Source organism: Clinocottus analis, unplaced genomic scaffold, assembly GCF_023055335.1.
Source record: "Clinocottus analis isolate CAN_PGR_092001 unplaced genomic scaffold, fCliAna1.0.p SCAF_20, whole genome shotgun sequence".
In the NCBI taxonomy this organism is placed as follows: domain Eukaryota; kingdom Metazoa; phylum Chordata; class Actinopteri; order Perciformes; family Cottidae; genus Clinocottus; species Clinocottus analis.
Window position 1 is genome coordinate 10033555 of NW_027175932.1, and position 70240 is coordinate 10103794.

The 70240-nt window shown below is 46.3% G+C and overlaps 4 protein-coding genes and 1 non-coding gene across 7 annotated transcripts; 3 read left to right on the top strand and 2 right to left on the bottom strand.

Annotated features, from left to right (window-relative positions):
• Positions 1-23336: 23336 nt before the first annotated feature.
• Positions 23337-27002, bottom strand: creld2 (cysteine-rich with EGF-like domains 2). Its single transcript, XM_068586726.1, has 10 exons — positions 26583-27002; positions 26319-26401; positions 25901-26011; positions 25692-25783; positions 25388-25564; positions 25176-25274; positions 24977-25060; positions 24762-24857; positions 23982-24122; positions 23337-23667 (listed from the first exon to the last, which is right to left on the bottom strand). The coding sequence occupies exons 1-10, from the start codon at positions 26733-26735 to the stop codon at positions 23606-23608; spliced, it is 1098 nt and encodes a 365-aa protein (XP_068442827.1). The 5' UTR covers positions 26736-27002; the 3' UTR covers positions 23337-23605.
• Positions 27003-27283: 281 nt separating this feature from the next.
• Positions 27284-30868, top strand: alg12 (ALG12 alpha-1,6-mannosyltransferase). The gene is made up of 9 exons (XM_068586004.1): positions 27284-27442; positions 27827-27959; positions 28039-28212; positions 28306-28500; positions 28599-28704; positions 28825-29046; positions 29290-29459; positions 29799-29874; positions 29959-30868. The coding sequence occupies exons 1-9, from the start codon at positions 27284-27286 to the stop codon at positions 30200-30202; spliced, it is 1479 nt and encodes a 492-aa protein (XP_068442105.1). The 3' UTR covers positions 30203-30868.
• Positions 30642-37933, bottom strand: zbed4 (zinc finger, BED-type containing 4). 2 transcript variants are annotated; one of them, XM_068586002.1, is made up of 2 exons: positions 37804-37933; positions 30642-35474 (listed from the first exon to the last, which is right to left on the bottom strand). In XM_068586002.1, exon 2 carries the CDS (start codon positions 35268-35270, stop codon positions 31470-31472), a length of 3801 nt encoding a protein of 1266 aa, XP_068442103.1. In that variant the 5' UTR covers positions 35271-35474; positions 37804-37933; the 3' UTR covers positions 30642-31469. The 2 variants fall into 2 exon arrangements, with proteins under 2 accessions (XP_068442103.1, XP_068442104.1); XM_068586003.1 differs by lacking the exon at positions 37804-37933 and adding an exon at positions 36709-36835.
• Positions 37934-38850: 917 nt separating this feature from the next.
• Positions 38851-51238, top strand: brd1a (bromodomain containing 1a). 2 transcript variants are annotated; one of them, XM_068586000.1, is made up of 13 exons: positions 38851-39182; positions 39998-41411; positions 41862-42030; positions 42337-42468; positions 42560-42688; positions 43793-44105; positions 44188-44535; positions 45796-46410; positions 46772-46910; positions 47434-47567; positions 48125-48234; positions 48694-48848; positions 49494-51238. In XM_068586000.1, the coding sequence occupies exons 2-13, from the start codon at positions 40015-40017 to the stop codon at positions 49675-49677; spliced, it is 3825 nt and encodes a 1274-aa protein (XP_068442101.1). In that variant the 5' UTR covers positions 38851-39182; positions 39998-40014; the 3' UTR covers positions 49678-51238. The 2 variants fall into 2 exon arrangements, with proteins under 2 accessions (XP_068442101.1, XP_068442102.1); XM_068586001.1 differs by having other exon boundaries at positions 41862-42018.
• On the top strand, positions 43493-43565 carry trnak-cuu (transfer RNA lysine (anticodon CUU)). Its single transcript has one exon. It is a non-coding gene; the product is annotated as a tRNA-Lys (tRNA).
• Positions 51239-70240: the final 19002 nt, after the last annotated feature.

Here is a 70240-nt window from a genome sequence, read left to right on the forward strand (position 1 = left end):
CATACAGCTCAAATGTGCCCGATATCTATGTGTACCCAGTGCTGTAGATAGTGTTCTTCAGCCAAGAACAGCACATTCATTCGATCAGCGGTGGGGTCGAGAACCCAGAACAACGAGCCAAAAGGCGATAAAATGTAGAGTTGGGCTCTACGTCTGTGGGGTGGAACCTTTCAGTGATGGCTTCCACATGACTTATAATTGTCTTATCAATTGTTCATGACAAAAATATTGATATGAAAGTGCAGTTTTGATAGAAGTAAATCAAACACTCTTGACAGGAGGAGATGGAATGAGACTTCCAGGTATCCCTCCCTCCCTCGGGGTTACAGAAAGAGAAGCCCGGTGTGTTGAGGCCGACATCGCAGGAAGTATGTTTGTTATGACTCATCCCTCTTGTATACTACAATCAAGCTAAATTTATCACTTACCCTCAAGCTGATGTTGTTAAGAGCTTTGACGAGGCAAGGCCGTCATTTTACATGTCAAATCCTTTCAAAATAAGACTAACCCTTCCGTGACCCACTGCTGGGCCCAGACAGTCTGCGTGAAGGCAAACAATCAGAAGAGCAGCGCGCACGAAGAGGGTTACGTCAGAGCAATATAAACAAATCCACTTCCCTTTTATTCCCACTGTGTAAATATCACTACATGCTAGACAGACACAGTTTATATAAGCGGGGCTTTCGATTACAAGCTGTGAGAATGGCAGGGCACTCAGCCTCCCGTTCAGGACTGTCAGGAAAGCTGGAGCGTCTCCTCCAGGACGATGATTAAAGGGCGCACGGCTGCCGCAGGTATGTAACAACCACTTGGGGCTGAGCGTCGCTCCCCTCATGCTACCAGGAATGTATGGGAGCTTGTGTGGGGAAAACACGCCCCCTCCCACCCTCACGCCGTCACCCCCGATCCTCCTCCTCCTCCTCCGGGCTTTCACGCTCAGCCACATTCAGTAGGTGCACCATCGGGGCGGCACTTTCGCCTCCATGTATGGCTTGGGAGGATCCTGGGAATAAGTGGGAGCTGGGAGGAGAGAATGATGGGCGTTGTTTCCCTTTCCGAAGAAGTGAACTTGCTGGGAAATGAAACGGAGAGCCTGTAATAACCAAGTGCAGATTGTCTTGATGACTGAAGAAACATTCTCCATTTAAAAAAGACAATCTGTCACTATGACTGATAGCACACGCTGGCAACACACTCCACTGTGCAGTTCACATCTTCGCGTAGATCCTGGTTGGAGCGTCACGTTAACAACACAGACTGCCAGTAGGAAGTGGATTTAGTCACCTTGATGCCACCCATTGGTTTGAGAGTTTTGATGCCTTGTTTAATTAAGGCCATCTACCTCGGATCCCTCAAGCGTTCAGCTTCGCGTTAAAAAAAACATCTGACGGTAAAAGTCAGCTTGTCCAAATTCCAACATCCGAAAGGTGTGAACAGAGCCGGTTTCAGAAGGTTAACCATCAATTTGTTGGAAGTGCAGACACTATCTGATCAAAGAGTATCAAAATACCACAATACATGGTGGGAAATCATGCAAACATATACAATTGGCCCCTGTTGCGGTTCAAACCCACGACCTTCTTGGTGCTGCAAAAAGTGTCATTGTGACATTCAAACCCAATCCAACTTGATCTGGCATATAGATATGATGCATCACATTATACGATAATGCCAGTGTGTTGACCGGCTTTGGAGACTGAAGTTATCGTCGTCTTCGTGATGCAATCAATGACATTTTGTTTCGGCGAGCGTGCAAACAGGACAAGAGCGTTGACGCATGCAGCTTTCAAGCGTCTTCAGATGTAACATTTTAGAGGGAAAGATCTGAAAAGATGAGACAAGAAAGCCGGGAAAGAAATCTGGAAACGAGTATCACTTCTTCTGTGGGGTTATGAGAGGAGAAGACTCATAACAGCAGTGTGTGTGTGTGTGTGTGTGTGTGTGTGTGTGTGTGTGTGTGTGTGTGTGTGTGTGTGTGTGTGTGTGTGTGTGTGTGTGTGTGTGGTTATGACCCAGTTAGCTGAGGCCTATGTTTCCAGATGGTTGTGTCACCGCTCCACTACTGGTCTCTGCTTCCGGGAGCTCTCTCTCTCTCTCTCTCTCTCTCTCTCTCTCTCTCTCTCTCTCTCTCTCTCTCTCTCTCTCTCTCTCTCTCCTAATAAATATAAAATCAATGTTAAATCAACGTCAACCTATCTCGAACCTATATCTTGTTTTTTTTACTCGTTTATCTTTGGGAACGAACATTTTTGCTTCAAAATCCATGCATGCCTCGTCCACTTTAAATCTCAAATAAACGAAACTTATTAGATAGTATTATTGTTTTAATCAGCATAATAAAATAGATGCTTGTAGGATCTCTCTGAGAAGAAAGATTACTTGAGAGTCAATATCTCTGGAAAAGAAAAACATTAACTATCTCAATTTTAAAATACATTTTGATATTGAGTAAAAAATATATAAAGCAAGTTTCCTCCGAGCATTTGGAATGAAAACTTTTTATTTTTCTCTTTACTGTCAGAACTGCACTGATCTCCGTTGCCATAAACACATTGCTGCAACCGTTTGTCCGTCCCGCTTTTGTTCAAGGTGGCTGTGTTCACTCGAGGTGTGACTCAGCGTTTTTGCATGTCAACATCAGACTCGCTTCCTCCTAGTAAATAAAGCAGTTCCTCATGGAGCAGCTCTGGAACAGTGTGACCCCAATGCAGTGCCAGCTTCTTTCCTGTTTATCTGAATCTACTCCTCTCTGGTTTTGGGTCATCTCACCTTTCTTTCCCACTCTGTCCTCCTTTTTCCCTTCTTCTTTTTCACACATTGCCCTCCATCCTTTCCTCCCTTTCTCCTCTCCTTTCCTTTCTCCTTCTTCTGCACACAGTTTTTTTCCCCTGCTCGAGTTTCTTCTCGTCTCTCGTGTTTACTCGCAGCTCAAGTGTTCTATTCCTCCTTGTCATCCTCTTCCTCATCCACCTGCTTTTCCTCCTCCTCCTCGTCCTCCCCCTTGTTTACCTGTTGCGCCGTAACCACGGCGATGGCCACGGTTGTCACAGTGATCGCGTTACAACTAGGACAGCCAGTTCTGAGAGCGGGGAAACAAGGGATTCCCAATAATAAGCCGCTATTGTTCCCAGAAGGCTCTCTCCCTCGATGCTACTCCCCTCCTGTAACAGGACACCAGATACAAACTTGAACATGAAGGCACAAATATGTACACACACACACACACACACACACACACACACACACACACACACTCAGTCACAAGCAGCTACACAAACAGGTACATTATAGTGTGTGCACTCACACAGTTTCACAGTACCAAGGAGGCTACAGGTAAATGTGATTTAGTATTTACCTGTAAAATCACAATACAATTGACTCAGCTAATTAAAAAGGAACTTTCATTCGTTAAACTCATATGTAATAAAAAAAAACAAACAAAGATTTTAATGGAGGTTATGATATCTTAGCTTTTAGTTGTGGCGTTGAAAGGGCTGGATCCTGCAATACCCAAAATGCAACTCCTTCTCCCTGCCTATTAAATGTAGTCTAAACATTTGAGTGAGTTTCATGAACGGGGCACAGAATCTCGTCGCAGTGGGTGCTGGAAGCAGTTATGCAACATTAACGTGTTCAAGAGAAGTTATAACTCAAAGTCTGACTCACCAGACTGACAAACTTCAAACAATCACCATGCGATGAAGAACACGTCAACTTCCGCAGCAAAGACAAATGTTTGACTTAGTTGTGACAAGAGAACGTGCTGCTGAACGCCCTGTCATCACAAACGTGTGTGAAGGAGCGAAGGTAGAAGTTGTCTTATAAAACAAAATGGCAGCCGAGCATGAATTCCCACCGGCTCTCTTCCCACAATCCGAGGTACCGCTGGAAGCCGAGCCGGGTCACAAACGCTTTAGTTTTACAGGGATCGAGTGAGTGCAATGCAGTATAACCTGCAGCGGGGAACTCAGATGCTGAGCGAGCAGAACTAGGTCACATCCAGAATCATAACACACAACAGCAAAGTGGAGCTCCGTGTGAGCAGCGAGGCCGCTGATTACGGCCTACTTTCCTCCTCTTTCTGCAAACCCTGCTGTTTTTTTTTTCAAAAGTTACATGGCACACAAAAGAGGTTTGACACAGAAAGTATTGTCCAACTATACATTAAAATATGAAGCACAAACAGTGTGTTTAGCTAATCATGTTTGATCAAATTTGCATTTCTTTCATAAGATGGCTATTCAGAGAGGAATCTCGTCTTGAATCCGGAAGATGTTCAGCACGCGGTGAAGTGGAAGTGGATCGATACGGCCCTGGATGTGATCCATGCATTCCACTTGGAGGTCGAGTGGGAGCCCATAAACTCAAAATAACTTTCTACAAACCACCTTGCTCTTCTCTGCCAAAAAAAAAGGGCAGAAACACAAGAAAACCGGAAGCCAACCGGAGAGAGAGATACTGACGTGGGCGTTCAGGTGGATGGCAAAGGTCCCAGAACACTTTGTCCCAAGGACACCTTTATTTTGTGTATATATATTTTTTTGAAGTAGACGAGGAAGCAAACCGTCCATTAGCTTAGCGGCTAAGAGAGTGCTTTAGGGAGCGGTGTGGCGCTCACAGCGGAGGATTGTTTTCGCTCCACTGGCTCTCATGCTAGATTTCCGACTTAAGAGTCCAGCATCACGACAGCATCACTTCACTGAATTCAGTGTGAGCAACAAAAAAAACCAGCTAATGCAAGTGTGGTGGATATGAAAGCCACTTTTCCCTTCAGCCGTGCCGTGTGTTTGGTCGTTCTCATGCCGGCTCATTCATGCACATTTGCCTTCTCTATATTTGCTCCTGATTATTGCCGAGGACACTTTATGATGTCACCAGTGCACCCAGTCTGTCAATGTGAAAGGTGACGCATGTCAACGATGACGTCTTTTTTTGTGTTTGATTTATTTTTGGAGCCTGTTACGTCACGACCACACACGAAACCAGTACCATTTGGAATGCATGTGCTCATTAATATCTATATGCAGGAAAAGATTACAAATTGTGGTCATGTTTACATACCGTAAAAGTCGTGTTACAAGCCGCTCTTACCTTCAGTGGGTGTCCCTGCTGTAGCAAACTAGCGCTGCTTGCTCCTCACTGCTGCCGCCATTGCTGCTTTCGCTACTGCCCGCGTCCCCGCTGCCCGATTCGGGCGTTGAGCCGGGCTGGTCCTGCTACCTTCGGTGGTTGTCGGAGAGCTAGCGGAAAGCTAGCGGCAGCGTTAGCGGGGAACGTGCGGCAGCGTTAGCGGAGAACTTGCGGCAGCGTTAGCGGAGAACTTGCGGCAGCGTTAGCGGAGAACTTGCAGCAACGTTAACGGAGAGCTAGCAGCAACGTTAACGGAGAGCTAGCAGCAGCGCTAACTGGCTTCAACAGGAAGCTACTGGGGACACATAACGAAGGTAGTAGCGGCTTGTAACCCGACTTTTACGATACATATAAACATTACCCGACGAGAGGTCATAAATGAATGTAATGAATATGTCATGAATGTAAATATGACATATTTTGTAGAAAAGAAGACTGCAGTGGATTCAAGGAAACAACTGTTTAAGACTTGTGCGATCAACTGACAAAAAAATGTCAGCGACAACTCAACAACATGTAAGAATCTGAGTGACAGGTGACAGAAATACCTCACCATGTCTGTGAAAGTTGGAACATGTCGGCATATCAAAAATGTTCCTTGCCAGTTCACACCACCACAACGTGTGACCAGCATTTTAAATATGTCGTATGCTGAATATGTAAATATCTTCCAAAAGTGCCACGCTTTTTGGATGGAAAATTACGTGTGAATGTAAGACGGAGAAAAATATGAACTTTCAAAGGTACTTTTTTTTTGGTAGTTTTGGAAATTATTCAAATTTTTGCAGCTTGAGGTTCTGGCTCTGTTCTCACAGTGAAGCAAAGACATACGAGTGCTATTGACCTTGACATCTAACTAAACAAGAAAGTAAATAAGCTTATTTCCCACATCGTCATTAGGCCAAGCAATCATAACTTGTTGTGATGGAGGTGCATGGTGATGATAATGTTGCACCTGTGGAACTTGATGTCACCTTTCTCCTGTCACAATATGGGATTTTATTCCAGCATGTCCTGCAGCTATGATATCAGATGTGAGGGCAATATTAAGGAGTCTGACCGAAACCAGCTTTGAGTCCTTTTATTTGCTTTGTACGTGAGTGACATCATTGCTGGTCAACCGTTGGTGACTTTGGTATGCAAAGAGCCAGCTGTCCGAGGCCGGGCTCCCGAACGCCCCGATGACGTCGCGGGGAGGCAAATTTTGTGTCCTGTGTGTTCATTTCTGTTGACGTTGGAGTCCCTCTCGCATTTTCCATCATTCCATTGTCACCATCAGGCAAGCACACGCACACACACACACACACACACACACACACACACACACACACACACACACACACACACAATTACAGTCACATGATGGCATCTCTGGACCTTTGGCCCAATCAATGTGCCTCACATTAAACATAATCAGAACAATGCCAGAAATCTTTCTTTTCTCCGTGTTTTTTTTTTTTTCAGTGACTCTCTTTGACGTCACAAAAGTGAAGAGTTACCCAAATTGCAAAAGGGTTCTCCAGCCATGCGGATGTTTTGACCTTGAGCCGGATATCCATCTGTGAAGGTTCTGCCTGCGCACAGTGGAAGTGAAATAACGTCACGCTTTTGCAAAGTTTGTCGATTTTCAATCCTGAGCGCAGCCAAACGCAGACAAACTTTGGCCTAAAATGGAGACATTATTTGAAGGATTAGGTTTTCCAAGGTCGACTAGTGTTGGGTGATCTCTCCTACTGCGTGCATTCTCCCACATAAACGCCACAACATGGTCACACCACAGCATCATCGATCCAGCTAGAAAATAACAAGCTTTTTTTCTTCCATTTTTCTATACTCACCTCCACACCTTATCTCAAGTATGCACTTTAAATCCTCTCCTATGAAAACCACGCACTATATAACTGGGATTAAGCCTCGCTTTGCATCGCATGATGTTCAAAGAAAAATATTAAATCCCAACAGGCTAGATGATAAGATAAAATGCATATATGCATACGTATGTAGGACTGTGCATATGTGCTCTAAGTAGATATCCTTTTTTCCCCCTCAAGCTTCTTGTGACCGGCGTTTGTGCTCTGGCCGACCACTGAACCCCCAAAGCCTGCTGGGTAAGCGTCCTTCTGAGCCGCTAGGCAGGCTGGGATTGGCTGACTCCACAGCATAGATACATGTGTGTATATATATATATAGGTTCTGAATATATCGAGATTTTTTATTAGTCCCAACTCAGTGTAATAAAGTTGCTGAGCAGTGTTTTTTCTCCTTCTATCCGTCCATGCCTCGCATTTGTCCTCTCCGCTTCAGTAGCCAGCACGATCCACGCTGTCACATCATGTGTAATCATCCTGCTGTGAAGCTTTTTTTAAGAGTTCATGTGGAATATCACATGGAGGAGAGACAAAGGAGGAAGACAGTGTGTGCGTGCGTTATCACTTGAGCGCATACACAGTCGTGTGGGGGGAGGAAAAGTCCTTTTGTGTGTGCGTGTGTGTGTGGAGGTAGACAGGTATGATGCAGGGGAAAGGACGAGCGTGCGTACTAAAAACGAGATCTGGTTTCCTTACGTGTACGCTTGAATGCGAGCTTACGTATGCATGTGTATGTGCGTGCTTGTGAGCACGCAGACAAATAGAAATGTCTAATGTCTCTGACGTTTTAGTGAGTCATGACCTGAGTGCTGCTCGTGCTCACTAAAATTAGAGTTTTCCTTATCTGACCAGTGAACTGCTCAGTACCGCTTAATTATTCAAGACCTGGAAAAAAGGCTGAGGACTGCCATTCTTTCTCTCTCTCTCTTTCTCTCCCCCCACTTCTCATACACCCCCACTTGCTGTGCTTTGTTTCCAGGATGTGAAGTGGAAGAAAGCCCCCGTGTCACCCCCGTGTGCCTGTCACTGTGTCATTCACCACTGCAGGATGATAATAATATCTTCCAGGCTTTTCCTCTGATCACGCTCCCCGTGTGCATCCGCATTCACGCTGTTCGTGAATAACTTTCATTGTCAGAGGGGTAGGAGGTGTGCGGTCACATGCACACACACACACACACACACAACACACACACACACACACACAGGCGAGGTCCCGTATTCCTCCCTAAGGCCTAAAGTTGAGTGTAATGTTATGCTATTAACCGGATGACTTGCTCTTCACGAGCATTTATTAAATCATATTTCTGATCCTATCTGGAAGCCCTTAGTATAATATATACGTTGGGTTTCTGGTTGGGATGGTGTTTTTTTTCTGGGCACCCATTCATATCCTATTGAAATAAAATCTGGCAATATTTCTACATTATATTGATCATCAATAAATCCCTTGAAAAGACCCAAATAAACAATGTTCAAAAAACCCAATTAACAGGTTGCACGTGTGGCCGAAGCTGCTTCCTCTGCACCGCGGCCCCCAATTAACACGAACATCGGCCACCAGCAGCACTCTGGGACATGAATATTCCTATTCCTGCAGAACAGAGGAAGCTCGCGAGTCATCGTGAAACCACCGTACGCGACACTGTTGCATGGAGGAACACAAACCTCGTCCGAGCTTGTCATCAACGTGCGAATGAGCTGCTTCGTCACCTGTGGCAGGCACCGAGTCCAGAAGCCACTGTCGGCGGGTGGCAACGTGCGCTAGTGTTAGTGTGTGTGTGTGTGTGTGTGTGTGTGTGCGTGTGTGTGTGTGTGTGTGTGTGTGTGTGTGTGTGTGTGTGTGTGTGTGTGTGTGTGCAGCTGTGCGTCACATCCACCCTTAACACCTTTTGTTCCTTGGCTTCTAGTAAGTGGAACACTTCTTCCATCACTTCATTCTCTCTCTCTCTCTCTCTCTCTCTCTCTCTCTCTCTCTCTCTCTCTCTCTCTCTCTCTCTCTCTCTATACATCTTCAGTATAGAGAGGGAGACAGGTGTATGTATGACTATCAGTAGCTGTGTGCTCTTCTCCCTCTCTTCTCCCTCTCTTCTCCCTCTCTTCTCCCTCTCTTCTCCCTCTCTTTTCCCTCTCTTCTCCCTCTCTTTTCCCTCTCTTCTCCCCCTCTTCTCCTTCAAATAAGCCCAGTTGGCTTTTTGTCTCTTCCTGCACTTTTATATTCATTTATCTCTGTTATAATTTTAATTTATTGTTTGAAGTGTGCAAATAAATAATTTAAAAAAATACTCTCCCTCTCATCTCCCTCTCTTCTCCCTCTCTTCTCCCTCTCTTCTCCCTCTCTTCTCCCTCTCTTCTCTCTGCTCTGGGTTAACGGTGTGGATGTCCCAGACCTCCTTCTTCCTTTTGTTCTTTTTGCTCATGCCTCCAGTCTCCCATAGTTTTAGTTCATTCATGGCATTACTTATGAATGAAACAATTTTGCTTTGAAAACTCAAACGAAGGCTAATGTTTATTCTTTTGTTTGAAAGAAATAACCTGAAAAAAAATACAGACGTTTCCACGTCGGGTAAAGGGGAAATAATATGCAACAACCTTCAAATTCAGTCTGTATCAAACAAATGTAATGCCTGTGATGAGATTTTGGACCGATGTCTCGTACGTCACCGTCACCAAAACACCAAATGATGGAGCATCTTTAATGCTGACGCTGTGATGGAGGCTCGCACAAAGACACCTCGTGTTAGCCTTTCCTTCCACCTGCGCCATGCGGGCCCAATCACAGGCGCTGCCATCCCACGGCCCTCTGTGTCGCTGCCGCACACACACACACACACACACACACACACACACACACACACACGGGTAGCAATTTGTGTGTGAAGCAGAATTCAGTGGCCGGGTTCACCCGGGCCATTCACTGTCCTCATTCACACACAACAAATGCATGAACCCCCCTGAACCCCCCGGCCATATAAACAGGCAGGCATGTCAGGAATGCCCACGTGCATTTACAGACGTGTTTTGTGCCACCGGTGGCATTTGTTTGGTTAATCAGTCTTAGCGGGCAGCGGGGTCTTTTGTTATTGGCTGGGGGCGCGGGGCGGGGCCTGCCGGCTGAAAGAACCTATGAGCATCAGCAACATCCTGCCGCTTTCAGCGGGGAGTATGGGATGCATTCCTTTAACATGGCGGCATTGTCATCTCGTATAATACCAGAGGGACCAGCGAGGAGAAGGAGGACAGAGCCCTCATGTTCACATGTGACAGATCTTGTTTTACAAATCCTCCTGCAACTAATCTGCCTTTCTTCATTTGCGTCTCCTTGTTTAGGATTGGCACCAATCTCATGGAAATCGATCACGGGGTAATGACAGGTCAAAGACCACCGGACTTGAGCCTGGACACGTGTTCTGCTGTGGCCACGGTGACCTCTTGGGGTCGTCAACACTTTGAAGGTCACACACGTGAGCGCTATAGGGCTCAGCCGCGGGTCGTTTGGGGTCAGATTGCGCTCATGCGAGAGTCATCGGAGCGAGAAGGCCTCCTCAAGACCCAAGTAGAAAGTCCAGCGGCCTTTGACCTTGGTGGCTTCTGTTTGTTCGCGTAGGAGGGGTAATGGCGTTTACTGATCTGCCTCATCGGGGAGCCGCTCTCTGCAACATTGCATATGCACGGGCCTGTCCTTTGGGAAGAGACCTGAACTAACCCTGCAGTTCCTCACAAGCACGATGCATTTAATTCAATCCAGAAGGGACCAAATGCAACACAAATGCTGTGGAGAATTATAGGTTTTATAAAGGAGCGATTGTTCAGATTGCTGTTTGCATCAAAGTTGATCGTCAAACACAGGAGGGGTGAGGGGGGGGGGGGCGTTAGAGACAAGAGAGAAAGAGGGAGGGGGGTATGACAGCATGAACCTTGTGTTTCCCTCTTGAGCAATAGTGCCAACACAACAAGGCTATTGTGCTGCTCTGCGTGTGTGCGATGTGGCCAGGTGGAGAAGCACGTGGAGTGAAACAGAGGCACCTCACAGGGCTGTACTTTTGACAAACACGCACGTTGTTTAACCTGCGTCCAGGTGTGAGTGACGGGACGAGGAAGAAGAAGCAGATCGACAGAAAGGGAGGGTCGACCGAGAGGAGACAGAAATCACATTTGAGGCTTTCTCTTCACGTCTTTTCCCAATCCCAACATGCGTACGTGCGCTCTCGGCCTGTGGCGGTCGTGGCGGTGCTCGGTACTTGGAGAGGTCCCCCCCGCCCCCCCCCCCCCCCCCCGATCTCAAGTAGGCCCTCCTGCGTCCAGACAGAGTAGCCTGTGTCCGGTGGAGAAGCAAGGTGACGCCAGTGGGCCACACTGAGCCTGTTGTTAAAACCTGCACGTTTAGAGTGGGGGTGAGGGCTGAAAAGAGGGGTCGGGAGGTGAGACACGGGGGGGAAAGGAAAAGCAGGGAAGCAATATCGAAAACATGGGCTTCGGCGGAGGACACGAGTGAGAGAGAGAGATAGCGGGAGCACGAGTTACGGAGCATGTGTGTGTGTGTTCGTGGCAGAAGTTACATCTGTTCCCAGTTACCCCCCCCCCCCTCCCTCCCTCACACACACACACACACACACACACACACACACTCCTTTTCTTGCCTCCCCTGCTTGTAAATGGTAGCATTCTGCCAGCCATGTGGGGCCGGGGGTCGGCGGGGGGGCGGGGTTTCGCCGCTTGGCGGGAGATGAGGCGAAGCTGCGTTCGATTAACAGTCGAATCTTGTTCTCTCGCAAACCTCCACTCGTGTGAGCAGCTCCTGGACGGGGTGTGAGTTCGAAACCATTACAAATCCTCCTCCTTGCGTTGAAAGTGGAGGCGAGAGGAGATGTGAACTCTTGCTCAGCAGGGTTTGACGGGTTGCAGTGAAGTCAGCTCGACTCGACCTTGCGAGCGCCAAACAAATAAACAGTAGCAGCTTGTTGATCGTATGAAGAGGAGTGGATACAGTCGTGTTCGCCTCATGAATGTTACCGTCATCCGTTTGAGTGTGTACATGATGGGGGAAAGGAGCAGTGGTGAGCGTCTAGAGGGAATTTATTGGAAGAAATGGAATATAATATATGTTTTAAAAAGCATATAATGCAGTATAAATTATGTAAAGTATGCTTTCTTTAGTGTTTAACCTCCTGAAAATAAAAATCACTGTTTGCTTTATAGGATGAGACATTAATATCTACATAAGCTTCGAATAAATATGACAAAGTCTTCTCTGTGGACTCCACCATGTTGCACCGCCGTGTTTCTACAGTAGCCCGGAAAGGACAAACCGTATACTGTCTGTAGATGAGGTCATTCGCATTTCACCATATTTCTCCTCCACGTTTGGCACGCAGGAGAAGTTTCCGTTGATTGCAATCTGCAACCTCGCCACTAGATGTCTCCAAATCCAACGCACTGCAACTTTAAAGTGATGAATATTGCAATCTGGTTCCGATTCTTCGTTAATTGCTGAGATCTTGAAACACGGATAACATTGTAATATGAATAACAGCAGCGAACATGAAACCGATCACTACTCGTACTACGACTACTACTACTGTGGTCATCTTTCTGCCACAGCGAGTACTATCAAATAACGGCAAACACGCATCTAAGTGGAACAAATCCGCTCTCCGTGTCCCTCTTTAACTTTCAAGTTTGTAGTTTGAAACAGGCCTTTTGTTACGTAATTCCTGCTCTGGTAGTAGTCCATCTGGGAGTACTCTACTGGCACATGCAAACGTGCGAGAGTGTGTCAGTGTGTGGGCGAGAGCAAGATGGAAAGAGTCAAGTGAGTGAGTGTGTATATGTGTGCGAGTGAGCGTAGCGGCCTCATCCAGCTCCCGATGCGATCGATGAAATCAAATCTTCAGAATTTTTATTTAGTCATTTCTATTTCTAGTTTTCCACCTGTCGATTGGAGCAGAAAGACAGCGCACCAAAGCCGCCCTTGTTGCCAATACGCAAGCGCTCCTGTACCAGCGTAAGTGCGTGTGTGTGTGTGTGTGTGTGTGTGTGTGTGTGTGTGTGTGTGTGTGTGTGCGGGGGCAGCGGCAGGCTGGTGAGTGGGCTATTCACTGCCTTCCATTCTCTCTTCCACGCCGTTTGCTACAAGAGCCATTCACAGCCATCATTAAAGAGTCCCAGAAACCGGATGTAGGCCAAGCCGGAGCGGCTCTTGCTTGGCCGCGGAACAACGACTCGGTTCCAGCATTATGTAAACCCGCCAGATCCAGCCGTGCAGTCATTTTGGTCACGCGCTTCATTTACATGTTCGTCTGCGATGGAATGAAACACCGGAAGGCCATCTCGTCCTCTCTTCTCCACCAACCAACCCGCAAAAGCCTGCAGATCAAAGACCGTGTTGCGTCGCCGTCGTTCAACCTCCTCCTGGTCCGCTTTCAGGCCGGAGGAACCCAGCGACTGAACGACCACCCTCCACGCACGTGGGACAGGGCGGTCCATCCTGCCGAGCCTGAAGGATGACTCTGGATCGGCCTCCCACGAAAGAAAGACACCTGAGGGTGTGTTCTTGCTTACGTAACTGCAGCGAGGAGCAGTGTCTTTAAACTGTCGTTAAACTAAAAGATTCAGGTCCGGAGGCGGAGGAGCTCATGCCGGCACCAACTCAGAGCAGTAAAACAAAGACCGGCCGCCTGGAGGGAAACTCTCTGCTGGAGGATTTCTGTCTACAGCTGTGTCCAGCCTTTGAATTCCTCGTGTGTCCAGATGTTTCTGGCTATTAAGTCGGTGCATGTGTGGGCCGCAGCGGGGAGACCGACCGACTGACTGATCGGCTCTTACGCCAAGGTCGCCACCTAGTGGCCAGAGGCGTAGCGACAGGAGGAGAGACAGCTGGAAAGTCGTCTCTTCCAATGCTACCCGGAGTGGAAATGCTACACACAGTTTATACTGAAGAGAAATCTCCACAGCTGTAGTTACTCGTTACATGACTGTCAACACATTGATGCATTAATAAGATAAGATGAAATGAGATAAGATGAGACAAGATGAGATAAGACAAGATGAGATAAGATAAGATGAGATAAGATAAAATGAGATAAGATAAGACAAGATGAGATAAGATAAGATGAGATGAGATAAGATGAGATAAGACAAGATGAGATAAGATAAGATAAGATGAGATGAGATAAGATAAAATGAGATAAGATAAGATGAGATAAGATAAGATAAGATAAGCCATTATTGATCTCCAGAGGGGAAATTTGCGTGTTGCAGTAGCACAAGAAAATAAATAAGTAAAGATAAATAGAAAATATAAATATATATGTATATGTATAATAAAATAAATAAAAATGCAATTTTAGAATATATAAGAATTTAACACTGAAATTATCACATTTACAATGCTTATATTTCATAATAAAAGTTGATTTTGCTAAATAAAAAGTTTTTCGCAAGACTTTTACCTCTTTACTTTACTTTCACCTCTAATGGAGTATTATACAATTGCATCATCGCATTATTAAGTCAGAGGGTCAGAATGCTTCCTCCACAACTGTGCAGTGCATCCTGGGGGATCGTAGGACGTGAGCGGCTTGAGCCGAGCGAGCTTCAGAGGGGGAATGAGTCGCGTGTCACCGGCCCAGCAGCTCCACACGGCAGATATATATCCAAAAGTGCTGAGCTGACAGAGAGGTGACAGGCAAGGCTTAGCTGACCCAGCAGAGCTGCACCCCTCCCCCCCTCTCCCACCTCCTCCCACCTCCTCCCCCCTCCCTCACTCTGTGTGTGACTGCAGACTCATCAGCACCGCCTTCAATACACAATGCACCGGCCGTGACGGCGGCGCATCAAACCTCAATATGTGCCGTTTTTCTGCCGTCGCAAAGGAAGGAGTTTGTTTTTGCCCCGAGGTCGCGGAGCTGAACGTGAATCCCCTCCGTCCAGGCCCACCCCCGCTCTCCTTTTGCTCTGACCGAAAGTAGCCCTGTCAGTTGCATAACTGCCACCAGTGGGGTCGGTCAGCGAGGCCGAGCTGCTGAGCCCTCGCGTGGCCGAGGCTCTCTCTCTCTTTTCCACGGTTCCCCCGTCCAGCAAAAACAAAAGCCATGTGAGCTGATAACAGCCAGGAAATGAGCTCCATGGAGAATGACACAGAAGCCCGGGCCTGTTTCATATCCAGTGAATTATAAGAAGGGGGGATAAATGGACTTGATGCCTGTTGTCATGATAGGCCGCGCTCCGCTTTCATGTGGCCGTGTGGCTTTGAAGCTCCATAAGAGACTCATGTCCTCTCTTATTACGTTGCAATGAAACACATCCACTAAACCACCCAATAAAACGCGACCCCGGACCGAGTCACGTTGCGGAGGCTGGATGGAGATGTGAGAAGGTTTTGATAAACCAGTAGTAGTGGGCGGTGTTTTGACTGCGCAGCTGAGGACGTTTAGATGGAAAGAGTGCCGTGAATGACATTCAAGACTCCTCTATGTGGCAAATTGAGCACTCAGGCTTTGAAAGTGAAGTTATATATACAAATGCAGTTAATTGTAACCCATCATCATCATCAGCCCAAAGCGAGTCTGTCACAGTCTCCAACAGTTGCAGAGAAATTATACTATTTTTTAAAAAGAACCACTTTGTACCAATATAATTTCTTGCTTTTTTTTTTCTAACTCCGTAGCCAAACCGCACAATGATTTTAACATTTCCACGGTTTGCACATCAAGCTGGAGCAAGTGCAAAGACAGAGAAATGAAATGGAGGCAAACGCGTTGGATCGCCGGGTGTTTGCAGAGGCTAAAAGCAACGAGTGGGAGTTGGAGAGCTGTCTGAACATGGAGGGGGATCAAACTCAAAAACTACAGAGTGAATTGGGCAAGATAAAGGAAGCCCTCCGAAATCAGGAGGAGGAGGCCAAGAAGATGCTGGAAAGATCCCATCAAGCCTCGCCGGAGGAACAGAGAGCTGAGAACAGCAAGCTGAAAGAGGAAGAAGATCTTCAGGAGGAGACGGAGAAATCCAGAGACTCCTGCTTCACTCGAGTGGACGAGAAGAAAGATATAGACATGGGTGCTCTGAAGGAGGCAGGATGACAAGTCAGAAGAAGAAGAAGAAGAAGAAGAAGAAGAAGAAGAAGAAGAAGAAGAAGAAGACGAAGGAGAAGAAGAAGAAGGAGAAGAAGAAGAAGAAGAAGAAGGAGAAGAAGAAGAAGAAGAAGAAGAAGAAGAAGAAGAAGAAGAAGAAGAAGAAGAAGAAGAAGAAGAAGAAGAAGAAGGAGAAGGAGAAGAAGAAGAAGAAGGAGGAGGAGGAGAAGAAGAAGAAGAAGAAGAAGAAGAAGAAGAAGAAGAAGAAGAAGAAGAAGAAGAAGAAGAAGAAGAAGAAGAAGACAGGAAGCTCTTCTAATGGCGGGCTCCAATATTCCATGCAGAAGACACACAAGAATAACTAATTCACACACACACACAGACACACACACACAGACACAGACACACACACACAGACACACACACGCACACACACACACACACACACAGACACACACACACAGACACACACACGCACACACACACACAGACACACACACACAGACACACACACACAGACACACACACACACACACACACACACACACACACAGACACACACACACAGGGAGTTTTGTCGTCTTAGAGCTCTCAGGCTCGGCTCCTGCTGCTGATCTTGGTTCATGCAACATCTTCAACATCACATTGTCTCTTCTTAAAAATACATTAAAATGATTTTGTTGGTTGTTTTTTTGAAGTTGCACCACCGTGACGTGTAATATGAACGATTGTCCCCTGATCAAACAAACACATCTGCAATTCAAGATTTCACGGCGTCGTGTTTTCACGTTAGAATACGTGAAAACACGACGCAGGGAGGGAAACAAATGAATCACAATGAAATATAAGTCAAACAATGATGACTTCGGGGGCTGCGGGTCTCTCTGGTAATCTATGCACGCGGCCGATAATGGAGCAGGACACATTTTAATACATTTAAATAATTCAAAAAATGATTATATTCCTTTTGTTTCATGCAGCACATGCATGTTTCACAGTGACAGCCACACGGCGGTCCGCGCTCTTACTCACGCAGTGGAGGAAAAAGATTAAGGGGCATAACTGCCGAGAAATAAAAGGAGTGAAAGGAGAGAAAGAAAAGAAAAGATGTGAAGATGAGAAAGAGTTGGAGTCGGCGTTCAGTAGCCGATGTGTGACCCTCGCCTCCATCCCCTGCACACCACCACCTTGTCCACTCTCCTCTGTTTACACCCTCCAGTGTCAACACCGCCCGAGCAGCCATGGCAACACACACCGCTACGAGGAATCGGGCCCCCGGATTCCACCAGGGTTTTACAACTGGTTATGGAGAAAGAGGTTTCGGAAGACATTTGAAGTCGGGTCCAGCGGTGAGAGAGAAATATGCCTTTGATGTGAGGAGCCGGCTAGTGTTTTATGTTACTGCAGGTGTTTAAAAAAAAAAGCCTATTCAAAGGAAAAGATTCAGATTTACCACTCCGGTGTGAAAGAAGGTCATACTATCACCTATATGGGGACTAATACACCTTTTTTTTTTAGGTTTTACACTTCTGAATTACACTTTTTGTTAAAGATAGAGGGCAATAAGGACAACAAGCCATGTCTGGACTCACAGGATCTGTTCAGCATCAACATCTGGTTGGTTCGTTATGATGCCAAAGTCAAATCTGAAGAGTTCACACAGGACATGTGATGATTCATGGCACCAAAAAGACCCAAAGCTGGTCAGCAACTGTTCATCCGTGTTTGTTTTTAATTATTTCATAGAATACAGTTTGTACGACTCTGTTTGTGTACTTGTTTTGGGGAATGTGCGCCTGCCGTCGGTTTATACTCATTTCATGGGCACTCATAATAAGATCCTTCATCCCGGTGGGGAGTCTGCAGCAACAGACGGGCCGTGGACCTGTGAGGTTATCCGTTACCCGACCGGCGCGTGTCGTGGCCCGCATCTTCCCAAGAGGCCTTGGGGCGGTGACCCAAAAGTCAGTCTAAAGCCATGTAAAGCACACATTGGGCCAGGAGCCGCCTCTCGTCCTGATATATTTTTGGGTTTGTTTTGTGGTTCACTTGCTTCACATTATTTTCCAACACGGTACTTTTCCAAATAAACTCTCTCTCACCAAGACAAATTCCGCTGAGCACATCAGATTTCTCTAATCCCCTCCGCCACTTAGGGAGAGCGTGAAATGTTACTGGACAAAGCCGATTGTGGCCCGCGTGTTAAATGAGTGCAATAACCGATGCTAACGATGCGCGGCGGAGAAGAAGTTTATTCAGGTGCTATTTCTCTTTTGACTTTTCCATTTTAGCGTCGAAAAGAAAAAGGGAGGACCACGGCATCTCATTAGAGGGAGATCAAAGTCGCCCCGTGCGTCTCCGCTCATTCCTGATGGGCGTACGAGACCAGAGGCCAGACGAGGCCGTCGCACTTTAGAGGAGCACACACACACACACACACACACACATGCCAAATCTCATCATACTGTGATGCAGGCGCACACGTATATGCCTTTCCTTGCAGACAGACGCATGCTTTTTCTTCTTCTTCTTTAGATCAAACAAAGATGGGTAACATCAATCCATCTTACCCGTCTGTGAAATCTTGGGTTGGGCCACGCCCCCCTCTCTCCCCGGAGGAAACACAGCTCTGAAAAAAACAGTTGAGTAGGTGCATTGTTCCACGGAAAGCAGCATCTCAGTAGTGGTGCATTTCAACCAACAATGGCTGCGCGTTCACTCCCATATGTACAGCAATTCAACCCACTAAAAGTACACAAGATGTGAGCCTTTCATCCTCCTCACGAGAAGAAATAACAGCTTCTCCTTCCCAGCACGAAGAAACAACGAGGCCACATAACATGCTGAATAATTAAAAGTGTTTGGATTGGTTTCACACTCTTATTGAACAGAATAGTCCCAGGTACAATATCATTTTTACATGAGGGAGGAGAACACCGGTGTTATTTAATGTTTCTCTCATACATTATTTGTCTGCTGCCTTCAGTGCCGCTTGACCACCGCGTTGAGAAGAGAAAAAAAGGTTTCGGGGTGACGTAAATTATTTAGAATCGCATTACGTTTCCCTGTTTGCTCCTCTCAAAAGTCGATTGGAAGTGTCGTAGACGGATCATCAATCCAAAAAGGCATTCAGTGAATGAGCCGCTGCTTGATGTGGGAGAGTAAAAACAGCCGTAATCCACTTTTATAGTTGGTATGTATAGTATGGTCCCATTTCACCACACAAACAACATGCCTGCGTTTGCAAATGATGTGATTTCTCACAGCACCATTCAAATGATGATGAATCTTTTATGGTTTCAGCTTGCAATCGCTGCTTGCTTATAAACACTGAAGATTGTATGCAGGAGGCACATGAAAAATACCCTTCAACCGCCTTAAACCCTGTTTGTAGCTTGTTGAAACGCAACTCTTAAAGCTGTGCTAATCGATGTGAAAGCAGATGTTTTAGTGACGAACCCACACAGAATTATCAAGTGTTTCTTTCAGCTCGTTGTTTCGGTTTTCTGGCCGGCTACGTCGCAGTTTTGGTTCCCACTGCTCTGATCAACCCCAGCTCATGTCTACTTTCATAGGACAGAGTTAGCAAAGAAAGCTAAAGCTAGCGGTTGAACATCGTGGAGAATTTAGCAAACTAGGAGCCAGATGTTTAACTCAGAGGTTAGTGGAGACCAAAACAGAGCTGAAGGGAGCGTGGATGTCAGACTTTAACTTCACATGGTGGCCTGAAATGGAATTGAAACTTTTCAATTTCAATTCCTGTTGTTCGAATTGCGTTTTCGTGTGCTTATTTTAACATTTCCTCTTGTTGCGGCTTCACAGACGCCCTTATAGTCACAGTCACAGTTAGCTTAAGTCCGTCGCCGAAATAGAAAAACTGAACATATATTGTGGATTTTTTAAAGGTGTTATTTGAACAATATAACTGGCTGAAAACTAGCAAAATGTTTTTTTCTACAGATGACGAGGCTACACACGTGCATGGACACGGACTTGCATCTGCAGATATAAAAGTGCATTGTGTGTTCTTATTCGGGTTCATCTGAGTTGCGAGGGTCACACTGACCGCAAGTCTTTGCATTATATCTCTGTCGCACACAACACAAATTCCCAATTTCCCCTCCTTAACCTCAGGCTTCACATGCAGCCCCCAAATGTTCTCAATAATGCTTTTACTTGGTGCCAAAGTCTGCGTTTTAGCATCTTGGAGCAGGAGCACCATCTTTCGCGGCTAAAGAATCCCCAAACGGCACCGTGAGAATCTCTATTCGAGCGCCGCTCGGGTCCGCTCGGCAGAGTTTACAATTTGTCTGGGTTAATTGTTACCGGTTGAGCGTCAAGCTGGAGGAAAGGAATCATAGAGGGCAGCAAGTTTAAGGAGTGCCCGACATCAGAGGCGGTGCCGGCCACTGACAGCTGAACAAAAGCACATGGTGCCACATCTGGCTTCTAGTTTAGCATGCAGTTTCCCTCGGCGTACCTCAGCACTATGATTATCTCTGTCCCACCGCCTTTTAATGGAACAAAGAGGATTGTTGTCTAAGGATAGGCTTGGGAAACAGCAGCGCTGAAGTTTCACCGCCGATGAACGAGGATGAGAGTCACAATTTGGAGTCAGGCAGTCGAGGGCAGGGTGTCCTGGCCTGCCAGAGAGAAGAAAGAAAAAAGAAGCAGAGATGAAGGAGATTATTGTGCTATCAGCACATTATCATTTTATGCTCCGCGTGCTCCTGGGTTTCCTCAGTAACCCTGTCAGTGTCCTCGGAGTCACCTCACTCCAGCTGGACCATGTGCTGCACAGCTGAGAATTACTGGCAGAGGAAAACCACCACAAAGTCAAGAGGAAAGAGCAGGGTGCCCCTTCCAGCCACAGCGTATTCCTGCACTGCGCCGCTCCAGTGTGTGGGAACGCGCGTGGGACACACAAACGCCATCCACTCGGTGCAGGTTTTATGGGATTCACCACGCCGCACGGAAGGGGAGGCCGGCATGTGGGATAAACAATACTCAAAACAACAGCAGGCCAGGCCGGTGGTTAGAAGAGCCGTCCGAGAAAAGGTCACAAGTTCAAGATATGGAAAGCTTTAGGATTATCAGGAGCTACGAGCCCGCTCGTTGAATGTCTCCATAATAAAGTTTCCGTTGTTGATGAGAACATGTATGTTGCCAAAGCAAAAGTAAATTATTTTAGCAAGTAGAAGAAAGTAGTAGAAGTTTTCCTCTTTATCTTCCACGTTGACATATAATCATATTCTCCAAAGCCTGTTTATACATAACTGTTTTTTACTGTTACGGTATAAATTGTGGTATCTATTTTAACCTCGGTCTCATTTTCATAACCGCGTCCATTTTATCTAAAGGTCAAGCAAAGCAAAGTTAGAGTCTGCTGAAATAGCCGTCATAGTCAGAAAGGAAAATAACATTCAGTTGTTGTTTTTTTCTCATGAAATAATTCATGGTAACTTTTGATAGAACTTCATTTAAAATGCTGGAGAAAAAACAACCAGACTTTAAAAAGTGAATTGGGCATTCAGCCCCACTCTGTGGTTTAGGCTGATAAGTTGGATATATTATCTTAACTTGAATCACCAAATCGCTGCCGCTGCACTGCTTGGGTGTGAGCAAAGCAGGAAAATAACTTTTAAGAGTAGAAAACCCCCGGTGAATGCGTAGTGATTACTCCCAGTATACACAGTCACTCAGCACCAGCACAAACTTTCCCGGATGAACGGTTTCTATCACTGAGGCGGGGAAAGTGGAGTCGATATCGTTTCCAAGCCATGAAGCATCATATCATAACATTTCTACTGACACATGTATTTCAGGGGGATATTTTGCTGCTTTGGCACTGTTGCTGTGTCTCTTGTCCTTGTTACAATGTTGCTCTAATTGTGTTCATAAAAACATTTTAAAGAAACGGTTTGGCTTTTTGTTTTGCGTTGGGGGTCATTTGGTTATTTGCCATCTTTCTGAGCGATAAGAGCATTGCTATCACGTTCATGTCTGTATGCTAAATGTGAAAGCTGCAGAGCTGCTAGCTTAGCTGGAAACAGGGGGGAACTGGCTAGCTTAGCCTTGTTTACGGGTAAATACTGTTTGTTAGTGTTCATGAGCGAGCCTTAAAGGTGGCGGTAAGAAAATTCTGTTACGTTTGGACAGACCCTGGTTAGCCATTCCTCTGTTTTCAGTTTTTTAGGCTAAGCTAACCGCCGTTTGCTGTCGCCTCACGCGTGACGTGAGAGCGGTATCAATCTTCTCATCTGACTCGCTGAGAGATATCAAATACTCATATTACTCACAATGTCCGTAGCGATAAAGACTCTATGACTTCTTCTGCCTTGCTCAAGTCACTTTGGACAGGTTTCTACAGTATAGTGTCATGTATATGTTGATGAACACACACTTTTGTGCATCCTGACAGCATTATTTATATTGCCACCAAAAAAATAGAGGTTGTGGGCAAGACTTTGATTTATTAAGGCCTTCATTATGTCAAGATCATTATGAATCCTGGATTTCACATCTGCACCAAAAAAATAAATGACAATACTGTCCATCTGATGAAACTGCGCCATAGTGGAGGTAACATCCAGAGGTGAAAAGTGGAAGGGTGACTGAGGGGGAGGGGGGGGGTCTCTGCTCACTCACCACCGGCTCAGACAGGTCTCAACTGGCTGGCTGCTCCTCCACCTTGGCAAGCAAGTCCAAACAGCTGACATCATGCTGCAGGAAGCCGGGAAGCCGTATTGCGAGGTGAGACCCGGGTTAGAAAAATATGCTTTGATCCAAAGGGGGGGCCACAGGAAGGTCTTTCCAAAAAAGCCTCCTCACACCCGTGTGGTGGCAGTGCTGCAGACTTTCAAGCTGGCAATAGAATGTCTTTTGTGAGGTTCAGGCCACATGGGAAGGACTTGGGAACTATACTCTAAGACTGAGGATATTGAACATGTAGGCGCGAAGATATCCAATATGTAATATGAATCCCAACGGTGAAACACACTGAAAAACGACCATGTCTCAACATGGTATGAGACATGAGGATGATGAGTTTCTAGATCAATAAGGCACTCATCTCTGTGTAAGCATCCATATTGTAAATGGCAACACTGCCCTCATGTGGTCATCTTTGATTACTGCACCACAACCTAAACTCCCACCTGCTCATTGAATCCATTGCATTATTACACAAAAGACACAAATTGTACAAGAACACATACACACCCTTGTCAACCAGGGTTTTCCTTAAATTATAGTCATTTCACCTTTATTGAATCTTTGATTTTAAAACCATACAACAAATAAGTGGTAGTTTGACAACAGCAACGATAACCAGCGTACTGAGAGCATCAAATGTCTCTTTTATTGTCCTTTAATCCATGATCCACTGCTGGAGAAAAACTTGCTTGTCCAGCGTCTGTTGGTTCTAAGTGCATCTGGTCTGTTAAGTGCATGTAGTCAACATTTAAAAAAAAAATATGGGCGGCTTCAGATGTGCAGAGACTCCAACCGTTTTCCTGATCCGTCTCGGTTTTCCAATCAAAGCTCCCCGTGTGGACTATCGGTAGTCGTCCCGGACGCTTCAGTCTCCTCTTCTTTTTCTGATAAGAATCGAAGCATGAATAAATAACAATACATGATGGTAAATATTTAAAGCCTAATATGTTTCCCTTTCAAATGCATTCTATCACAGTGAAGCTTAACAGGAACGGATCAAAGAAAAGTGTCATTACTGGTTGGTTTGTGTCAATGCGTAAATAGCCATTAAAGAACACAGCTTACTTTAAATTAGTTTTACAGGCTGTAGCATCACTAAACTATATAGTATACAACTTTCTGATCAAATCACATTTAAAAAAGCTCCCGCTAATTTAAACAACCTGACACCAGTCCTGAAAGCAACCCTGATCCTCACCCGGCTGCAGCGTCTGGACACACTCTCCCTCTTGCTCCTCATAACCACTCGAGCAGGCGCACACATGGCTGCCTTTAGTGTTGACACACTGCTCGTGCTCCTTAGTGCATACCGGCTCTGGCAGGGAACACTCGTCAATATCTGGAAAAACACAACAGAAAGCGAAGCTGAATAACCGACGTGCCTGAAGCAAGGTTTTCCTCTCTTTTGATGACAGAAAGCTTTCGGCTAAGTAGGCGCCAACGGAAAAGCTGGTTGAATTCTCTAAATGCTCAGGAAAGAGACTTCAAAGACCCATTTCTTATTTCCTTTAGCATCAGGTACACTGGACTATCCATTACAAGAAGGAAAAAAAAGAGGTAATGTCGTCCCACAATTCTTTGCGGCACAACAAACCCATGACGAAAACATCTGCCTACTTTAAATGCACAACGCTATCCCCAAGCCTTTTCCATCGAGGTCAGGGAAAAGTGGTTAGGAAAAGACATAGGGTCCATTTCTTTTTTATATTTGACGGCAGCCAATGTGACGCACACAAAAAAGAAATTCTGTTGATATTCTACCACCGTCACAGGTTTTATTCTATGAGCCAAAGGATCACATGTTCCTCTCGTTACAATAAAAACGGGCGAAGTAGTTTATCTTTGTTTGATCACATATCAGCATCCCAGTGCCATGAATACTCCAGCTGATTTATTATGGAACGCACTAGAGTAATTTATAGTTTGTTTGTCTGCCGTGTCGGGGTGTGAAACCCTTCAAGTATTATTTACATTATACCTGTGCAGGTGCCCTCTGTGTCCTCGTACCCGGCGGCACAAGCCCGGCACTTATCAGCACCGGCCTCGGTGCACCCGGAGCACACTTTGTCACAAGCTGCGAAGGACAAAGTCATTTTTTACAGGATAGCAGACACACACATTACATGAGCTATGCTTCCTTATGCAGTCGATATTGCTGCGGACAAAATGTGCAAAAACAGAGAATGTAATTACCCGCGCAGGAGTAAGAGCCTTCCGTGTTCAGGCAGTATTGCTCTTCTTGACACGGCGAAGGATCTGCGGAGCACTCGTTTACATCTGTAACGGCATGAGATGCAGCGCAGTGAGGGAGACAGCGATGTACGCAGACCACACTTTTTGCTTCAGATTTTTCTTGCACACTAGACGGTGACTTTTCACTGGTCCCCATTACCAATGCAAGCCTCCTGGTCATCGTCCTCCCAGCCGTCTTTGCACTCATCACAGTCCTGATTGGTCGCCCCGGTGCAAGTCTTGCAGGAAGAGTGGCATCCTGCAAGAGAATACAGTTTCACCTCTCGCTCTTTTCATCGTGTGTGTATTATGAATGTGTATGAAGCTAAGTGAAGGTGTCAAATGACTGATCTGATGCGTGTTGGCATGTACCTGTGCACAGAGAGAAGGTGTCGTTCCTCACTTCGTTGAAGTAGCCGCCTTGGCAGTCGAGACACAAGTCTCCATGATAGCCGTCGTCACAGCTGCACTTTCCGTCGCCTCCGCGAGACCCGTCGCCATCGCACTGTCCATTTCCGTGACACGGCCTGTCAGCGCCGCCCACACAGGCTTCAAGGGATAAAATTAGAAAGACAACAACAAAACAATGATTAATATTAAACCACTTTTTGAATCAAGTCCTTGTGTTTACTTGTTTAATGTGTAACTTTTGAGCTAAACGGATATCCCGTCTCACCATTGCAGTCCGATCCAAACGTTCCCTTTGGACAGCACACTTTGATGGTGTCAATGCAGAACCATTTATGCAGATCGGGGTGTTTTGTTTTCCTGCATTGGAAGAAAAAAAAAAAAAGAGATGAGATTTGTCACATTTCTAACCAACATGCCAATCATGGCTGACTGACTTGACAATATTTGCATTCACAGTTGCACGCTCCCACATACCTCTTGAACCACCAAGTTTCAAAATGGTCTTCGTGCTCCTCTAACATGCGGTTGCACTCGAAGCTGCTGCTGTCACACAGCCCCTCTAAGATCTCCACCAGACGGATCTCGCTGTAAAAGGAAGCAACGAGATGAATGGCAAGAACTTGTTTTGTTTTTTTAAAGCGTTGAGATCTCCACCCTTGCTAAATCCATAAGTTGTGTGATAAAACAGGAAGTGCATTGCCAGAGTGGCACATTAAGACACATCATCAGTTGCTACCACCACACAGTTACATGCATATTGTTCATCTACGACTTTGATAAGTTTGTTGCTGCCCAGCGGCACAGCCAGCGGCTCTGGTTCAAAGCAAACACTGCTCTGGTGACCGGCTCCCGTGGCAGGGTGACCCAGACCGGAGAGGATAAACCGCCTCACCTCGTCTCATATTTAGCCAAGGTTCTCTCCTCCCAGGCTGTATTGCCACCTCCAAAGTTCTGGTTTGCCGTTCTGTCAAAGCCCTGAAATACATGTAATACATAGTGTTACCATTTGTACAGAAGGATACAGGGGAAGTTTTTAAATAAAATCATTTTATGGCATTTGGAAGCATTTAAAATAGTAGAAGGGAGACAGTCACAATATTAAAGCAAGATGATGACAATTAAACAACACAAAAGGAGAGATGTAGTGATGTCTTACCTTGTTGAAGTTATCAGTGACTTGCTGACAGGTAATGCAAGCGCTTTTTAAATCCCTTTTGGCGTCGGTGACTTGAAAAAGTAAAACAATAGTTAAACAGGACAACAGCTGCAGTAGCCGCAGGTGAGGACCGGCGGGCAGCATCTCAGCCATCAATGGGGACACCGTTTCATATCAGGAAACACACGTTTAAGCCACTCGCAAGCAGGCTTTCGACTATTGTTAAAGCGCTGTAAGGTTCGGACAAGTCTAAATGAACCGCTCCTGACATTAAATCTAAGTTAGCGTCATCTATGCAAAACGCTGCAAAACGCTGAGTATTTACATGCCGGTTATAAGGGGGGCCAAGCGATGCGGCTTTAGACTTCCGCGTCGGCGTCTTGATAGAATTGTGGCTTGCGTCGATTGGCTGAGAATGCCTGTCAAACAAATCTACAACCAATCATAAGCCGCCACGCGCGGGACAACCGGCTCGTTCTCTTTTGACGACTCCTCCCCCATGTGGGAAATGTTGGACTTTTAGATGGAGAATTTAAAATAATTTAATTAATTTCTCGGGCGACGTTTAAATGTCCAACCAATATATCTATTTCATTACTGTAATTCAATTATACACACATATATATATTTTACCGACGTGACACCAATGTTGTGTAGTTCGCTTCCGGTTCTGCCCGGAAGTGACACAAAATCCAACTGTCATGGCTGAAAAGAGGAATGTTTTAGGGCTGCCACTGCTGCTCTTATTAATATCTGTGTCGCTTTTGCATTTAATAATTTGTCCGTTCACTAAAGTTGAAGAAAGCTTTAATTTACAGGCGGCACACGACATTTTGTATCACAGAACTGACTTTGACAAGGTAAGTCAAGCAGGTGTAGTCTGTGCTGGCATCTCTAAACATGCTGGCACTAGGTGTGCTAACAAGCTAACTGTGCACAGCACCAGTTTATGCAGTTATAAATGTTTTTAAAACCACACGGTTGGCACACGGTATGTATTTATTTTTTTAGGAGGGCACATTAAATTGATTTCTGATAAATGCATACTTAATGCATATAAAGCCATTAGTAAGAACAAATAATTTTAAAAAATAGAAATGTGAACCTCTCCAGTTTCACGACAACGAGCCAAACTCCATCTGCTAATGAAGACCAAATGATGTGATTGAGAAATCCAGATCAGCCATATTAAGGTCTGGCTGTATTGATTGTTTGCTGACATCAGTGCCCTTGCTGTCTTTCAGTACGACCATCATGATTTCCCTGGTGTGGTGCCACGGACGTTCCTCGGCCCCCTGTTTCTCTCCGTGCTCTGCTCCCCTATTGTGTTTCTGTCCTCTCTGCTGGATGCACCGAAATTCTACACCCAGCTGATAGGTAAACGTGTCTAATCCAATCAACTTATGTGCTCTTAAACAGTCAAAACAATTGTGTCCTCTCGATGTGCTCTCTGTAGTCCGAGCTTCCCTGGGAGCATGTGTCGTCGGTGCATTGTGGCACATGCAGAAGGAGGTGAGGAGGCAGTTTGGCTCCACGGTTGCGGGACTCTTCTGTCTGACGTGTGCTTCTCAGTTTCACCTCATGTTCTACAGCACCAGGACGCTCCCCAATGTGTTCGCACTGCCACTAGGTGAGATCCTGCGCATGGCTTCACGATCCTCGTATGACGGGGACGCTGGGTTTTTTGTTCCGTATTCCTAAATAAGTGAGTTCTTCTTCTCAGTTCTGGTGGCGTTCACATCGTGGATGGCTCAGAAATACGGCCGCTTCGTCAGCCTCTCCGCTTTAGTCATCATTGTGTTCCGGTCCGAGCTCTGCATCTTCATGGGTCTCATGTTACTGATATCAATGTTGAGCAGGAAGCTGGAACTGCTGCAGCTGCTTTACTATGCTGTTCCTGCTGGGATCTTGTCACTGGGTGAGTAGTAGAATGTACAGTAGGAATAGTACATAATCAATAAATATATTGCACCTGCTAACCAATCAGGTTTTGATTTCTTGTGTTGTTTTTTACAGCTTTGACGGTGGCCATAGATTCCATCTTTTGGAGGAAATTGTTGTGGCCTGAAGGTCAGGTTTTGTGGTACAACACTATTCTCAACAAAAGTTCCGATTGGGGAATATCCTTTTCATTTACTCGAGTACACTCATGCGTGTGCGTTGGCTTTAACGTTTTATGAATCTACTGCCACTTAAATTCATCAAGGGATTGATCTCCTTGACTCTCGTCTCCCCAGTAAACTTCTCCCTTCCTGTGGTACTTCTACTCTGTCGTGCCCCGCGCTCTGGGCTGCACGCTGCTGTTCCTCCCCCTTGGCCTGCTCGACAGGCGGATGAGGCTGCTGCTGCTGCCCACCACGGGCTTCATCCTCATCTACTCGCTCCTGCCCCACAAGGAGCTGCGCTTCATCATATACACTTTCCCTGTGCTCAGCTTGGTGGCTGCCCGAGGCTGTTCTTTCATGCAAGTGGAAACATATTACCACCCATAATGCTTTGCATTCAAAAATGCACGATAGGAAAATGTACATGTTAGTTAGCCAGTGGAAGTGCCTGGCGGATTCCAACACAAACCAGGCACTCCAGTGGCTTTATAAACCATAATAATTCATTTAAAAAAGCTGACTTGGTGACATGCTGTGTCAGTTTAACGGAGATGAAGACGCCACATAGCTTACTTACTCACCCTCTTTCTTTTGTGCTATAGCTTGTGCAACTATCAGAAATCCTGGATGTACAAACTGGGCTCTGCGGTGGTGGTTGGCCAGCTTATCATCAATGCAGCGTACTCCAGTATTAGTCTCTATGTCTCCCACCACAACTACCCAGGGGGCCGAGGAATGCAGGAGCTACACAGGCTGTTGCCAGTTACGGCAGGTTAGAATCACTTTCAGTACTTACCACCTTTTAAGAGGAGCTGATAACTTAAAGATTATCTTATGTGCATGTAGTATGCACGTTTGGGGGTAATTATTAAATTCCCTTTTGTTATTTTTATGGATCTCCATTTGCAGATAGACGGCTTATTAGTGTGAATATATTGTGGAGAGAAAATAATTTTGTCTTTTACTTTCTTAGTTATATATATATATATATATATATATATATATATATATATATATATATATATATATATATATATATATATATATATACTGACATCAATCATTGAATGCATGCTTCTCACATTGTGACACAATGCCTTGGTCCTCTCAGATGTCTTTGTTCACATTGACACCTATGCTGCTGAAACCGGAGTATCCCGCTTCTTAGAGCAGAACAGAAACTGGAGGTCAGTTTCCTTTTTAATGAAAATCTGCCCACTAATACTTTGGTATTGCAATAATTCCAAATATATATATTTTTCTATTAACAGATATGACAAACGTGAGGACCTGAGTCTTAAGAATCTTGACCTGAAAATGTACACACACCTTCTGATGGAGGCAAACGTCACCAAGATACAACTGCTCCAGGACACCCATCAGCCTCTGGCCTTCATTGAAGGCTACAGCAACATTGCCTTCAACATATTTCACATCCCGCCTGTTAGTGTGCGATTAACAAGAAAAACTGTGCTCATGGAGAGAAAGACTGCAACCAGACAACAAAGAGAGTAACTGCAGGGAATCTTGGATTCAAGTGCTTTTAAGTGACCAAAAAAAAAGACCAAACGGTGATCAAAAGGTTATGTCAGAAAAAAACACACAGGTCTATAACCCGTCACATTCTGCTACACATTAATTGCTGATGTGAGCTACCCATGTAGATAAATGTTGCAGTGAACTGTCGGAGATCTTTTTTGATGTTAAACATTGTTCTCTCTTCTCATGCTGCACTGTATATCATGGAAATATAATCTTGCAGATATAGAAACTATGACATTCTGTAGATAGCTTTGTATTGTTTACCGCAGGCTGGTATTTGCATATTTTGTAGACATATTTTATAAATAGATACAGCTGAAATTGAGTCGATGAAATTCATATTGGATTCATGGTACATTAAATCAAAGCACTGATTGCAAACCAAAAACGAAACCTCTGCAATATTGCATAAGGAAAACCTTTATTTAAAAATGACCACAAAATTTGCATGGTTCCAGTCTCAATGCTAAAACATTTATCAAATTAGGTTCAGAAGTCATTTCATATAAAAATGTACAGTACATTGTTTTTACTCATAATAAACCCATAATTTAATCCCCTGGACATAAACTTAAATTGTGCTTAAGAGACAAATTGTATATTCCAAACAAACTGCTTATTCTGAAAATACAGCAATATTATACAGGATCTTATTAAAAACATTTCAGCAAGTAAAAAAAAAAAATCTATTTCTAAACAGTACCATGAGCCACAATTTCACAATGAAAATTAAATAACATTAACTTAAAACATCTTTCAGTCACAGCATTTATTTTTGGGCCATGTTTTCATTCAGAAAACAACTCTGCATCCATCTTTAATACACAAGAATCAAAAAAGCGTCCTGACGTGATCTGTGTAATTTAACAAAAAATATTTACAGCATTTTGACCTGAAGTAGTTTTGGATAAGGCACAAGGAGAGAGTAGACACAGAAAACAAAACAAAAAAAAAGAAAAAAAACATTGATTAACAAGCAAACACATTATCACCAACCCCTACAGCTAGAAAAACCCTCCCTCCCTGATACACTTTTGTCTGAGACGTTTCATCACAACAGCTCCAAAGTGTTTAACAGTAGTACACAGAATAAAATAAATCCTCCAAATCTGGCCTTCGCAGTGAGAATCAAATCAGTGTATTAATCGATAATTTACATTTTTGCCCAACAGAAAGCCCCATTTCACAGCTATGCAACTTGGTCCTTGATAAAGGGGTTTCAAGTTAATGCTCAACATAATCAGTACTGAAAATAAATCAAAGGGAGGTTGACCTTGAGGAACAGCAGACCCTCCATGTTTTCCAGTAAAGGCCTGTGTTGATTTAGGGCACAGTTGACACTGGCTGTGCTGAACAGTGTCTCTGCTGGGACGATGCTGGGAGGGCAGCCCACGTAACGGGCAGCTACTTTGGCAAGATCGGGCCACAGGAACTTTTTCAGGTTCCAGTAGTCGAGGGGGTCACAGCTTTGATCGAGTATATCTTCCTCAAGGTACTCCAGCACTGTCAGCTCTGACGACTTTGGCTTCTCCTCGTGTTTTATCTTTTGCCGGATGTCAGCCATTAGGGACCAGAGGTTGTCTTTGTTTGGGTGGGAGGCGTTGGAGGAAACGGGGGCCTCGTTGCAGCCGTTGTGCAGCGGAGGCTTCGCGGCAAGTGAGGTAGAAGAGGACGAGTCCAGCTCCCCGATCAGGTCTTGTTTGCATTGCTCCGCCTCTTCCTCGCTGAACAGCGACGTCTTGTATCGCGGGTCCAGCATGGTCGCCCAGGTGTACCGCGGGTCGTGCAGCGTCGCCGACATTTTGCTCACCATGGCTTCCTTGAGAGACTTCAGCATGTTGTCGATGCCGACGGTTTCGTCGAACAGCAGGTCTATCTTCCTGTTGAGAATGTGAACGAGCGGGATCACTTGACCCAGGGTGGCAGTGCGGTTGCTCATCTCCCTGCAGGCGACTTCGAACGGTTTCAGTGCATTGCAGACCGACAGCATCACCTCCCACTGATCGCAGCTGATCATTTCCCTGAAATTGCACTCGATCGACATCTCGTCGATGGCTTTCTTCTGCTCCACCAGCCGCTCCAGCATGAAAAAGGAGGTCCTCCATTTGGACGGGACATCCTGAATCAGTTGGTTCTCCGGCAGCTGGTGGACACTCTGGAGCTCGGCCAGCTTCTCCTTGGCCTTCGCCGAGCGGTGCACGCGCTCGCAGATCTTCCGCGCAATACTCAGAAGGTTCTGAACCATTCGCTGGCTCTTTATGGCTTCACTAACAATGAGGTCTATGGTGTGTCCGAAACACTGCATGGTGACGTGGCCGTAGTCCTCCAAGGTGTTTCTGACGGTGGTGCTATCGGTTACAGTGAACCCTTTTTTCAGCCCTGATGAGGTGACCCAGGAATCCCACAGATACTCCAGCTGCTTTGGGATGTCGTGCATATCGTTATCACAGTCGATTTGGGAGACGCTTAGGAGAGCGGAGCAGTGAAAGTCCTGGCCCTGGGGTCTGACGGTTGACTCGTACGTCGCCCAGTGGGCAGTAAGGGTCAGGTATTCCCTTGTCTGGCTACTGACCCAAACACTAGTGGTGAAGTGGACAACCCCACTTTCTGCTTCTTTCAGGTGGGTCAGCACAACGTCCTTCACTCTCTCGTACATGTCCGGTATGGCAGTGCTGGTGAAATAAGAAGAAGGTGGTAGAGAATACTGAGGCTGCAGGTACTCTAGTAGTCGGTTCAGACCAGCGTTCTCCACCGTGGCTGATGGCTGAAGATCCAGTGCGAGCATTTCTGCGATAAGTTTGGTGATTTTTTTGGCAACCGGGTGGTGTTCGTCGAACCGCTCGCGGTTCTGCTCCGTGTCGAAAACAGAAGTGTCCATGATCTCTTGTTTGACGTGAATTTCAGCAGACGGCACATCACCTGAGATAGCGTTAGCATTGTTGCTTTCGAGAACATGTCCGTGAAACCTCTGCATGTGCCTGAAGAGGCAGCTCGTGCCGAGGTTTGTAGTCTTTTTGCCTCTGCTAATTGTGCGGCCACAGTGCAAACAAACCACCTTGGTGGGGTCAGTGAGTGAAATGGAGAAATGGTTCCACAGTTTTGACGTCTTTTTACTGAAAGAGGGCAGTGTTTGTGGCTTTTTCTTGCCAACGGGGTTCTCAGTTTCTTTGGTTGAAACTGCGTCTGTCACGGTGAGATTGGTGTAGGGATGAGGGGAGGATTCCCTCTCATCTATGCTTTTTTGGTTTTTGAGGACATCTGGGTGGCGTCTCATCAGATGCCTCATCAGACAGCTTGTACCAAAGTCGCCCCGTTTCCCCCGACTGATGACGCATGGACAGTAACGGCACAGTGCTTTTAACTGGTCAACTGGCGACACGATGAAATGGTGCCACACTTCAGATTTCACCCGTTTCATGATCTTCTTGTTTTGCTGGAAAACGGTTTGATCCTGATTGAGGCTCGGGCCCTCGGAGAGGTCGCATGGGGAGAAAGGGAGGAGCGTGTCCTCCCCCTGAGTTTTGAAGCAGAGATTGAGAGAGGAGTCCTGCCCTGAGAGGTTCATCGCCTCATCAGATTCCTCTTTTATATCCATGCTTTCCTCCATGCTTTGGGGTAATTCATCTGATATGGTTTCGGGGGAGGATGGAAGAAGGGGCGATTCTTTTTTCACTTCCAGTGGATCCTGTAGTTGTGTGCGGGACAGTAGTGAGGGTGGGTTTGTGTAGGGTGGGGGAATGTGGTTGCCCTGTCCGTTTTCCTCAATGACGACCTCTTTGTGGGCCCTCCACATGTGACGAATGAGACAGCTCGTCCCAAGATCCTTCCCATTTTTGCCCCGACTGAATTCATTCATGCAATGGATACATACTGCTTTGGAATTGTCAGCAGGCGACAGATAAAAGTGTTTCCATACAGCTGATCTTCGGCGGGAACTCGAGCTTTTCGGGGTCCCGGGGAGGCGCTCGGGCCCGCCGTCGGACATGTCTTCAAGGTTGTTGTTGTCATTGGAATGTGAGGATGAGAGCACGCTGCAAAAGGCGTCACTGTTGGCATACGGTTCCAGTTTTGGTTCGACTTTGGGCAACACTTCTTTGGATGACAGGTCTGAATTTTCAGCTGAGGAGGTGGACGGCGAAGTGTTCTTTGAGGCAGAAGAAATAACGCTATTTGTCAAGTCTCCATTTTTTGGTGATCTCGGGGATGGAGGTATCAAAGATGAGGTTGGGAAGCCAGTCAAATTGTTTAAGGACACGTCTGCTCCGTCTGGTAAAAGCACAGTGGGGTGAGCTCTTCGTACGTGCCTCATCAAACAACTTGTGCTGAGGTCTTTCTCGTTCTTCCCCCGACTGAACTCTTTCATGCAGTATAAACAGATTGCTTTGGTACCGTCTCGCGGCGATATGCAGAAATGATTCCATGCGGGGGACTTTTTTCTCGGGTTGTTATTACTCCTCATCGATGACAGGAGGCTCTGAGTGACGGCGTCCATGGCGACGTCATAAAGGGTGCTTGTGTATCCACTTAGTAAATTACTATAGTCGTCACCATCTCTCGTTACAAACGGGCCCACAGAGCTTCCAAACCCGAGTCCTTCATCGTCCTGGGTTTCCTCCTCCATTCCATTCGCATCGCGGGGCTCCTCTTTGATATGCAGAGTTTCTTCATTCCTGTTTTCATAACTTTCGTTCTGCGGGTTTCCCTCTGTATCAGTGTTTAGGCATTTGTTTGAAGGGGTGGGAGAAGTCGGATCAGTCTCACTTGCTTTGTCCGACTCCAACTCTTTGTCATCCTGAGGAGATAAAGGGGGAGAAGAGGGAAAAGGGGGAGAGTCTTTATCCAGTGTTATTGAGGCGCTAGCAGGTGACGTTCCATCCGCAGTCTCACGTGGGTTGATGCTGTAGGATTTAAAAACGTAGCCGTCCTGGCCCTCAATTTTGAGGCAGGTCCCTTTGGCCTCTCTCTTTTTACTCTCCGTGGGGCCATTAGGTTCACTGACCATATCCTCACTCATGTGAGGCACCTCTTCCTCCCCATCCATGGCAGCAGCCCAAGGGTTTCGGCAGAATACTCAGGTCTGCGTTGTCAAATGTAATCAGTGTTTTCAGGTGTAGTCATCGACACTGCAGCTCTCAAGCAGGTGTTGTCAATAGCGGGTGGCTGTCCGGGACACAGGGTGACTGCTTGTCCCTCTCCATTTATGACTGCAGTAGTCCCACCTCTCCACACACACACACACAACAACCTAAAGAGAGAGACAGAGAGAACAATTATCAAGGTGTATTCTTGTGAAATAAATGTCACAATAATACATAATTATAGTGTATTATTGTGAAATAAAACACTCCTAAGTAACAGGTGATACAGGTATGTTCTGCAATAACACGTTCATGACATTATATTTTCATTCTCATCTCCTAAAACTGATGGAATGGGCTCTTTATGCAAGCCTCCACCACTAAGAATAGTGTAGGGCGTCAAAGGTTACAGGTCCTGCTCGAAAATCAAGTTTCACAAAATGCTGCTGGTGAGCTCTTTGATTCTCCCTTTGAAAACAATCGTGTGGTCCTAAACACAGAAATGTTAAAATGTGCAAATTGACAACCACCGCCCAAACGCAGCGTTAAATCCAGCCTTCAGGGCGCCCTGCTGCAGCTGCAGGCTCCCAGCTTACATATGCTAATCAGAGTATGCCTATCTGAACTGCTTTTACAGAGCTGTTGCTCAATTCGGTAAGCCTTCTAGATCTCAAAAAGGCCTGTACCAAGTCATCGCCACTAATTTAACACTCTTTCCTGACACCCGTTCAAACTGAATGCTAATATGTTCCTTCACACTGCAATATCCACCCTACTTGAAATGTTAATTTAATTTTCAGCTTTAGAACCTTATCTGCTCTGTAATGCCGGCAATGTTTAAAAAAATTAAATAATTCACATTGAATTATGTATGGCTGCTTCGCAGTACATTAGATCTATGGACAACTGAAACTGGACAACTCTTAAGCGTCAAAGCACATCTTGATTAATGATTGAAATCAGCTTTGCAGTTTTGTCTGGTCAAAAATGAACTAGTGACTCTGGTTTGTGTAGATAGTCTACTATCTGTGCCACCGAGCTAAAGTTACTGCCCTCTAATACAACTAGAATACAAACTTAATCAATAAAAAAGTAGTTCTACTATTTGATTAAAAACTGTTTTAGAGGAGTGTTTCTAATATGCGTTTCCCCCTCATTTATATAAATAAGGTCAGAAGAGCAAAACTACCTCTCAATATAATGCAATACAATTAAACAGCCTCCAATTGATTGAGTTGAATTGACAGCTCTAATTAATTAAAACATAAAACAGGGAACATGATCATCTTTCATAAGAAAGTAGTCATTATTGCAGGGATGTCCCATTATACTGCATTAGGAGGACGTAGTACACTGGAAACGAGGTGAAAAGGGTGTGTTTGTGAACAAGTCTTCCTGTACCTTAATCAGGTCCGATGCGGTCTAAAAGGAGGACCCAGGCCTTACTTTGACACAGATCGTAAAAGCAATGCCGTCCACACCGAGCACGTTATACAGACCACCAGTCCTTTACGACACACGTTTCTTTAACCTTTACAATACACGACAGTAGCAGACACGACCTAGAGAAGAAAAAGGAGTTTCTAGTGCACACAAACAGTGTCGGTGCAGGACTCAAAACAACGAAAATATTAGCATAAATACACAAGTAACGTTTCACCCGGAGGCGCTCTTACTTGTGCTCATAAATTGTCATGCACATAATTGCTCATTCATCCTGAATCTAACCTCACGAATATGGCCAACATTACCAATGGTATTGTTTACTATAATTACAAATGTTATTTAATTTTAAAGTGAAAACATAAAAAAATAAAACAACTAGCGTTGGGACTCTTCCTATGCGAGCCGTGACCAAACACTTTTCCGGGTTTGATTGACTCGTCAGGAAGATGCGAGAGGGCAGCAGAGAAAATAGCCCAAACGCTCGCTAGCTTTCACATCTTCACATAACACGCCAACTTCAACAAAATGAGCAGCGTCGTATACAAACAGTCTCTCGTCCTCATTGTACAACGAAGAAACACAAACCCTGAAAAAACACCCTCTTACCACCTATTATTTTACGTTATAACGAAACCATGTTGCTAGTTACGCTAAAAAAAACCATTAGTAAACACCACGGTGGCTATCCCTGATGCTAACTGGGTTAACGCCGAGGCTGATAAACACGCAAATAAAACACAACAAAAAGGGGTCCGTCGCTTCGGTCCCGTCGATGGGACGGACACACAAAACGGTACGACTTCTACAAAGACCCTCTAGACGTCGCAGCGGTCAGTTTTGTCCAAAGAAAAACGGACCACAACGCGGATGCTAGCTGGTTAGCTGCCAGCTAGGCCACACACACAGGACGCACTAGCTAACCTGGCGAGGCAGAACCCAGCCGTGGCAACACACGAACCACACGGGATCCGAATCGGCCCGGCCTCTCGCCACGACGTCCCGGCCGCATGAAACCCCCCGCGGACGCGGACGCGCGCTCGGTGTACTTACCGTGAAGTGCGGCGGTGGGATCGCTGGGTTTTCGGCTCCCAAACGGTTAAATATGACACATTTGATTGATCCGGAGGGGGGGTTCACTTTGTTGCTTTTGTCTCCTGGCTCGCTCGCAGTTCACGTTCGGCCGAAGCAGCTCCACACAGCGTCGGACGGAAGGAACATGTTTTAATGATGTCATCGGGCGCAGGGTCCTCAGGAGGGGGTGTCATGATGCGTTTGGCGACATGTCACGTACCGCCGTGTGTAAACGTTACTTTTATTGACCTAGTGAAAGTAACGCTGTGTTGTGATGATAATGCTAATATTGACACACAAAAAAACTTGAGCCCCCCCCCCCCCCCCCGAGTCATATATTTGACAGTTACTAAACTGAATGTTTTTTTTAGTTTATCCAAAATAAAGTTTAGCTAAAAACAAAACAAAAATAGATAATTTAAAAAACGACCACACAAAGTAGCTTGTTATTAAAGTAACTTACTACAAAATCATTACTTGTTAATTACTACTATTGCCACTATGCGTTGCATTCAGGGTCACTCTGGAACAGCAGATCGGAGTTCAAACTAGTTTCGGGTCAAACTAAATGAGTTCATCACCGCAATACTATAGTAATACTGTTGTATAAATATAGTAGTAAAACTGCCCTTTTAGCATTTGGGGCCAACTGGTCCCCAGGGTGGGGGTGAGGGTGCTGTTGTTGTTCTGCTTGTGTCCTGACTGTGTAACTTAGAGGAGATACGCTGAATCAATGGGCCAGAGCATGACAGCGAGAAAGACACGACGTTAGTCCCAGTTAGCCACATAATTTAATAAAACTCACACGGGTCTCAGCTTTTACTGCTCGCGCTTTGTTCGGAGCTTTTTGTCTGCGCGTACGCTACTAAGTAAGGGTCGACACAAACAAAACAATAACAAAACAAAAAAAGGAAACTCATTGATCGTGTGACAGATGGGCTTTTGTGTGAAATCCACGACTCACCACCAACATGACCTCCAGCGTCACACGTAGAGTTGTGCGTGCGGGTGGGAGTTGTCTGCTGAAACGCATTGTTGTGTTGGGGGATGAGCCGCTGGAGCTGCGCGAGCTGTTCGCTCCTGGTCGACTGTGGCTAGCGAGCGACTCCAGCCTGTGAGTGGCCCACAAAGCAAACCAGTCGCATGCTCCGTTCATATTTTAACATCGAAACCCCACGGGCACCAAGCAGGCCCTTTCTTCTTTTTATTAGTCCCTGAAAAGACCCCAGCATCGCCCGTTGGATGAGAACACTGTGTACGGAATTAGAGCCACTTAGCAGGCCGTGTCGCCATTGCTTTGTACGGCTGCTGGCTGGCTACCGTCTTCCTCAGCTAGCAAAGCTGTTCGTCAACCCGAGGTATGTTCCTTTTTTTAATTGTTTTTATTGGTCTATTGCGTTTTTTTCGGTACTTTTGAATGGGCACCACGAGAAGACATCCAGTGCATATTGTAACAATGATTAGCATAAGAGCTCTGTTTTTGTTTGACGCCATTTGCTCCGGGTTTTTTTTTTGTTGCGGCGGGGGTAACTAGGTGGTGGCTAGCGGCTGTTGCTAGCTAGCTAGCTAGCTAGCTCGCTAATGTTATTGTTAGCAACTTGGCCAGAATGGAGTCGCTATTTAGGAGGGCATTTCGCATCTGCGGCCAAATGGCCCAGCGCAAACTCCTGCACGGTCGTGTTGAAAGTGTCCCGTGTGGCCGCCTCCCACCGCCTTTAAATGTCCAGCTGGCCGCTAACGTTACATGTCAGTCCGCCAACATAGTTTCTTTAGTTTGCAACGTCAACGGAGTGTTGCTCTCTCTGTCAGCTGGTCGACTTGAACGTTATGCACAATGCTTTCAAATCTCACAGTGTGAAACTTGGAAGTTCATTATCATAGCAATCCAGATATGTACTTCTTGCACTCATATGTATCGCATTTGTTACCTTATTTTACAGGTTTACACACTATTTTGATTGCACTATCTTGTAACGATTTAAACGACACATGCGTTGTCAATTACACTGCTGTCGGACTGTGTCGCACTGTGGAAACTGGGAGGCTACTTTGCATTAAAGAAAGCGTGCGCTACGCCACAGGTCACTGTATCAGTAAGTTATATGGTTTTTGTTTCTCCTGACCAACTCTTCAATAGTATGAAATTAATTCTCCCCACACTGTGTCTCCGCAGCAACACGGAGCGCCAAGATGAAGAAGAAAGCTCGGCAGCACCGGGTCGCGGTGCCGCAGAGGCCCCCGTCTCCCATCAAGCTGTCGCCCAACAAGCAGATCCTGACGTATGCCCAGGCGCAGCGCATGGTGGAGTTCGATGTCGATGGCCGCCTCCATCGGATCAGCATATACGACCAGATGGACGTGATCTCGGATGACGACCCCATGGCGCAGGAGATGATGGAGTGCACCAGCAATAAGGAGAACGCTGAGAAACCTCAGCAGGTCCTTTTGAGGTCAGTCAGACTAAAAAACAACCAGGAGAAGAGAAACGCTGCCCTGGGCATCGCTGTTCAGGGAGAGGGAGGCGGACATCCTGCCGCCAGTAATGCCGTTCCAAAGCTTCAAGAGCCTAAATTTCGTACGGTGGAATATAATCTCCCTGCAGTTCCAAAGCGCTCCGCTGCCTTTTACAAATACACGGAGAAGACGGAGGAAGAGCTGGACGAGGAAACAGAGTACGACATGGATGAGGAGGATTATGCCTGGCTGGATTTGGTGAACGAGAAGCGGAGAAGCGAAGGGGTCAGTCAGGTCTCTCACAACGTCTTCGAGTTCCTGGTTGACCGCTTCGAGAAAGAGCTGCACTTGGAGAGCCTGGACAAAAGCAGTGAGAAGCAAGCTCCCATCGACGAGGACGCCGTCTGCTGCATCTGCATGGACGGAGAGTGTCACAACAGCAACGCCATCCTGTTTTGCGACATGTGCAACGTGGCCGTGCACCAGGAGTGTTACGGTGTGCCCTACATTCCCGAGGGCCAGTGGCTCTGCAGACACTGCCTCCAGTTGCCCACGCAGCCCACAGACTGCATCCTTTGTCCCAACAAGGGCGGAGCGGTGAAGAAGACTGATGACGACCGCTGGGGCCATGTGGTGTGCGCCCTCTGGGTCCCAGAGGTCGGCTTCTCCAACACAACCTTCATCGAGCCCATCGACGGCGTCAGCCACATTCCTCCAGCCCGCTGGAAGCTCACCTGCTACCTCTGCAAGGAGAAAGGTGTCGGGGCGTGCATCCAATGCCACAAAGCCAACTGTTACACCGCCTTCCATGTCAGCTGTGCCCAGAAGGCCGGCCTCTTCATGAAGATGGAGCCGATCAAAGACGTGACGGACACCGGAGAACCCACGTTCTCTGTGAAAAAGACGGCCTACTGCGGGGCTCACACGCCTAACGGGTGTGTGAGGAGGCCTCTCACCATCTACGATGATGCCAAGCCCAAAAATGGAATGTGTAAGAAAGTGGAAAGAGGGAGAGGCGTCGGTAAAGGACAGTCCAAAGGAAAGAAGAAGAAGAAGAAGTGTAAGAAGCCCGAGCCGGAACCTGAAAGTGAAGCTGCAACCCTCGCTACTGTGCCTACGTTTCCTGCTCACAGGTATATACTGGAGTTGTGTTCATTGTGGAGTGTCTGCTTAGGGGCCTTTTTTTAATGCTTGGGGCGGTGAGTGGTCTTATAGGGAGGACTTCCCTGTCTTCCTCAAGGACGCTGACGGGGCATACGTTTGTTGATGTACAAACATTGTTGGTTGCAGGAGTTGAGCGTGTGACACTGGTAAATGTTTTCCTTCAATAACAGACACTTTAGGGGGGAGGGGGAGTCTGCTCGCATGATTTGGTCTGTTTAAAGTGCCGTTAAAATGCAGGTTGAGGCTCGTCTATGGCTGGTAATGTCAATATTACTCATTAACCACAACCCCTGTTCCCTCAGTCCAAAAATATACTTTCATATTCAAGCAAGCGGCCCGTGGCTCTTCAGGTGTGTTACTTGTTTGCCGTCTCTCCCTGGCGGGTATCCTTCTAATACCCGTCTCCCTGGTTCCTCCAGGTTACAAACCATTCTGAACCAGGTGTCGGTTCAGAAGAAGAAAGCGTTTGTGGAGCTGGTCCTGAATTACTGGACATTAAAGAGGCAATCCAGGAATGGGCTTCCCCTCATCAGACGCCTTCAGACCAGCATGCAGTCTCAGAAGAATACGCAACCGGTTTGTTCATCTGTCAGTCAACCACAGAAGGCTTTCAGTCTTCAGTCTTCATTTTTGCCTTTCACAAACGTGCCAGTAGCGTTTAGCAGTTTAAAAATGTTGTTTTACCTCTAGCCAGTCATTTTCACACATTCTGTGGATCCTTATGATAATGTTTCTCCTCGTATGCTCCTTAACACGTCCTGCTGTCAACATGCTACTGTCGATCTGTGTACCAGAAAGAAATAGACGCCCTCAAGGGGGAAAACCTTGTGAATCCTTGTTGATTCTATCTTGTGCTTTTAATGTATTCATTTCTTGTTTCAATGTGTTCTCCAGCGGCAGTGTGAGGAGGAGAGCAGGGCCCTGAAGGACCAGTTGAAGGAGTGGCACCGCCTCCGACACGACCTGGAGAGAGCCCGGCTGCTGCTGGAGCTAATCCGCAAGAGGGAGAAGCTCAAGAGGGAGGAGGTAGGAGCGGAGCAGCTGACGGGCAACCTTCTGACACAACCAGTGGTCAGACCTGATCTCCTAACGGTTTCCCCTCCGTGCTGTGTTACAGATCCGACTGCAGGAGACCCTCCTAGAGATACAGTTGAGTCCCTTCAGTATTTTGCTCAGAGCCCTGTTGGACCAGCTCCAGACAAAAGACCAAGCCAAGATCTTCACTCAGCCGGTGGATCTCAATGAGGTGAACTGTTGTTGAGTTTGTCCACACATAAACTATTACGATGTTGTTGTTTTTTCTCCTTTGGATGCCACAGATTTTCCATAACTATTGATGGAAGAATAGGAGAATAGAAGAATTTTTATTTTAGTATTTTTCTGAAGGGATGATTCAGTTTTCTCGCTGCTCTGTGGATGTATTTCATCTCAGTCTGTTGTGCTGCTATTTAATTTATTGTGTGCAATAGTGGAACATTATAGTGTTGCATCAGTGAACACAGATGGTGCAAAGAAGCTGATTCTGGCTCTACAGGTTTTGTTTTTTCTGGCAATGTCAGTGCATTGTGTTGGCTAATCAGACATGTCGGGTAAAACATCTCGCAGTACTTTTATATACTTTGTTCGTCGTTTGGAACGGAAAGACGGACATAATTAACTTTTTAAGAGGTGTACGGTCCAGAGTTCAACGACTAACACAGCCATCCAGAGACTTCCTGTGTGACATCCTGGCTCATATTACAACAGGATGAAACCACTCCAACTGAATAAAACCACTGCGTCTGTTTTACCTGTTTTTCTGCCTGATTGCCAGATGACTGCTTCAGAGATGTTGTCACATTTAAACTCAATTTTTTGTTTTGCTTTTCGCAAGCATTCTCACAAGTGTTAAAGTTGCGCTTGAGTGCACCATGAAGACGACAAACAGCAGACAACTGTGTAGACGAGTTGAGCAATGTGACTTCCTGTTAAGTGGAATGAGTAACTCGAGAGTAAGGTCCACTGGCAGATGGTCACGCCCTAAAACGGTGAAGGGTCACGAGCATGTCATGCCCGGCTAGCTCAGTCGGTAGAGCATGAGACTCTTAATCTCAGGGTCGTGGGTTCGAGCCCCACGTTGGGCGCAACTTTTGACTCTTGGGTGAATTTGAAACGGAATGGTATTGATGTTGTCTTCTTATTTTAGACAGAGTTGTCGTGTTGTGAAAGATAATCTATAAATAATAAAATCCCCCCTACATTATCGACTATGAACGGCTTTAAATATTGTATTACATATTTGACATGCAACATTCAATGGTACCCGCTGAAATTAATGTTAGAAAATGTCATTATCTGCTGTTTCTTGTAGGTGCCCGACTATCTCGACCACATCAAGCACCCAATGGACTTCTTCACCATGCGGCATCGCATCGACACACAAGCCTACAACAACTTCGAGCAGTTCGAGAATGACTTCAACCTCATTGTTGATAATTGCATGAAATACAACTCGAAGGACACCTATTTCTACCGGGCTGCCGTCCGCCTCCGAGACCAGGGCGGATCCCTGCTCAGGAAGGCCCGGCGGGACGTGGAGAAAATCGGCTTCGACGCGGAGAGCGGCGTGCATCTGGCCGAAGCGCCGGAGATCAAAGCACCCACGTGCTTTTCGTGGGACGACGGTAAGGGCCGAGTGTGTTTGGCTTCATTACGGTGAGAAATATTCACAGAACGTGTTGAGCAAAACCGCGTTTCTCTCCTCAGTGGACCGCCTGCTAGCGCCAGCCAACCGGGAGCACCTGTCTCTGGACAAGCAGCTGCAGCAGCTGCTGGAGAAGTTCGACCTGACCTGCTCCATGAAGTCCAGCCCGTCCCGCAGCAAGCGCCTGAAGCTGCTCAAGAAGACCATCAACGACGTGCGCAACGATATGTGCCTGAAGAGAGTCCTGCCCTCCGGCCACCATCACCACCACCACCACCATCACCACCACCACCACCACCACCACCACTCGACTCCCTCCACATCAGCGTTGTCTTCGTCCCTCCCAGAGCTGAGTAAAGAACCGAAAGAAGAGAGATCGAAGCACAATGGACATTTTCTAGATGACGAGGGTATGTGTTGTTTTGTGTTTAGCTTCTTGTTTGATGCAGCGCTTTGTGATTTTAAAGACAGTCACATGTCCTTAATATCCTGAAGCTCAGCTCAGAGGTCAGGGGTTAGCCCCCCTCCCTCTTAACCCAAAACAAAGCCTTCCAGAGCCATGTCACATGCCTTTTCCCAACCTGTGTGTTTGGTAAAAACACGCAGATGTTCCTGGTATTTAGGAATGCGGCGGTTGTGAACACAAACTTTTATTCCCCAACATTATAATCAAGAAAGCTACAAACATCTTAATTATATAGTTAACTGATAAAACTAAACATTTGTATTGGATAATTAGTGGTAATGTTGTTTCCTAATAGGCAATAAGATCTTTCAGTGACTTCGGCACACTGAATATTTGTTGCACCATTACATTCTGTCCTTTTGACGGAGGAGGTCATAAGAAACTGGAGAACAACATAAAAAAAACTTGACTCACAAAACCGATCCCCGAATGGGACCGCGCCTAAAACCTCAGAACCAACATTGTACTCATCACCTGACGAGAATCACGACGAAGAAATGCGTGAACAAGGTCACATCACGGTGTAGCATCGTCTCTGCAGTGTGAACTCACAGCACACTTGAAAGAAAAAGAAAGAAGAAAGGGGCACAAAGTCATTTGGTGCTCATTTTTTATTCATAAAAGTGTCTCTGTGTTATGCTAAATAGTGCTTTGTTTTACTTTATGATAAACCTAAGAGCCATATGATGTGCAATGTTAGCATATCTCCAAACACAAGGACAAAGTATGGGAGTTGTAGCGCTTTACTGTCGGTAATAGCGTTATACTACAAGTCATATTTGTTTGTCTTTGTCACGGCTGGATTTTTGTTGTATTGTTTATGGTTTTTACTTTTTGTTTGAATAGCTTTTTTTTGTCGCCGCTGTTGTTCTCCTAAAACAGTGTGCCAAAAAAATGTCATTGTGCTATTCTGCAACAACGTATTATATTTCCTATTTCTATGGCACCGTGAGGAAATGGTAATGAGGATGAAAGAGAGAGGGAGAAAAGTACATTAACATGAATAATAAAACGGGTAAAAAAGACAACAAAGTGATGCGCCGCACCAAAGGAAACAAATTGTGAGGCCATAACAGCCCGTGTGCCGTCACATGAATAATATGTGTTGTGCTTAATGTCCGCAGTTTGAATGATTAATGTCGGCTGTGCAGTCAGAAAGACGACTATAAGCAGTTTGTCTGTGTGCTTTTTTCCCTTCTCACAGGAGACAAGTCTCTTCCTCCTAAGCTGGAGCCTTCGGACTCCATCCCCCCGCTCGTCCACTCGGACACGGACCACGGGCCGCCCACCCTCAAACCGATCGACGCCGCCCCCGACCGCGAGGACAAGCGTCCGGGCAAGTTCGCCAGGTGCGACGGGGAGATACCGGAGCTGCTCTCCTCCGTCCCTCGCCTCAACGGCCACTCGAACTCGCTGTTGGACGGGGACGTGAGCGTGGTGGCCACGTCGACCCTCGCGGCGCCCACGGGCACGGTTAACCGCCGGACGGCCGTGCTCTTCCGCAAGTCGAAGACCGGCAGCCCTCACAAGCCTCAGAGGAGAGGGGACGAGGGAGGAGGAGGCGGCGGAGTCGACCAAAAAGAGGCCGAGGAGGTGGTGGTGGAAGAGGAAGCTGGAGACGCCGCGCAGCTGGGCTCCAAATCCTTCCTGTCGGTGGTCATACCCAGGCTGGAGACGCTGCTCCACAGCAAGAAGAGGAAGCACAGCGGCAGCGAGGAAGAGGAGGAGGAGGAGGAAGAGGGAGGAGAGGGAGAGCATGAAGAGGAGGAGGAGGAGGAAGAGGAGGAGGGAGAGTCTCCTGTGAAACGGCTTGACACTGGTAAGAACAAGTGCAAACAGAGAGAAAGATTCACGGTTTTTCTTTGAGCTGCCATATGGCAGAATATGAATGGCATTCCTTCTACGCTCTGATTAAATTAGCACAGTCGCGTTTCGCTGTGCCGCCAACCCATGAAATTGAGAGTTGAGACGTCGCAATTAGCCGTTACACGACACACAAGTCATCACAGTCAAAACAGACTCTCCACTGCTGTTTACTTGAGTTTTATTCAATTCGATTAAAGGCCGACTGAACCAACTGCAGCCGACGCAGAGACATGAACATTTTAATATCTGTCATTGGGTTTGAATGTTTCTTTAAAAAAATTAAATCTTTTGCGTCCTGGTGTGTTGCGTCGCAGGCTTGTCGAGCGGTTTTCTGGAGGTGGAAGAGGAGGAGCTCGTGGAGTCCAGTCGAGCCAGTCGGCCCGTGGAGCCGCGGAGACGCTGCGCCTCCGAGTCCTCCCTCTCCTCGTGTAGCAGTCTGCCCGGAAGCACCAGGTATCCAGCACAGAGAGGACCTGTCGAGTCGGGTGCCTTTATTTTGATTCAACTCAAAAGCAGGTTGTTTTAATTAAACACAGTGTGTTAGAAGTCTAACAGAGTTGTAGTTTATAGAGGAGTCTATTTTCTAAAAGCAGTCCGTATCATACTGGGAAAACCGCCAACGGGTTTTAGTCGAGAAAAAGAAAGTACAAAGCTCCATGTAGAGTCCTGATAATCACAACACTGAAGCAAATAACAAAAGGTATTTGGAATCAATTAAATGGAAAAAGTATGACTCACAAAGATGGGAAATTATAATTGCGTCATCAAAATCAGAAGCGTAGTCAGCTGACTGTCCTCCCTTTTTCAATGAATATGTGACCACTGACCTCATCCTATTTATTTAAGGAGCGAAGCTGCAAATATGAAATGGTGTTGAAGAATGCATTTATATTTAAATAAATAAAAGCAGGTTTCTAGGCTTTCTGTCTGTTCTGCTCTAAAGTTGACTATCTGTTCTTTTTTCTCCGTTTCGTAGCACCGTTCTCAGTCTTCCTAAATGTGGGAAAGGGAAACCCGCCTTGGTCCGGAGAAACACTGTGGACGATAAGAGCGAATTAATCGCCTGCATCGAAACCGGGAATTTTGCAAAAGCTGCTCGAATCGCTGCCGGTAAGCGGGTCGAATGAAATCTGCACGCAATGTGTGAGGGTCAGTCTTAAAATGATGGACACAAACAACCCCATTTATGCTCCATTTTTGAATGAATGGCCCAGTACTGGTCGTTGTGTCGATTCCCAGATGAACTGGAGAACTGGCTCTATGCTATTTGTTCTTAAAAGTTAAACTTGATAAAAACTTGCTACCACCTGCTATTCACACACATAACAAAAAGGACAGGCTTGGAAATTAACAGCAGCCATCAGCCAACGTCTTGTGGCTCTTGGCACTGCCCGGTGAGCCTTTTATGCTCGGCCTGCCACCATGGCGCATAACCAGTCAGCAGCTGGAGCCTCTTTCCTCGTCTAAAATCCACATTTTGGCCAATAAAACGCCTAAAGTGGCTGGAGCATTTTAATATCCGTCGTTCACCGGGGCTCTTAAAGGAGGGGAAAGTGAATTTCCATCACTGATTGAGCGCCGTGTGCTCGCAGCTCGGCTTTTTTGGAAATGTGCTTCTGTGTTTAAACCCACACGTGACTTGTTTGGTGTTGTCCCCGCTTCCATAGAGGTTGGCAACAGCAATATTTGGATGCCCGCTAGTGCTGCAACAGTTGCATTGGAACCCCTAAAGCTAGTTTGGGCCAAATGTAGTGGATACCCTTCCTACCCTGCCTTGGTGAGTGTTTGTTGGAGAGAACGCATGACAGTCACTGACTGACTTTTTGTTACTCATCTCATCACATTGGAGCATAATGATGACACTCTTATCCCACAGGAGAAAGCAATAGTTTCACTACAGCTGTTCTTTTAGGAGGCCAGTGGGCTGCAGGGGATATGTCCTTTCTGTCCTCAAGGTGGCAGCATTTCACCGTTAAAGAGTTCAATTTGACCTCGGAGTGAAAGGACAAACTAGGAAATGAATTGCCACAAGCTAAAAGTGTGTGTGTGTGTGTGTGTGTGTGTGTGTGTGTGTGTGTGTGTGTGTGTGTGTGTGTGTGTACACCGCGTAGACATCTTTACAGCATGCTTGAGTGATTCCTTGGGTAGGTGTGTGTATGTATGTTTGCCATGCCGCTGCATTCCTGAGCATGAATCTGTGTGTAACGGCCCCTCTCGCCTCTCCCGCTGCGTGTAGATCGTCGACCCGCACATGCCGCGCGTGGGCTGCCAGCACAACGGGGTCTCCATCCCCATGCCCCCCATGGACGTGCTCCGCATCGGGGAGCAGATGCAGTACAAAGCCGAAGAGAAACTCTACCTCGTCCTCTTCTTCGACAACAAGCGCAGCTGGTGAGTGTCTTCAGCGGGGGCCGATGGCGCTGGAGCCTTTGTGTCACAAAGGGGGATCCAAAAAAGTGAAAATTATAATTTAACACACCAATAATTCATAGTGTTTGTTCCTTAATTAAAACGGAGTATGAAAAGAGCTTTTTGTTTTGTCCTTCATCAATCAGGTGATTAAATGCTTCTGAGTTTGTTTTGTCTTGGCGCACACATCATTTATCTTTAAGAAAACATTTTCCTTCCCAAACACCACCTCACACTGAAATGTAGCAGCTCCTGCAGCAATAGTAGGAGTTTAGACACCAAGAACTGAGATTGCGGTGTTTACTGTGAGTTTTATGATATCATTGTAAATTTAACTTTGGGGCTTTTGTACTGATGTTCAAACTAATCAAGCAATTTGAAGACATCACCTTTTGGCTTTCAGGTCATACGTGGCGTCACTGAGGGTGGTTGTCATTGTGTTCTCTCAATACAAAATATGAGACTGAACACAACTTATCTGCAGCTTTTGTTCAAACTTAGTTTATTGCAAGAAATCCCAGACATTTTCCTTGGAAATGATACCTCTATAATCACAAAAAAAAGTTCTCCGCAGCTGTTTCAGGTTTCGTTGACATGGATGCCGTCTTTTTTTCCCCTCGCCTCCAGGCAGTGGCTTCCTAGATCCAAGATGGTTCCTCTGGGAATGGACAAGACCATCGACAAAATCAAAATGATGGAGGGACGCACGTCCAGCATTCGCAAGGCCGTCCAGATCGCCTACAGCCGCGCCATGAACCACCTGAGCATCGTGCAGGACGAGCCAGTCAGCGACCTCAGCGACGTGGACTAATGACTCTCTCTCTCTCTCACACACACACACACACACCTTTACCTCTCCTGTACCAAATACCCTCCTCTCCCCTAACTCTCTCCGTTTCTGCAAGGAGACTCAAATGTTTACTGGGCATCCGCCGGAACAGGTGGTGTCTCTTCCTCATCCATTCCTCCTCACACCCCACCCTCTTACCATGTGCCGATGGGATACGGCTGCTGCTGAATTGAATGTGTCTATCTTATCCTCTCCTCCTCCTCCACCACCGCCACTTCCTCCGGGCTCGTAACTGTGCTTTGAGACCGCTCTTTTATGCCCCTCCCCCGTCGCCCCCCCATCACTCCTTCCCTCGCCTCCACCAATCACAACTGTCATTTCAAGGCAAAAAGCCCCGTCGGTGATTGATTCCGTACATCTTGGCAGCCTTACCAACCTCGCCTGTGGTGTCAGGATTTTGTAGTAAGACAAGAACTTCACACTGACCGTTAATTTCTTTTGACTGATCAGGCAGCCAATCCTCATTTCTCTTTACAAGTTATAAAAAAAAAAGAAAGAAGCATCTAGTAGCCGGTAAATTAACTACAACGTTTTTACGTTGTAGCCTTTAAATTACCTTTACGTCGAGTCACATTTCCATACTGGTCATCTCCTTTTCCAAATACCTTCCTTTTGTATTTAAACTGTAAATATTCTGTACAGATGCCTGACACTAACTTATTTTGTAGTTTTGACATAAATGGTTACTGTACAGGAGTTTTCTTAGTATTTATACTTGATGCATTCTTGGCACTAACATGTGAGTGCTATTTTGACAGTGATGTATGATCAAGGAGAATTAAAGTGCAAAAAGCCTTATTGTTAAGGAGATTAGGGCTAAAATGTCATGTTTCTGAAAAGTATGAAAGTATTCATTTTTTTTAAGTTATTGAAGTTTATAATCGTAAGCTTCCATTTGGCATTAATCCTTTTTGTATTCAAAAATAGTTTTAGTATATTTTTGTTCATATATATATTTATATGATTTGAAGTCTCTGAAGCTCATAAAAGTCTGATGTTGTGGACCCAGAACGTATATATTGTTCTCAAGAAACCAAAAAAAAGTTGCTATCCCAGATTTTTCTTTTCTTTTTGCTAATTAATTTCCTGTGTGATGTGTGACATTGTTGCCAAAAAAAGAAGAAAAAAAAAGTAAAGTGTATTTCTATGTAATACATTTGACTGTTACTTGGTTTTGCTGGTTTGGTCGTGGGGAGGCGGGCCTGCGATAACTTATTGTAAAGTATTTGCATTACTTTATATCAAGGAAAGACGTGCGAACTGATTGTGGTAAAGTGGCACATTTTGTGGTGGATACTTGCCTTCTTTTTAAGTAACCTTTTCTAGCTTTTTCTTTTGTTTTGTAGGTGTAGACTTCAATACATTTCATTTTATACTATTGCCTATTTTTTTCTGGGTAGCAATGGGCCGTTTTGATATATTTCATTTTGTACCTAACTGTTGTATTTTTTTTAATCGGGTCTTATTAAAATATAGCTGGGGCTGTTTTTTTTCTAGCAAAAAAATAAAAGACAAATATGAACACATGCTTTAGTTATTTTATATCGAGTCTGTCTTTCCATTTGTCACCTTTGTTTCAAGCAAACACAAGAGCGACTCAACTCCACCTCGATGTCACTCATAAGGACCGAACCTCCTTCATGGCTGGCAGAGGGCAGACACAACTCAACCTACTGCCCGCCATATGGCAGCGCACCGCGCTCATCTACTCAGCCGGTGATTGTCCACTTACGGAGCAAATTGTGTCCCACAGGTTGCCAGCCCGCGTAATGTGGGTTTGCTGCGTTCCAGCTAATTTCATAAGAAGTTTTGAAGATCGCGAGTTTTGTAACGGAAGTGCAGGAGAGGAATGAGTCGACTTAACTTTAAAAAGTCAAGTTTTTTAGGGGGGCGTGCACGCCGCAGAATCGGTCCACACAACTAAAAAGTATTGTTGACTGTCAAGTTTGTGTCGGGCAATGTTCTGTTTTATATTCAGTCTCACGGTTCTTTACTCTACGAGCACATAAGATACCTTCACATCACAAGACTCATCAGCCCAATCAGGGAGTTAGGACTTAATTTAAGTTGTTTGATTGGACAAGATTCCTGATTCCCTTTCCGTCTTCCCCTTCCTTAAACTTAACTGACAACAGATTCACGCTCTGCTGCTCCTGCTGCCTTCAATGTTGTTAACTACAAGTTCAACTAAAACTACAAATTAAAGTTGTGCAAGTTGAAGGAACAACTCTATTGCTCATTTGAACTTCCACCTCTTTTTTCGTCATTGCTTAAATTTGAATTAGGTCTAGCTATGTAGTAATGTTGTGTTTGAAACGTAGTGGAGAGGAAATGTGAAGTGAGGAAAATGCAGCTCGTATCCCTCGTGCTGAAGCGAACCCAGAGACACGTGTGGTGTCAGCTCAACAGGAAGTGGCGACCTGTTTCCGTTTCCTCCACAGGGAGGCGCTGTGGCTCCACACTAAGCCTCCCTCCATGTTGTCGGAGACGTCGTCCACAAACCCGGAAGACTTGAACGTCCACCTGCTCACAACACCTACACACACCTACACACACAGACACACACACACACACACTCACTTAGGTAGGCATCAGTATTCAGCATATAAACCGCTTTCCATCCTTGTGTTCAAATGGTGAATGCACCGATTAGAGAGAATGTCAATTAATGCTAAATCAGTTTGAAGACATGGCTGCTGCTCCGGCGCCTCACTTTTCTCCTCGAGCTCAGCTCAAAGTCTGCTAATGCCAATCACAGGTCCAGCTCTGCTCCCCTCGACTCCCCTCTTTTAGTTTCCCCCCCACAGAGAGTGGCCACACAATTCTGCTCTTAAGTTTTTGTATCTGTTTATATGCTAATGTTCAGACGGAAGTTAGCTAACGGTGATGGAGGGCTCGAGCTGTAAGCGGCGGCGGGCGTGTGCACGTGAGTTGAACCCGAAACTTCCCCATCGCACTTGTGGAGTTTGCTCTCATTCATTAAAAAAATAAATAAAAGCGAGGCACGTCTTCGATGCAAATTTTGGATGGAAGCTGTTGAAATATGCATTTTACTTAAGCCAATCCATCTTTTGTTATTTCAAGCCACTGACATTCGGAGAGGTAAAGTAGCGTTATGGGGATTAAATGAGCTGGTAATGGCCCCGTGATACAGAAAGCCACCTTCAAACCACATTGAAAGACATCTCCCGTCTTTATAAACAATTGCAGCTAATGTAGCCGCGCGCGCAGACACGCAGCAGACTCTGACTCCATCCCTCTCTCCTCCCTTTGTCTGTCTGTCTCCTGCAGATACTAATTGCGTGGGGAGGTAAACACGGCAGTCAAGTGGAGAGGACGGCGAGTCAAGCGTGAATATCAATCTCCCCACATCAGTGTCATCAGATGACTTTGACTGAGTTGAGGCGAGCTCATTAGCGCGGTGGAGCAGGGTGCCGCGGGCCCCAATAACATCCAGGTGGAGGCCTCTGAAAGGATGGAAGCCTGCAGAGCCCACCAGCTAAGAGGTGTGTGTGTGTGTGTGCATGTGTGTGTGTGTGTGTGTGTGTGTGAGACAGGGCCGTAGATGTATATACTCCCCCACCTCCCCGCCACCCTGCACTGAGGTGTCACCAAGGTTCAGGGAAATGTCACACACACACAGATACACTCCTCTGCAAGTGTTCACGAGTAAGTGTGTGTGTGTGTGTGTGTGTGTGTGTGTGTGTGTGTGTGTGTGTGCGCATGTTCCATATTCATGCATGCGATTATTAGGAACTGTGGCTCCCATGTCAGGAGGTGACAGCAGGAGTTGCCTGTGTTGCATACATGGTGTCAGACCTGGCAACTAATTCCTGATAACTTTTCCTCTCCCGAGATTTTCTTCGATTTCTTGACTCTTATTATTTATTTTACAGCTTTTCTCACCAGGGCAGAATGAAAGTCACGAGGTTGCTTTTTATTTTTGCACCCGAGCCATTGTTGGTCGGAAAAATAAAGTGAACCTTATTCAGCTTCTAAAATGAGTGCATTCGCTGCTTTTCTTTGTTATCGTTGGTCACGGAATATCTTTGGGTTTTGTCATTTTGGTCGGACAAAACCAGAAAGTTTAAGAATTGGAATCTTAAAAGTCGCAATGAACATTTGTTGACCAGCTTTTAAGGCCTGAAAGATCCTTTTATTCTTTCTCCTTGGCATGGATTTCAGCTTGTTCCAGCACTTTATTGTATCTATATGTTTAAATCTGCTATACTCAAACCACCTGTGACCCATCATTTTGTCATATTGAATTAAAGGCAAAGAATAGTTCCCTACAAGCACAAAAAACTCTTTAAAATACTGCAAAAACTCTGCTTTATCGTGACCGCAAGTTGGGAGGTGTGTGAGGTGACTCGTAAAGAAACCGCACTCTGACCCATGACCCCCCCCCTGCATTAAACATCACGCAAAACCATTTCATTTTGGAACAAGACGGGTAAAATATTATCCTCCACCACTCCCTTTTGCTCTCCCTCTGCCTCCCTCCCTCCCTCCCCCTCTCCCTCTCTCTCGCTCTCTCTCTCTCTTTCTCTCTCTCCCTCTCTCTCGCGGGTCCCTGCTAGGCCCAATCTCCAGTGGCGATGTTCAAAACACTGGGCCAGAATAGCACAGGCCCTCGGTAGATAAATATTTATGGGGTGCGTTTACTTCTCACCACAGAGGGAGAAGTAGAAATAGTGTGTTTCCAAGGTGAGCAAAACAAACAACTTCAAAGGAATTTAAATGCAGTTCATGTAAATTCTCTCCCGCAGTCACATGTTTTCTGCCGAGATTATCGTTAGATTGTTAATGAAGGATTCACGCCTGGTGCCAGCTGACCTGATTATTGTGTGTTTGCGGGAAAAAAACGAGCGCTCGGGGGCATTGGCGAACCAAGTAGACGAACGAGAGCACGATGCGCACAAGACGCGTGCCGGATCAGTCACGAGCTCCCGCTGCTCAAGTCGCGGCTTTTTTTAAGGGCCGGCGTTCAGACCACGGACCGTTGATTAGAGCGTCCTGTGGTGTGAAAGAGCGCCGCTAACGGACGCCATGAAAGGCCCCAAAATAAAGAATCATCAATGGTCCCTCGGGGTGTCATTTACTTCCTGCTAATCCGCAGACAAACTACACAGGCTTTCACCCAAACACCTGCGATCAAGCCTAGCCGCTGTAAAGATGGGCGCGCCACACCTCTCTGCCATCACACGCGGGAACTCGACTCGCGGGGCGGCCGCTCGTCACATGCGCCCCCATCCAACGCAACCCGGCGACCGCCTAATTATCTGCTAATGTCATGATTCAGCTGGCTCCGGAAGTGTGTCGGTGGCGTGTGTGTGTGTGTGTGTGTGTGTGAGCGGTTGCTTGCTTGCTTGCTTGGTTAGGGGGCACCAGCAGGGCTCAGAGCGCAGCCCTTTGATGTGAGAGATAATTACTTGTGTAGTTAAGATAATTAGCAAAAGTCCAGAATAAAAGTAAATAGGCAAAGTGACGCTCGCACCGTCGCCGGCGTGAACTCAAGCTGCGAGGCCGAGCAGCGTGGGATTCTCCTCCTTGCTGAGAGTTGAATCTGATGCAGGCGCAGGTTTTCATGTATATATTCATGTGGGGATGCACGTTTTGTTACAGTTCACACGTCAGAGTTTGTCTGCGGGTCTGCAGCAGCTGTGTTGTGAAGAGGTGCATGAAGCAAGATGACAAGAAAACAACACGGAGCATTTTACGAGGAACCGTCAAATTGTGGCATCGTCTTCTATTTCCTGCCAATTTAATTTCCCCTATTCTGAAGTCTCGGTGTTACAAAGCCTCGATCCTGAAGTGGCTTCCTCCTCCGTTGGCCTCAAGGTAGTAAAGCAAATCCTCGGAGTGCCAGAGTACCTGAGTTGGGATGGAGACTTGTTGATCATGTCCCCTCCTGTTGCATATGTGCGTCGGAGCGGCTTTAAACATGGCGACGCCCCGGGGTGAGGTCTCGTGTGTGTCTGCACAGATGTGTGTCTTAAGTGGCTTCATCCCAGCACTCGTTGGAGGAGAGACTCCCCCGCCGTTCTCATCACCATTCTGCCGCGTTCCAAGGACACCGCTGTGACTGACGGGGCTTAATGTGTATCTCGCCAGAATTGGAATTTGATCCTGGGGGCTCGGCCACGAGGGCCGCTATGTTAGCTTTACCCCCGCCGGCGCTCCTGCCGTCCCCTCCCTTTTTTCCTCTGTCGAACAAACAGAAACAGAATTACCTCTCCTGGAGCGCCTCCCGCCTGCCGGCTCGCCGCATTGTGGCCGGATCATGTGCGGATCGGTGTCGCCGGGTGATTGCGCCGCTCGTGTTTTACCAGGGACGCCGGAGGATGGAGAGGGGAAGGATTTTGTCCGAGTGAAAAACGGCGGGGAGGAAAAAAAAAGAGCAGGTGCGACCGCGTGGGCTTATTTTGATGCGTGCGTATTGTGTTTTACGTACAGGTGTGTGTTGGGGGCATATGTGTCCACGTTTGGCCCGCCTGGTTATGCCTGAGGAGACGGGGGGAAGGTGATTGTAGACGCACCTGCTGCCTGCCACAGCGCTATAATTTCCCCCTCGCAGAATTTAGCTGAATAATCGCACTTCCCCTGCTGGCTCCTCGCGCTTCAAAGCGCTGATGAGATGAAACGGAACAATGATTTGTCGGCGGGCTTGTCAGGGGGGCGCCACACCCGGCGCGCTCCGTTTTCGGGCCGCGGTTGCCGCCGCGCGCCAACTCCCGGTGTTGCGTAACAGGCGAAAAAGACGTCGGCATACATCAAGGCGTGGCGCCGGGGAATATAAACGTGGGCTGGAGTCTGAGGGCGCTTCAACGGGCGTCTCCGCGGTGACATCAGCTGTCAGCGCCGCCGTGAAGAGACGGCGTCCTCACGCCGGAGCCGCCGTCAATCCCAAAGACACCGGGAGCATCTCGCCGACGTGATACCGCTCAGATCGTTTGTAAAAGTGTAGCATCGGTTCGCCGTGCTCCACGTCGGGAGGCTGCGGGCATGCGAGCAGGGCCCCGTTCTCCCTTCTAGATTGCTGAATCTTGTCTCCTGCAGATCTGTGGCAGTAACATCCTTATCGCGGGCGAAAAAAGCCTGCCATCCAGGTTTATCCGTTCGGCTGAAGACTGACGTTGCCGCAATAGCGTCCCCTCCTTATCTCGCTCTGTTTTCTGAGGCTGCGGGGAAGCGAATGCAGGCCGAGACAGATTCCTATTTCGGCTGAGAAGGAAACAATGGCTTTCTATCTTGGTTCCATGTGGAGACACTGCTGAAGTGGCCCCCTTTTATCCATCCATACACGTGTGGATGTGCACAAACAAACACAGATGAGCCGCTTTATAATCTGTGGTTTTTGTCCCGTCGGCTCTTTGTTATCAGTTTGCTCCAAATGACGAATGCTTCATAAATATTTGACGTGGCTTGATGAGCTTCTCCGCAAGTCCTCTGCAATCTTGCATTGCACATCATCATCTGGAATATTTCCTCCGGTGCGTTAGTGACCTTAGTTTGGCTCGCCGGGTCTCTTCCTCGCTTCCCACTGGCGATGTTTTATTCGCTCGCAGCACATGGCATGCATTGGATGAAGACAATTGGCTCAGTCAGAGTGAAATAGAGACATTTCTTCATAAATTACTTCATAATAATAACCAAACCTGACCCGACGTCGAGCAAAAAGGTCTTTAACTCGATCCGAAACTCAGCACTGTTGTGATCTTTTGGATTTGGGTCAGGAAGCAGTTTTTCACACACAAAAAACATCTAATTCAGATTCACTTTTATGAACCAAGGTCAATGAAAATGAAGCTCCATCGTCCACAAACCAACAGCTGGAAGTTCATTGTTTACTCAGAAGTTGTCTTCTCCGGCATCGCTACCTCCAGGCTAAAGTATGGAGCTCCAACAAAGCTTCTCGCTGAGGTTAACAAAAGAAAACTATTTCAAGTGGAGCATAAAAACCGAGTGGGGTTAGGTGATTGTTTCTATTTTCAGATCGTCCAACCGAGGCCCGCCTCGCAGCGACCTAACAGCACCGCCAGTGACCCCTCCCCCCTCCACTCCATTTTCTCTAGGGGTCGCTGACATCATCGAATATGACGACAGGCACTTAGAGCTTGATTTGAAAATCTCAATTAAAAAAGATGACATTTGGCTCATAAACGACTTATCTGGTGGAGCGCAGAGAAAAGCTCCCGGTGAGCAGTCCCATGGAGGGGAACGGAGCTGCGGGGGCGCCGCCTCCACGCGACAGAGACGGCAAACTGGTTTGTAATTAAGGAATCCAGATTCACTCGTCGCTCGCGCTGATTAACGGGGCTCAGCGGGCGGACACGCCGCTCCACCGGGGGGGGGGGGAGGGGGGATCTATGAACGCACGGCAGGAAGCAGATTCTCGAAATCTGAGTTCTGAGAGTAAGTTTCAAACCGTCAACTTGTCGGCACAAGCCCCGCGATGTGGAGCCGAAACAGTTAATCAATTATGTAACTGAAAGAAAGTTAACTGACGTAGTCCGTCGCCTCAGGCTCCAGTCCCACATCAGCTTCACAAATGGGAATATTGGTTTTCTTCGTCTTCTGTTGCAGACAATTGATTCTATTTGCACCGAGATATGCCACCAGCCAGCCTCACGGAAAATGATTGACATTTTACACCATTTTATAAACCAATCGATTAATCATTCAATCAAAAATGGCAGAATAAAAATGTAGTTGCAGCCTTAAGACTGTATATATATATATATATATATATATATATATATATATATATATATATATATATATATATATACACCCCCCCCCCACACACACACACACACACACACACACACACACACATGCATGTTGTATGTATTTCCAGAGGGTTATACAGAGAGCCCTTATCTTGGGAAGGGTATAAATCCATACAATGACCCTCTGAAGCTGCTGCTGCGGGTGCAGCTGCAGGGGAGCGCGGCGCTCAGGTTGGAGACTGTAAAAAATAAAATAAAGGATAGTCTGTCTCACAGGTTAGAGGAGAAATAGTGTTGCGCTTTCCTCCCCTGCTCTGCTTCTGCTTTCACTGCTGGGTCCGGCGTCGTTCTCCTGTCAAATAAACTCGCCAGGTTATCTCGCTCGATGGCCACAATAAAGCCACGGCCGTTTCTTCTTTCCCCACAGATTGACGGATTAAGTAAAAGTGATCATTTCTCTCTCTCTCTCTCTCTCTTTCGCTCTTCAGCTCGTTTATTGTGCCTCCTCCTCCAACCATTCCCTTCTGCGGAGCCTCTTCACCGTCTCTCCTGTAGGGGCCTGTTAACGCCACCAGATATTTCCCTGTTGCACCTGACTACTTAAGTGTTTGTGTTCTACTGTGTTTGGTTTTCTCTCTCTCTCTCTCTCTCTCTCCCACCTGCCCACACTTAAATGATTAATGCCGAATATAAGGGCCCACCAACTTCCTCGCTCCGTCTCTTCCCTTCGCCTCTCCTCCACGTCTCTCTTCCACCTCCTTCCGAAGCTATCGATTGTAGAACAAAGGGGAGGGACTCCGAGCTGACCCCCAGATTACGAGTGCGTGGAGTATAATTACCTGCAGCGCTTTCGCTCTGTGCTCTCTCCTCGCATCCCTTCACCGGCTGCCTCTCTCTCTCTCTCTCTCTCTCTCTCTCTCTCTCTCTCTCTCTCTCCCTCCGTTGCAGAAAAACACAGCCGAGCCGATAAGGCAAAAAAAAAAGAAAGAGTTGAGCTAAAAAAGACATGTCAGTTTTCTAATGGAGTATATTTACTTTAGTGTGTTTACCTAATAATGTTGGCTTGGATTTCATCTGCATACTCCTGAGTATATGTGTATGTGTGTGTGTGTGTGTGTGTGTGTGTGTGTAGTTTGCCTGGGGGCTTAACCCTGCTCTGTATTATGCATCAGGAGCTGGATGTGAGGCTCCAGAGCCCACAGGAAACAGGAAGTATTATCCAGCTAGGGAATCTGTATTTGGGAATAAGATTAGCTGAACAATATCCATCATTACATCCCTTTTTAAACAAGTGGAGCAAGGCAATTGTGAAAGTTGGCTAACAAAAAGTCTTTAGTGGAAATATTGATTCCTTAAGAGGGGGAAAAAGGTAGTGGTTGTGCACGCTATAGCTCATTAAGCAGAAATACTTGCATAAAATTAATTAACGTTGATTAAACGAAAGCAAGTGCTTTGCACAAAAAGGACTGAAAGCGCCCTTGGCTTAGAGGTCTCTTTGCTTATAGATTTATGGTGTGTTTGTGTGGCTGTATGAATTGGATTGGCTGGGATTTAAGGTGGCACAGAGGGGGGTCTTACTGAAATCTGTGTTAATGTCCAGCAGCTCAGCAATGAGGGAAAGCTTACTGAGTTAATTAGAAAGTAATGACAGACTCCCCGCGGAGACGAAAAAAGGTCTCAGATTCAGTTTTTGACATTCAAGGTCTAAAAATGTCCTAAATTAAATGTCTGGAATCAGAGGGGAGGTATTTAAAGCTATTTTGGGGCAGAATGAATGAGCGTGCATATTTTTAGTTCTACGTTTTAATTTACCTTTTATATCCCACAACGACGTGCAATACCTATTTCTTTGTACGGTGAATAAGCCTGTTGGGTGTAGTCGATTTTGTTTATTTATTTCGCCACAGTAATCGCATTATTTTCTTTTTTTCCCTTTGAGAGGTATTACAAATGTTTTCAACTGCAAAAAAAAAAACAACCCTGCAGATAGCCTTCATGATCACAGTCTGCGATTTCCATTTGATTTACTCGCAGAGAAGCTGGAACACAGAGAAAAAAACTATTCAGCCGGCGAGAGACGTCCAAAATATGCAACTAAAAGAAATGGATGAACTGTTGAAGTGTGGCAGAAGTGAGAATTGTGTTTTTGTGGTGGATATTTCAAAAACTGCAGCCCTTTTCTTTCTATTTCTATGTGTGTTTATTCTGAAGTAAGACGAGTCACAGATGTCCGGCTCAGTATAGCTAACAAACTAATACATGTAGTCAAGATAATGCAAAAGAAAGAAGAGGAAGTTAAACCTTAGTTCATTATGGAGAGGGAAGATAATGTCTTTCTCTTCACAACCACACTACAGCGGAGCATTTTCACCGTCAGAGCAACTTTCTTTGACAGGAAGCGACTCCTGCTAGCTAAAGACCGCTACGCGCCGCGAGCTAACGGAGCTCGCGGCCGCTGTGGAAAGATCAAGCGGCTCAGGAGGCGAGGCTGCTAGGTCTTTAAGATAGAGATCAATAACGCGCACTCGGCGTGCCACTTCCTTCATATGCCCGTCGCTTCTCAGTTTCAGACAGTTGGCAGTCGGCGCTGACGTCCGATCCAACAAACGTGTCTGCTGTGTCAAACGCTCGCGCAAAAAAATCCCCTCCGTGTCACATTGTGGAATGTGTGAACGTCATCGCAGCCAGAGACAGTTTTAGCGTTCAGTTTGTAATTCTGTAACTGCAGTTTGTAAGAAAAACAACGCCCTCGCCCAAACAATCCATTTAGCTGGCTCTCTGAAGCAATCATAACAACAGAAATGTTGTCTGCCTCTCTTATCAGGGCTTCTCACAAACAACAGCATGGGATTTCGCACAATATAAAGCCACACATGTCACCGCTGATGTATTATATTTAGCATTACGACGAGCGCGATGTGATATTAACACCATATTCCGCGTCCAATTTGTTGTCGGTTTCTAGCAAATTACGTCTCAGTTGTTTTTCTCCTCTGACTCATAATGAAGCACACAGACAAAAGCTTTCACGCGGATGCTATTAGTCTGTTTAATTCACGCAGATATCAGGCGACCTTAATATTTTCTACTCGCTGTTTCAACCGTATTGATTTGAGTTTTGCATTCACAAGCAGACGGAGATTTAAGCCACTTTAAGTTCCTGAAATGCGTATTCATGCATTCATTAATGCTTACTCATGGCGTTTTAATTAATGCAACATAAACATGGGTGCACATTTGTGTGTGTGTGTGTGTGTGTGTGTGTGTGTGTGTGTGTGTGAAACAAGTAATTACCAGTGATTTTAATTTTGTGGCATTAGCATTTTGATGTAGTCCTGGCCCGGTTGCCCCACTTAGCCTCGCTGTGGCTCACAAGCAGGCCGGGCCAGTCAAGTCCGGGCTAAACCAGGGCAAACAGCCTGTGTGTGTGTGTGTGTGTGTGTGTGTGTGTGTGTGTGTGTGTGTGTGTGTCCATCCCATGGTTCCATCCATCTGCAGTCTGACCGGCCCTGGCTCTCTCCCAGCCCTTTAGCACAGCCATTACAGCACCAGCCACCAAAGCGGTACCACATGTATGCCTCCACAAGATACCGGAGGGGAAACCGAGCCGCGGGCGGCTGAGCGTGCGGTTGTGTGTGTGTGTGCATGTCTGTGTTTGTACGTGTGTGTGTGTGTGTCGAAGTATAATAGGTTGATAAATCACCCTATAGCTGAAAATTAATGAACAGCATATTGAAGCGAGCGCAAATACGCCGCCAAACTGAAACAATTGCACCGGATTACTTTATCTCGCAGAACAAAACAACAAAATCAATTAAAGCCTGATGAATATCTCATGTTGCAACAGCGCTCATGTCGCAAAGGGAAAAAAGCAGGACGATTGGGAAAGTGCACGGCCTGTGGATTCCAAGTTATTTGCATGAGCGAGAGAGCGCAAAGCAAAAGATCTGCTGAAGGTCACTTTCAACGGAGAAATGCAGAAATGTTCTTCCTGAAAAAAAGTGAAATCAACAAGCCGGAGTTGATAGAAATTGGATAACACCTTCAGGGTTGCCTCTCAAGAGTATGAATTCCATATTCATTATGTTTGAACGTCGCGAGCCGCTCATGAACAGCCCCGCCGCGAGGGGAACGGTATTTCACACGTTTCCAGTGGTGGGACGCCGTCAGCGCGGTCAGATGGGAAGAGACAGGCGGCGGCGGCAGGCGGGCCGAGACACAACAGTGGACAGAGTTAGTTAGGTGGTCAAGGCGCCACCTGTGATCCGCCGTAAAACTAAACCCTCTCATTCCCCGTCCTCTCCTCTCGCCCTCATCCCTTTGTTTTCGAAGGTCCTCCGAGGATATTGCCGGCGTATCCTTTCAGTGGTAAAATGTCCCCAGGCACAAAGCTATTTCAGATGCTTTACCAGTGGGCCCAAAGTGATAGAAAAGGCGTAATTTGTTTTGACTTTGCCTCTCACACAAACCAATCTCCCAGCGTTATTTAAGTCCCCGCTCTTCTCTCGCTCTCAGCAGCATGTGACGGCAACCAACAAATCTCAGGTTGCCATGGATCTTCGCTATTTATAGGTTGTTTGTGTGTCTCTGTGTGCACGTGTGGTCTTTTGCCCGGGCACCTGCATGTGTGTTTAATTGTCGGAGCTCGTGCATGTGAATTTACACGTCAATATAAGCTTTCTTCCCCCTGCTCGTTTATTGCCATCGTGCAGTTGAAATACTGTCGAGCCAAACTATCGCATTGCGGCTTTAGTTGCGCCCCATTGTTCCGAGACCAAAAAGAAAAAAGCTTTGTAACTTGGAATTAGACTTTAAAAAAAAAAAAAAAAAATGTATTCATGCCGTATTCCCAGTGCACCCGTATCTGGGCTGGTACGATCCGAGGAAACAGAGGAGAAGCAGGAGAGCCTCGGAATAGCGACAAGGCGCCCAAAAAGCACCTGAAGGCCCGAAATAGAGAGCTTCATTATGCCAGAGCGGGGACGGCTGCAGCCCCCGCCTGCTGATAATCAATTCCCTCTGGTGACTTCTGAACTGCTCTTCAGCCACGACGCAGGGGGAGAGAGGACGGGCTAAAAGAAGCTCTGTCTCCTCTTCTGCGTTCGCTTCTCCGCCAACGCGTTCGGGTTTGTTCTCCTCTCTTCCAACTGTACTCGACTGCCTGAGCGTGGGTTCGACTCGGGAGGGTCTTTATTGTCGGGGAGTCATTTCGGTATCCTCGCTGAAGCCCACAGCGAGAGACAAAGGGAGGCGGCGTTTGTTTTGGGATGCCGCCTCCCACACTGAAGTGTCTCCCTGTCACGCTCGACGTCCTTTTCATCAACCACAAACAGCCTTCATCAACTTTCCGCTGTGTCATGTGGAGCAACGGTTCCCGTTGAATTGACAATGTTTAGGTGGCTTTGGTTGATCGTGAGCTTGTTGCTGCCAGTCGGGGAACCCTTCATCCATTACTTTGAGCTTTCTATTTCAACCGTTTAATGGGAGGTGATGTCACTGCAGTGAGTAAAGCAATGAAATTAAAAACTATTTTTTTAGCAGAACAGTTCCTTTTTTTATGTTTTCTTACTGTACTTTTACTTTATACTCAAGTATGTTTTTAGGCCAGTAATGTCATTTAAACGTCAGAAGCCGGCAGAAATACTTTCCATTATTGGCTTATTGAAAGCACGTTTATGCGTTGGTATGTTCACAGACTTCTCTCTCGCCTCATACTTAGTGGTTGCTCTTTGGCCGATGGTGCATGAAAACAATTAAACAACTTAATGCTACTACCATGACATTTGTATACCTGTGGTAATAACACATACATAATAACACCAGCATTGATGTGTTTCGCCCATGTACCTCTCCAAATTACTTTTAGCCGACTATTTCAACATCTCAAGTCTGCTCCCGAGCTTTCAAGCAATCTCAAATGCAACACTTGATTAGCACGTAATGCAGAGTCAGCCGTTTGTGACTGGTAATTGTAATTATCAGCACAATTATACCAATGGGTTTTCCTCCTCCACACAAATATGCTGATTTCTTCTTTTTCAATCAAATCAGAATTCCTATTTGTTGTTTTTTCCCCTCAAACGGTTGAGCTACTCCACATTCTTGCCTTGCACCCCCTGGTAACTATGAAAGTACCCCCCAGGGTACAAGTACCTCTGGCTGGTAATCACTTTTGAACAACACGCACACAATTTCAGATCGTGGCAGCTGGTGCTGCTGCCGCCGCCCCGTCTCAACATGCATTCTGGGAAATGAGGTGCTGCAGAGAAGAAGGGGAGGTTGTGCTGTACACGAGTCCCATCATACATCCAGAGCTCTAATTACTTCCACGCTCCTCCCTTGTGTCTTCGATGGATTCTCAGGAGTCAAAAGTGGAGGATCAGCACTTTCCATACCTCCTCTATGTTCTCGTTCTCCTTTGTCACAGCAGGGCTGGCGTTATTAACCTTCTGTCTGCTCATGCAAATAGGACGCCACAGTCTTCTCCTCTCGTGCTGGAAGCTCATTTTAGACAGTTGAGCTCCCTTTTTTTTTTTTTTCCTCCTGAAAATCCCCATGTCTTGTTTCGTCTTGTAGAAATCCTGCAGCACTCGGGCCGGGGAGAGAAAATGGCAAAATGGTGAGAGGAGCGGGAGAAAAGAGACAGATTGACTGGACAGCGTGCGTCCATTATTGTCACATTTCACTTGAGAATAAAGAGGGACACAATACAGAAAAGAAGGGAGAATGGTGGAGAAGAGAACAATAAAACAGGCTTCAATTTCAAGTTTGGCTCTGCTGGCACGTGCCCATGTTTGACTGGAGATGGAGTGCTTCGCTGCACACAAAGGGGGTCAGGGGTGTGCTCACTTTTGATGGCTGCAGACGTTCCCTCCCGCAGCTCCTTCCCCGATCCTCTCCTCGTGCCACTCGCTCAGCCTCGCCGTCCCCGCCGCTAAGCACCTCTTAAGGCGGTTATTGCGCCGCTCATCAGCGCAGCGCGCCGATTGGGCGGCCGACGCAAACGCCGGGCGGGGACGGCGATAATCATCAGATGCGAATCAAGCGTGAGCTGACATCGGGGTGAACAGACAGCCCGCCGCTAAAGGACCTTCAAACACCCTCATTAGCTCGGCGTCCCGCCCACCGATATACGGCACCCGCCACCAGCTCAAAGCCCACCCCTGCAATGACCAATGATGAGGGCTCGTGGTGTTGCACATAAAAGCCGTATTCATGCGGCGCTCTATAAGGGCACATAAAAATGACAGCTGCCCTTTAAAGTGTGACTGTGTCGCCTGTAACGGCACACACAATGAGAGACACGGTTGTTAGAGGCCTCTAATTTGGCAGTCATGGGGATGGAAAGGCTGCATACGTAGTGCGTGAATGTGGCTGCTGATCCTCTGACCAAATATCATTGCCTTTTTATCCATCCGTTCATCCAGAATGTACTTAGTCTAGCACTTCAGGCGGCCGTTGTTTTCCATTAAATTCCATTCAGTACCGAGAAAAAAGGCAGTTAACGGACTCTGTGATCTCGCTGTGTGTCGTCATGTCTTCCTGTTACAGTGTTTGTTTGAGGCAAAGGAGTCTGCAGCTATTCTGCATCACCACACAGGCATGATACGGATCCTGAACCAGTGAAGAGGATGCATCACAAAACCTAAACCTGCACAGCAGTTTGTGTTTAATGCAACTCAGTGTGGCGCCTTTGAAATAACCTTCAGCTAACGCACCGTTTTCCCCCATGTAAAGTATTCATTTAATATTTATTCACGTGTTACTGGTTGTACATTTCCAATTTTTAGAAGACAAAACTTAGTCTGATTGAGAAGAGGAGACTAACTTTCCCTTTTTACCAAATAATCCAATCACTCCGTGGTCCCAGCTTCTTCGTCACTTTGATTCACGGCACACTAAGCTGACTATCTGCTTTGGACTCCAAGTCAAACAAAACAATTTGAAGACGTCAATTTGAGCAGCAGGAAATTAACGTGGACGTTTCAAACACAGAGTATGCTTTTTTCCAGGGAGCTTCAAACAAAAAAATAAATAAAAAGACGAATAAACCTCCTGGATCAACGACTTTAAAATCAGCCAATAGTGAGTCGTGGAAGCTTCAGAGCCACCGTGTCCTTGATCCATGAATGATCAGAGCTGCTTGGGAGGGACATAAGAAAAATAAGACCTGAAGAAGGAAGCATATGTTTGTTTTTCCTTGTTGCAGGAGCTCAGTAACCCTCATCCCCGGGGCATTACCGGCTGGTTTGATGGAGATGAAAACAAAACAAACTCAGTACGGTGGTTATCTCAGTCACCAGACCTCCAACCATTTGAACACAAGTTGCTCTATTTAAGTGCTTTTCTTTTTTTGGTCTTTTTTTTTTTTTTTTTTACGATCAACAAAGCAAAAAAATAATGGAATTTCTCCCTAATCTCATCCTTTCTCTCTCTCTCTCTCTCTCTCTCTCTCTCTCTCTCTCTCTCTCGCACACACGGGAGAGTTTAGCGGTTTTCAGTGGCAGCAGCCAAATGTGTCACATGTCCCATCAAATTGCCCTTGACTAAGACATTGAAACCTCACCTCCTGCGCTCTTATCGGTCGGGATAAGGGTGTCTGTCGCTGGGAAAAAACACACACAAAATAATAGATTTCTTTGGGAGTGGTACAGTACGTCAGCCTCTCGAGACACTTTCCTATCTGTTCTGAGCGACACCCAAGTTGCTTCAGTGATCCAACACTCCATAAAGGGTTTCACACGTCCGTCCTATTGATTCACATTTTATGCACTTGGCGGCCCTCTTTATCAAGAGGTGAGCAGATTGGGTCCAAATGCTCATTTCAGACGGTAAACTCTTATCACACCAGTGGGTTTTTCCCCCCATCAAAACATTTATACGATATAAATTGGTCTGTTATTATTTGAGAATGGTGGGGGTTCATATCAAACTTTTTCTGCTGGTGAAAAATACAGAGGATTAAATGACAAATCAGCAGAATAAACTTCTGGAGGCTTTTTTGAACACTTTTTTGAACACACTTGATATTGGTGGCGCATTTAATTCAGTGGCTACTTTCATAGAAAACGAGCTGCATGCTCTGTTAACCATGTGATGAGAAACTAGATTTCGGACTTTTTTCACCGCGGATTCATATAAAGTTGACCTCGCTTCCTCTGTGGCGGACGTAAGAAATGGTTTTACTTCTGGATACACTAAAACCTCACTTCCTTACTAGCATTTCTATGTCGAGCTCCATCCCTCAACTTGCTGTTTTGTCATGTTTTGCAAAAGAAAAATAGTTGGAAATGTTTTTAAGATCAACCTATAGTTAAACCATTTCCCCTCACTTTTAAAGGACAGTTCAGCATTTTGGGAAACAAGCCTTTTCTCTCTTTTATGCAGGTTGATGAAACAACCAGGACCATATGACTGCGAGTCGATTAGCTTAGCTTACAGGGGGGAGCTCGCCGAACTCTGTTCAAGGCTCTAAAATACACCGCGGAGCTTGTAGCACATTGATATAGCCTAAATGTTAGCAACCAGTTACCCGTTTACGCATGCAGCAGACACAGAGCAGCATTAGCATTATTTTCATTTTGTGTCAACCTTCAAATGTAATTCCTGTTTATTTTCTCTCCTTTCAGCTGTTTGTCTCCACCAACTTCTGACCGATGCCTGTCTACCTCGCCGCGTCATACTTCCTGTTAGCCTGCTGCTAACTCGTCCATCTCTGGTCAGAAAGCACTGAACGAGTCAAGCAAGTCGCTTCTGATTCTAGCTAAAATATCCTTTTCTTTTCCAGCAAGATATTCTTGTCTTGAGATGACGTGTGAAGGTGAGTCATTGTGAAAGTTTTGCTTTGTTTGTCGCCATTAACTCAGAGTGATGCTCCAGTTCGCTGCGGACACACACGATCTGCCTTTTTGTTTCGTACCGGTGGGAATCAGAGAGCCTGAAGCTGCTGGATCATGAAATGTGGGATCAAATCAAACTCCTCTTGTAGTTGTTAGTGAGTGAATGGTCCTATAAACATACTTTTCTTCATTTCTTTTCCCATTTCTTTCAGAAAAACACCTCTTGGAGGCTTTTTCTTTTATGGTCAGTGAGACGACTGAGTTAAGGTGGGCTGCCAACGCAGACAATAACCTGCTTTTGTTTCCCTCTTTGCATTGTTGCTATGGTTTCAGCGCTGACTTGAGTTAGAAAAATATAATATATAGCGGTGAATATTGCAGCAAAGCTCTCGATTAGCCAGCTTATCTTGTTTGTAGCTGGATCCGTCTCGAGTGGATGTTCTTTTCTCCTTCCTGTCCAGTGCCTATTGTTCAGAGACGTGCTTTAAGACGATCAAATTCAGGACATCGCAAAGGGTACGCATGTGCAGAGGCAAGCGGGCACATATATAGCGCACAAACACACGCACACACACACACACACACCTACACACTGGATTACGACTGGCCCCAGGGGCTGACTAAAAAGATGAATACACTCGACTGGAGCAAAGAATACAGAGCTCTTCTTTTTGTCCTATCACGGAGTACAATGCAGCATCGCACATCCACTATAGAATAGTGTATAGTTCAGATCAGTCTTTTCCATTTAAACACCCAGAGGTGCTGTCAGCCCTGCTCCCAATGGGTGAGTTGATGGGTTGTCATAGGAACATACACTGTTGAGTTTCACAGAGCTGTTGAATGTGTGTGTGTGTGTGTGTGTGTGTGTGTGTGTGTGTGTGAGGAGGGGGGGGGGAGCAAGGCAGAGGGAATGTTAACCACTCGACAGAGTAAGTGAGGCACTTCATGGTTAAATATAACTTCTTTTTTTCCCCTTGTCACCCCGCCCCCTCCTGCCCCTCAAAGCGATCAATATCCCATTTGTGGGTTTTAGGGCCTGTGTGTTCCCCAGGCTTTGTCCTCCTTGGTCCCACACTGCATCAATAAATTACATTTGGTTTCTGTGTCCAATTGCTCTCCAAGCTTTGGCAACCATAACAGAGGATTTCTCTATTCCTTGCATTCAAGCGGCATCGACGCTGGCTCGATGACATACCGTTGTTAGAATTAATTGTTAAAAACACTTTTTCTGGCATCAGTTTTCTCGTTATTTGGTCTTTGTGCTGCACCAACTCAGTTAGCGCACCAGGGCCAGCGAGGGGAGGATTGTGCGCCTTGAAAAAAGATCCTGTACAACGAAAAAAAAAAAGGGTTTAAAATCAGAACTCTACTTGCTTTCACGTGAATCATTTGACGAAACGCACGACAAAACGCTCATCTTCTGCATCAGTTGTCACGTTGCTCGTGCACTTCAGCTGCAGTCAGGAACAATTTAGGACTCCAGCGTGGAGAGATTACCAAACAAGACGACGTGGCGGCGCACCGCTACGATGACGGCCGTGAATAGACCTGCTTTTATGTTCCCTCTGCAGTCGGCGGTGCACACCGGAGGGTAAATAATATCCCTCTCCGCGGCACATAAAAGCACATCTAAGGCGGTGGTAATTGGTGCTGGTGGGTGAGGTAAAGCAGAAGAATTGTCGTATCATGCAGCAAAAGCAAGAGCAGAACGCGCAGCATTCGACTTGAGTGGGCAACAAATACATAGTTTACTCTGTTCAGGAGGAAGCGGCGCGGGATCGGTGGTTTATGGTGATTGTGCCGCAGAGTGGGCTAATGGACTGCGGCCGGCTCGAGCTTCCCGTCCGAGCCTCATTATAGATATGTGCTGGTCTGTGTGTGATTGCCACGAGCGGCGCCATTAAAAAGAGCAACTCCACCGTGTGTCTTCTCTTACTCGAAGCTGCTGAG

Coding starts and splice junctions, on each gene's coding strand:
- brd1a (XM_068586000.1), top strand. CDS start 40,015: ATGAAGAAGAAAGCTCGGCAGCACCGGGTCGCGGTGCCGCAGAGGCCC. Junction 42,031..42,336: donor CGCAACCGGTTTGTTCATCT/GTCAGTCAACCA, acceptor TGTGTTCTCCAG/CGGCAGTGTGAGGAGGAGAG. Junction 47,568..48,124: donor AGCTGCTCGAATCGCTGCCG/GTAAGCGGGTCG, acceptor CCGCTTCCATAG/AGGTTGGCAACAGCAATATT.
- zbed4 (XM_068586002.1), bottom strand. CDS start 35,270: ATGGATGGGGAGGAAGAGGTGCCTCACATGAGTGAGGATATGGTCAGT.
- creld2 (XM_068586726.1), bottom strand. CDS start 26,735: ATGGCTGAGATGCTGCCCGCCGGTCCTCACCTGCGGCTACTGCAGCTG. Junction 25,061..25,175: donor TGACCAGGAGGCTTGCATTG/GTAATGGGGACC, acceptor ATGCCGTTACAG/ATGTAAACGAGTGCTCCGCA. Junction 23,668..23,981: donor TGTCCAGACGCTGCAGCCGG/GTGAGGATCAGG, acceptor GATTCTTATCAG/AAAAAGAAGAGGAGACTGAA.
- alg12 (XM_068586004.1), top strand. CDS start 27,284: ATGGCTGAAAAGAGGAATGTTTTAGGGCTGCCACTGCTGCTCTTATTA. Junction 28,213..28,305: donor TGTGTTCGCACTGCCACTAG/GTGAGATCCTGC, acceptor TCTTCTTCTCAG/TTCTGGTGGCGTTCACATCG. Junction 29,460..29,798: donor GCTGTTGCCAGTTACGGCAG/GTTAGAATCACT, acceptor TGGTCCTCTCAG/ATGTCTTTGTTCACATTGAC.